This window comes from Vigna angularis, chromosome 9 (genome assembly GCF_016808095.1).
Source record: "Vigna angularis cultivar LongXiaoDou No.4 chromosome 9, ASM1680809v1, whole genome shotgun sequence".
Lineage (NCBI taxonomy): Eukaryota > Viridiplantae > Streptophyta > Magnoliopsida > Fabales > Fabaceae > Vigna > Vigna angularis.
The window spans coordinates 25457882-25529970 of NC_068978.1; the positions used below are offsets into that span (position 1 = coordinate 25457882).

Sequence of the window (72089 nt, forward strand, 5' to 3'; positions counted from 1 at the left end):
CCTTTTGATGTCTAATTCAAGGACATTCGACGTTATAACCTTTTGACGTCGAATTCTAGAGCATTCAACATCATACCTAAGTATATTTTCACCTTCGTGCCAAGCATTTTGGCGAAATTTACCCAATAGGACGTCTGACTTCATAATATCCGATGTCTTATAATCAATTGACGTCGGACATGTCTAAGTTCGACTTCTTAATGGAACTTTTATTTACAAAAATATCACCGGTAATTTTTAACATTGACTATTCAATGGTTGGACGTTGAACGCGTGACGTTATTGGCTACTTTTGTACTAATGTCAATTCTCTCTGTCTGTGTCTCAACACCTTTAACTATATGTTATGATTAATTCAGATGTGCATTTTAATCAACTGTGCACTTTAACTCTGCTCGTGACGTTACTAACATCAATTATTATTATTTTTTTATTTTTATTTTTATTTTTATTTCACAATTATTTAACATTTGTTACTGTATACGCAAAAAGTTGAGAAACTAAGGGTGTTTTTTTTGTGAAGACGAAATTACGAGATAAAATGCGTTTGTTTTTATTGACTTAGAAGAGATGCAATGTGCGGATTTGCAGGATTAGTGAAAATTTCAATCTTCACACTTTGCGCAGATTTAAAACAATTTTGGGTGAAATGTCTAGTTTGTTCAATTATCATTTTTAATTGAAGTAATCGAGTACAAGAAAGAAAGAACCGATTATATAATCTACATAGAAGCGTAATCGAATCAAGTAGCTTGGGAATCCATTCCAGCACCAATAAATCATTCATCACATATTCTTCACTACTCCACACATATTCCCATCACCAGTAAATCACATATTCATACACCTCCTTCACCACCCACAAAATTGTTCCATCATCCAATTAATCTTTCTTTCATCATTAGTTTACGAGTGAAGAAAACAAACCCCAAAAAATACTTTAACTTATTTTTCGTTCACTATTATAAATTATAGATTTTTATAATACAAAAATTTCTATTTGAATCTAATAAAATTGTTATAATGGTGTTTTATGTGGGTGAAGTTTATTTGTAATTATTTTCTTGGCCGAAGTTTAAAAAAAATAATTTCACTTTACTTAATTTTTTTTTGTTTTTTCATATTTAAAATTTATTTTATATAATAAATATAATTTTATATTAGTTTTATTATTAAGGATATTTTGGTAATCTTTAATTTCTATCAATTAATATATTTTTTAATCTATCATATCGGTCAAATCTTATACAAACTTTCACAAACTTTACTTCTAAATCTACCCTCAATCACTTCTAAATCTATTAAAAAAAATAACATAAACTTACTCTCAAATTCATCGGATTCATCTCTCAAATCATCACCTGATAAGTGAATATACTCTAAATACAAATTAAAGGTTATTTTAGGATGATTTGCTTGATTCTCTTCGAATATATATGATTCTAACTTTTATGTGTTCTTTTATTTAGTGAGAAAACTAATCCTTCCATTACTTATATATTCTTTCCTCTGGAAACTAAATGATCCAACCAATATTTAATACCATTTTTTTGCCTAGCAGGAATTAAATTATATAAGAATATTCTCTAGTCAGATTAAATAGATGACCTCTACGCTGGGTTTAGAATAAATGTTAGAAAATTTTGGAATACACATTGCTAATCTCGAAGAAAGTGTAGATCTTTAGGCTTTTGTCTATGGATTAGAATGGACATTGTGTCGTTTTTTGTTGCTCTATCTACGCCAAAAAATTAGGCAATGTAATTTATAGTCTCTAGCAATGATAATGAAATCATTATCTCTTCTCTCTAACACACACCTATCTGCATCTGATTCATGAAAACTGCATGAATAATTACTTTTATATTTTTAGGTCATAATTCATGAGATAAAAATATTACAGTAAGCCATATTGCTCAATCAGAAAGCCGAATTATTATTTATTTAATAAAAATTTAATTAAATTCATTTTTTAATTTGTATAAATGGATATAAGATCGATCTACGATAATAATATATTTTAAAGGATTAAATAAATAAAAAAATAATACTTCTAAATTGACCAAATGGATCATAAATAAATGAATTATTTTATTAGCGACAGACTTTTTTTCTTCTTTTTTTCTAAACGAATAAATGAATTACACAACTTTTACATGTTTTGCTTCACATTCAAGAAAAGAAAATGTTTGAGAAGGTATGGCAATTAGAAACACTAACTGGAAAAGGGACCACTGAACATTGTTTTTCTTAGCCTTTAAAAGAAATGTTTTCTTGTAAAAGAAATGACACAAAAACTTCCAAAGAGATATTCCAAAAGGTTTTTAAAATATCAAAGAAGGAGAGAAAAGGATATTCCGAGAAATAATATCAATTTACATATGCAAAACTTCATATTCATAAGTCATTTTTTATAACTAGTTAGACTTACTCTCCCATACATCATGTGAGAATGGACCTACTCTCCAATTATTACCTTTCTTGAAATGTAGTATGAAAACCAAAAGGATGACAAACATCTATCACCATCTGAAAGTCACATATTTCTCTACTAGACTAGCTAGAGTAAAATGTAGCCTCTGTTGAAAGACACCCTATATTACACCATATTCAAAGGATAATAAAGGGGTCAAACAACATGATCTACATAAAAGCATTACTTCCATACACTTCAGATAACTCACTTTATTCTGATGAAGAAACAAAAAATAATACAAATTGAATGATAAACCTTTAATATATTCTCCATGGATTGTTGGAAGTTTCTAAATCCAAGGCAGATACGTTGTAGGTTGTACTAGTAAAACAAACACTATATCATCCGAATCTGAGAATTTTATCTTCGTTGCAGCATATGTTTATTGGTGCATGTGAATAATATAAGAGCAAAAGTTTCTCGAAACACGACAATCTGCGCAGCGAAACTACCTCTAATATGTTTGGCTGCGCATGATGTAACGTCACAATAACTTTTTTTACGGGAACAATGTACGGTCTTGAATGTATAAGAATTGCAGTCGAATATTTACCTTATTCAATTCATTGATGACTAAAATGTTCCGGTCTTCATCACATTCGTAACAGTATGACAATCAGTCTTTTCAAGTGATTGTTAGACTCTGTCTTTTCCGGGGCTTGCTGTGTTGTCACTCCTTGTTAAAAAAATGAAATAGTAACCTAAGTACTGATTGCTAATTGTTGGATTAGTGTGAAATAAAAGAAAATAAAAAACAGTTATATAAAAGAATATAAATGAAAATAAATATAAATTGAAAATAAAAAATGAATAATTTACATGTTACTTTAACTATTAAAATTTAGGTTTAATACCCAATTTTGTCCCCACTTTGGTGGACATGCCCTAATCTCGAACAAATCACCCCCAAATCCTTTTATCCCCAATTTTTAATAAAACCCAATTTGAAAATGGGGAACCCTAACACCACGTAAGCACGCAAACAATTGCGTCTTGACACCTCACCAAAGACAACTGCCACATCATCAGCTCACTAACTCCGTTTCCTTCTATTTAACGGAAGGGACTCATTAGACTCAAATAATTACAAGTAAGGATCCATTGCACTCACATTTCTATAAAGGGACTAACTTGAGATTTCCGAACCAAAGTGGGGACAAAATTGGGTATTAAACCTAAAATTTATTATCAATATTACCAAAAAAAAAATAACGCATTATTCAAATTTACACAAAAACATATATACATAGCCATATACATAGGTGTACATACACAAATATACACACACAAACATCCATGGATACACAAACATACATATACAAGACAAACAAACATAACAACAAACATACACAGATTGACACAAACAAATGCAACCTACACATATAAATAGACATACATACACATACTAAGATAGACACATAGAAAAACACAAATAAATGCACAAACACTATTAAAGATAGACAAACAAACACATATTCACACACATAAACATACACATACATATGACAGATACACACATAGAAAGACGCAGATACACACACTAACACACCAGCATAGACACCAACACACCAACACACACACACCACAAAAGTATCTAATATATTTCTTAGAGCAACGGGCTACCTCTAGTGTCATCAACTATTCAAATCATATCATCACAAATAGTTTACTTTACTTTGAATTAGACTAAGGGATTTTGTCCCTTCATATTACCTTCACTCACACATAGCTACATGCTAAGAACTAAGTCCTCCTTATATGATAGGAGAAAATCCTTATAGCCTACCAGACACATCTATTTTACATCATGATGGGGTCATAGAACCTTCATAAACTCTTACCACCTAATATATTTTTCTATGTGAATTTGATATCAATAGAGCTAAGATAATCTCTTTTCCAATCTCATTCAATACATAATCACTACCAAAAAAAGCTGGTATTACTGACGACCATAATTCATCGGTAACAGCCAAAAGTCGTCGATAATACATGTTTATCAATGGATTACAGGCGGTCGTTTTTCTGTCGGTAATAATGGTGTCGATAACCACTACCAACAGATATTGACTATTTGTAATTATCGGCGGACCGTCCTTCGGTAATCACCGAAGAACGATTCGCCGGTAATTACCGAAGGATATATCCGTCGATAATTATCGAAGGATATATCTGCCAGTAATTACCAAAGGATATATCCGCCGATAATTTTGTCGGTACCTTCGCAGCAAATTCAGGTGCGTATTGTATTAGTGGTTTACTCTCACAATTCAATCAACATGCATTCAACCAAGCAATATAAAGTCCAACTAGACCTGCATTCAACAACCAAGCAATACAAACTCCAACCAATGCAACTTCAAGCAATATAAACTCCATCCAAGCAATATATATAACTCCAATGTTGTTATTGAAAAACAAATGTGTAATAAGCAACTAAACCTGTGAATAAACAAACTAATTAAGTTTATAGACAATATAGGAATCATGTAAATTTTCATAGCCATAAAAACTTATAATCTCAATAATGTTCATAGCCGTAAAAACTAATCATCTAAATATTCATCGTCTTTATTGTCCTCTTCTTGTTGATTGTTTTCAGGCTCAAAAGTTGGATGGACTGGTGTGGGCTGGACTAGTGTGGGCTGGTCTAATGTTGACTTGGGCTTGCTAAAAAAGAAATGGTGATGGTTTGTGGATTCATTCTTGCATCTTCGTTGGTTTTGTTCCAACATTTTGGCTTGTTTGTTAATCTTTGCATTTTCATATGTGACTGTGACAATTTATTGGAAAACTTAGTCATGTCTTTGCATCAATGTTCCTTTTGTTTTTGTTTGTAAAAATACATTGTACTTGTAAACAAAGTTTGTGGTTGTTTTACTTTCATGACATTTAAAACCAAAATCAAATCTTGGTTCTCACCTTGGTTCATTTCTTCCACCAAATAAAAAAATGCCACAATGAAAAAAGTATTTATGGACTTGTTTTAGTTTGAGTTGTTGCTCTAGGATTTTAGAGGAGAAGAAGAAAGAGGCTACAGAGGGGAGAAAGCAGAGAACAGAAGCAGATCAGGAAAAATTCAAAACACTTAGGTAGTTATATTTTCTCTATCCAAACTTCTTGTTTGTAAGGTATATACATTTATAAGAGAATCACTAGTAAAAAAAAGCTTTTTTAACGCGTTATATACGTCTCGGTTTTACTGAAACCGAAGCGTATAAAAGTGCGGTGACATTTCCGTAAATATTGAGTGGTTATATGCCTCGGTTCTATATGAATCGATGCCTATAGATGTTACTGCCTCGGTTAGAAGGCCAACCAAAGCATAAAAGTCTGCTTCACCTCACCAGCATCAATTGTAAAATCAGGCTTTTTTTCTGACAATGAGATACTACCTCGGTTTTTCTCAAAACCGAGGCATAATAGCCTGCCAAATCCAATGGATATTGCCTCGGTTGGTGCCTACCCGAAACTGTAGGACCTTTCTTCTTCAGTCTGCCTGTAACCTGAGGCATATAATATGAATTTTAAATTTTTTAAAATGGTTTATGCACCGGTGTTCTCGTAACCGAAGCAGTTAGTTGGTTTAGGCACCGATTTTTCGTATAACCGAGGTAGTAGCCCTTAGGTTAAAGTAAAAAAATGAAGTTATTGTTCTTCTTTGTCTCTCGCACTCTCGTGATTTCTCTCATTTGTGCCTCCCTCCGCCTCGCGATTTTTCTCCTTTGTGCCTCCCTCTGTCGCTGCTGCCGCCAGTGCTTCTTCCAAGGACTCCACGGTGCCTCCATTTCTCTCGCGCTAAGGTTGTGCGCTGCCTCCATTTCTCTTGCGCCAAGGGCTGTGCGTTTGTGCCTCCGACGACTGACGCTATTGCCTCCAACGACTGACGTTGTTGCCTCCGCTTCTTCATCTAACAACTTCACGCTGTTGTTGCCTTTGTAGCCTCCGCCGGTGCACCCTCTGCCACTACAGCCTCATGCCGCTGCAGCCTCCACCGCTGTAGGCTTTGCCTCCACTTCCATTTCTTTATTTCTTTTGCGCCCCTCTATTACGGTTTTTTTATTGTATTTTAGTGTGTTTGATTGATAATAATTGGTGGGAGATTGATATATTGGTATAATACTAGCAATTATATTGTTATTTGATCATAAAATTTTGATATTTGGTTGATAATAATTGTTGTGAGGTGATATATTAGTGATAGATAGAATTATTAATTTTATTATTCTTTGGTGATTAAAAAGGATATGTGTTTGATAATTGTTGTTGTGAGATTGATATATTGGTTATTGTTATTTCATGATTAGATTGATATAATGGTTATTGTATTAAATTGGTTGATTTAAAGATGAAATAATGTTTAAGGTTGGAAATCATGAGTTGTTTGCTTCAATATATTGTTTGTTGTTGTGAATTAGCCTTAGTTTTCCATTTGAGATTCAATACAAAAATTATTTACTATCTCCAGATTTTTTTAACAAATGTACTTTTTACAAATGAATAGAGAGGAGATAGTAATAATAATTTACAAGTATTGAATCTTGAATTGTCCGGTTGGACAGTTTAAGAAGAGTAATAACCTTTTTCATGGTTTATTAATACATATCAATTTTAATATACATATCTTAAATTTCATGAAATTTTGTAGTTGTGTTTTGTATTGATCTTCGGGTGCATATTTGATTGTGATTTATAATCACTTTCATTTCGTGTAACTTGAAGACCAATGCGAAATACTGTCAAAATTTCGTGAAATTTTATATATGTTATTTAAAATTTATATGTTTAAAAAAGTGAATCTTCTTGAATGGGATAAGATCACACCTTGAATACAAACACGATCAAAGTGATCATTCAAGATTATTGAAATTTTGTAAACAATTTCAGTAAACATGTGTACGGATCGAGGGTGGATGAATTTACCACGCATCAGCACTAAGTACGAGAGAGGGGTAGAAGAATTTATAGAGTTTGCGCAACGTAATGTGAGTACAAGCCATGATGAAGTCAAGTTTAGATGCCCCTGTGTGAACTGTTTGAATGGGAGGAAGTTGAACGCAACTGATATTAGGGTATGTAGCAGATATTAGGATATAGTAAGTTTTAAGTTTATGCTTCTAAGTTGTTTTATGCTTTTGTACATTATTATTAGTTTAACTTTGTACATTGGATTGATTTATGGTTCAAAGTTTATTTATGATTACATTGAATTAATTTATGCTTCTAAGAAGTTGATTTATGATTACATTGAATGCATTTATGTTTTAATATAATTTTTATTGAAAATATATGCTTCTGGATTTTTCTGCACTGTTCTGGCTGTAAATTATATGCAGGTTTGTTTCTGCAGTTGAGAATGTTGCAAAAACATACCTGTTCTTAAAAAAAAACAGGGGAATACGCCTCGGTTGTGACCATAACCGAGGCAGAAAACCCCCCTATGACATCGGTTAAGGTCAAAACTGAGGCAGAAAGTCAACGAAAAAGCAAAACAAAAAAAAAATTAAAAAACACTCTACTGCCTCGGTTCTGGTCCCAACCGAGGCATTAGAGGCCAACATACTGCCTCGGTTCAAAAGGAACCGAGGCGTAAAGTCCTTCCAAAAAAAAAATAAAAAACAAAAAACATATTGCATCGGTTGCCTTTGAACCGAGGCGAAATCCACACTTTTATGCCTCGGTTCACAATCGAGGCATAAAGGTGTAGACTTTTTGCCTCGCCTTTATATGCCTCGGTTCAAGAACCGCTACCTATGATCGAAAATAACTGTTGTCATTTCCCCTGACTGCACTACTGAATTATAATAAAAAATTGTTTTTGGTTTTGGTTTTACATTTGACCATATTTAAAATGGTTATATTCTTCCTCTTTGTTGTACCATTATGTTGTGGTGTTTAAGGAGGGGTAATCTCATGTTCTATACCCTCTTCTTCACAAAACTTCTTGAATTTCATGGAGGTATATTTACCTCCTCCATTTGTCCTCAGAGTTTTTATCTTTTTCTCACTTTGCCTCTCCACCATATTCTTGAATTTTATTAGAACTTCAGCACCTCACTTTTCCTTGATAGCAAGTATGTCCAACATTTCCTAGTCCAATCATCAACAAACAACAATAAATATCTGCTATCTCCAGGTGTTTCAGTCTGAAAAGGACCACACACATCTGAATATACCACACTCAATTTCTTTGTTGTCCTTTAAGGCAAGAACTTCTGAAAGCTTCCTCTAGTTTGCTTACATTGAACACATTGTTTACATACTTCTTCATGAATTTCAACCATAGGTAGGCCTTTAACCATTTCACGTTGACTAAGTTGAGATAAATCTTTAAAATTCAGATGCTCAAAAGTCAAATGCCATAGCTAGCCATTGTATTTTGTTTTTAGAAACAACAAAACACTAATGTTTGACAACATTCATCACCACATGAAACTATTATGGGAAAAATGTGCTTGAATGATCAATCTTCTATTTTGATCAAAAATACTAAGACAATTATCCTCCATTTTTATCATAAATCCCTTTTGGAGCAGTTGGCCTAAACTTAGCAGATTTGTTTTCAACCCTGGCACATACAAAACTTCATCAATCACAACTTCTCTACCATCACCATCTCTCAAAACAACTCTTCCTGATCCCTCTGCTGCGAGACTTCTGTCATCAACAAACTTGATCCTCCCTTGCATGACTTCTTTCAGTTTTACAAACCACTCCTTCTTCCCAATCATATGTGTTGAGCAGTCTGAATCCAAGTACCAAATTGCATCATCTGACTGGTTTTCATTTATATTAGCCATTAACATTACAACCTTGGCTAAATGAGCTCTATCTTTCGATTTATTCTTGGCTCCATCCCCTTTTCAACATTCTTTGGCAAAGTGACCAAATTTCTGACAGTTATAGCACCTCACCTTTTTTTTATTATCAAACTTCCCTTCTTTTTCTCCATCAGAATTGGTACAAGATTTTTTTTTCTTTTTGCCTTTGACATAATCACTAGAATCTTCACTATGTTGTTCCTGTGATTCCTTCTGTTTAGTGCCACCTTTGCCGCCCTTCTTGAACCTTTCCTTGCCTTTGAATTGAGATCTTGTCTGAAGCGCTTGTTCTTTGCAGTGTCTTCGCTCATTAATACGATATTCATGTGCCTCCAATGAATGTTGTAGTTCTTCAATCTCCAAGGTCTCCAAATCACGAGTCTCCTCAATAGCCATAACCACATGATCAAATCTTGGAGTCAAAGTTCTCAGAATCTTGTCCACCACATATTGGTCTGTAATGTCATTTTTCCATGCCCTCATAGCATTAACAAGTTTTTGTACCTTATCAAAGTATTTTGCACAGTTTCACTTTCATCCATGGTCAAAATTTCAAACTGTTTTCTCAAAGTTTACAGTCTCACCTTCTTGTTTTTATCACTATCATCGTAAGTCTTCATCAAAATCTTCTAGACTTCCTTGGCAGTTGCTGCTTTAGAGGTTTTGCTTAAAATCTTTGAGCTCACACATTGATAGATGAGAAACCTTGCCTTGCTATCTAATTTTTGCTGCAATACTTGTAACTTTTTTTCCTCATTAGTTTCCTTGTTATCTAGTTCCTCACTCTATCACCTCCGCCACATCCTGGAAGCCATAGATGGTCAACATCTTAATCTTCCGATCATCAAACATCTTCGTATCAAAAACTAGAAGTGCACCTGTATCATTCCTCCAAACCCTATTTTTGTTTTTTGATCAAGTCTTGAAGATTCTTGGACCTTGTTTCACTTGAATACTCTTAATCTTGTATATTAATCTTTTTCTGGTATGGTCCAACCTCTTTTCTAAGTTTAGTTTTCCTGTTCATTAATTCTTCTTCAATTTTATCAAAATTCTTTATTTGATATGAAAATTGAAACAAGCTTAGAAAACATTTCATGGTAGCTTTTTTTTTTTTTATTGGTTGCATACTTTTTTATGTTAGACCTTGTATTGTCTAATGTAAAACTATTAGGTCTAAAATAATTTTATGTCGAATGTGTTTCATACTACATAAGTTTATGTGGTACAATTTTTATACGACGTAAATTTACATATGTATTGTAATGATGTCGGACATATATCTAACATAAAATGCCTAAAATTACTAACGTAAAAGAAACATGTTTCTCTTGCAATGAATTTTTTTAACATTCATTTACCTATCTTTCTTTCAGCTCTTTCAACATGTTTTAAAAATATAAATCTCTAACAACTATAATTTTCCTCAAAGTTTAACGAGTATCCAAAATGTGAGATATCTTCTTAGTTTTGAGTTTATATTGATAATATTCATATATTTCGAAAACAGAATCCTAGTATATTCAACATTCAAGTAGTTGGCTCAGCCTATGTTTGAATAGTTAAGTTGAGGTCCTAGATTCAAACTTCATACCACAATTCAACTTCAAAAGAAAACGACATTCAACGTTGTAATACAATGAAACATAACATTATATGGAAAACAAAGAAAATACAAGGAAAAATATATTACGATTCAAAGAAAAGCAGCCAACATCCCTAGTTTTTAACTATGCTCCAAGGCCCAAATCTCTTCGTATTGGGATTTGGAAAATTATGGAGTTCGATTAAAACTTGTCTCCAACAAGATAAGTGAAACTGAAGCCATGAACATTAACCAAAACCAGAAGCTTCTCACAGCCTCTATAGATGGTTGCTTGCAGTGAAAGAGGAGCTAATCCCACAAATATCTGTCCAAGATGCAGAACTAGCACTGGTCCAATATTGTTCATTCACTGGATTATCGTTTCCCAAGAAAAGTGTTGACAAATCAGGTTCCTTACGTTCTTCCATTTTCACCGAAGCTATCTGAGCCATGATCCCAGAAGTTGAAACCTTTGGCCTTATATATCCACTCATCTCAGCACTACCTTCAAAAGGGTATAAATTAGAAGCTGGTGATGAACCTTCCAAGGAGGCCAAGAGGGGAAACTGCTGTGGCATTCTCCATTGGTCCAAACCAGGTGCAGAGAAGATTGAAGTGGCACCACCACCTAAAGCACTTGTTCCAATTTGATAACCCAAGTCTCCTACTCCTCCCACTGGGCCATAACTGAGGCCATAGTTTAGGCTTATGTCTCCATCTCCAAAGTCACCAAGTTGATGCAATGGAGGCATGAATCTGAAGGGTGGAATTTGGGGTGCAAGCCCTATTCTCTCACTCTTCGAAGATCCCGAGTTGGTAGAATTGGCACTTCCTGTCTGGCGGTCAGAGGTTGCCGGAGAGTTGGAGCCGCCGCCACTGCCGCCGGTACCTTTGCTCCGCTTGTTCCTCCTGAAGCCTCCGCCCACGGGGACACTCCTTAAGGCGCCGCCTCTGGTCCAGTACCTCCTGCAGGTCTTGCAGAAGTGGCGGGGCTGGGAGAGACTGTAGTTGTTGAAGTAGCAAAATTTGGTGTTGGTGGATTCGCAGCGTGGACACTTGAGTGCAACCTCTGGCATTGGCATGTTGGCCATCCTTGCCCTATCAGCCATGGATCCTGGCCTGATTGAACCCTCTCCATGAGACTGCATTGCAACCGGAAGTGGTGGCGGTGGTGGTTGAAGCAGCTGCTGAGAGTTGGAGTCACTGCCTCCGGGTTGGTTATTTGGTTGCTACAACGTATAAGCACAAAACAAATGAATAGAGGTTAAAAATAAGAGAAATATTATTAACATTCTCTAGAGTACTTTTTAAACATCTTTTTTCTCATTTACTGAATTTTTTTTTATTTCATATACTCACATAAACTTTTATACAAAAAGTTTAACTTATTAAAATTTGTAATACATAATATTTAATGAATTACGTAATTAAAAAAATTATAAGTAGAGTGTTGAAAGAAATAATACATAGCATTTTCTTTTTTTCAGGTATATTCGATACATAAGTAAAAAGTAAGAAGAATATTTTGTTTAATGTTTTGAAATCTTTTGCCTTTGAACAAAGAAGCCATAGGAGGGGAGAAACTGAAGAAACTCGTGTGTTTTATTTACCTGTTGCTGCCAATTGGATGCATCAAAATAAGAAGCTGGGATGGAAGTAAAAACCATGATTCACTCTCGGAGCTTAGTTTTTCTATTGTAAAGCTTTATGAGAGAAAATCACATATGAATGTGTGTATTCAGAAGTAAAGAGAGAAGAGAAGACTGTAATGACGAGCTAAAGAGAAGGAAGGGCCTTTAAGTATTTATATATAATGCTGATGTTCATTCTCTTTAGTAACCCTTGTAACACCTTTTATTTTTAACTTTCTAGGGTTTTGAGGTGGTGGTTTCTTAAACAGATAAGCTCCTCTTTCTATGGTTTTCAAGACTGTGACTACTGTGCTAAGACAGTGAGATCAGTGCTAGCGGCTGATCGACCAGCCTATATGTGTCAGGAATTAATTTGGTTTAGAATAGGTCAAAAACCTTAACTATGATGTGGTTGTGTTGTAAAAACTATAGATTAAGGTGAGGAATGTAATGAATGAAGTTGTTAATGTTTTTTATATCAAAGAAAAAGGTGGCTGTTGGTGCTTTAGTGATGGACATTTGTCGAAACCTTTTCTTGCTCCGGTCTGTTCCCTTCCATACTAAACTTGATTTCTGAAATTTATCCTCGCCACTCTCACGCGTCACCACATGGCGAGTGAGCACACTAATCAATATAATAGGAGAACCAACATCATAATTGAGTCAACAACACCTGTAAATCGAAACTTTTATGGAACCTATTAAATGGTCAATTTTTTTCTACATGTGAATGAGGTATATCATCTGTATAATTTTCACTCATCATCCTTATGTTTAGACTTAAAAATAGATTTGAAAGAATGAGACTGAATTTAAGAGAAAAAGAAAACACAAAAATTAAGTTGTTTAAATTAAAAGGTGTTTCAGTTGAAAGAGTCATGAGAAGATCGTCCTTTCTTTCTCTACTCAACTTCAATCGCCTAATCTTCTAGCCTGCTCTATTCCGATTGTCAAACTCTCTTTGTGAACGTAATCCACTTCAACGGGTTGTTGACTTGTAGAATACACTCCGACGCTCAAGTCAGATATGTTTCTCAAGAAGGTCTTAACTTAATTAGCTTAGAAAAAAGTGTCCTTACTTGGACATTAATCACCTATTTATAGGGCTTGTGGTAGACAAGCTCATTCATTAACCACTAATACAGTATATGTTTAGGTAATCAAATCAAATAATCAACCATTAATATCGTATATTCGCAGAGCATAAGGCAATCTGACCCATTAATTGGCCATTAATACATGTTTGACATACCTAATAACTTCCATAAATAACCATTGCCTTGACCGGCTGGTCTGACCAATCGACTACTCAATTTGGTAAGTTGATTCTTGTTATGCATTACCTCGACCAGCTGGTCTGACTGATCGGCTACTCAATTAGGTAAGTTGATTCTTGCTATGGTGTCGACCGGTGTATTCCATATAGTACACAGGTCCCCCAAGCCCCAAGCTATTGTCAACAATGGCGAAGGGGTTTATTTCATGTTGATCGGTTGAAAAGTGGCACGAAAATGTTTACTTGTGCAGTTATCTAACCGTTGATCATAGGACACGTGGAAACATGGGATCCGTGACCGTTGAATTTGAAAGATCGAACTCCCTTAGCCATCCGATTCAAGTGTGATGGACGGTTGATATTGAATTTTGGGAACTGCTTTTTTCAGCTATAAATAGGAGGTGGGGTCACTGTCACTATCACGCTACCTTTCTTCTTCGACTGATCTTTCTTCTCTGATCAATCTTTGCATCCTTTTCTTCCAAGTAACCATGTCTTCTACCTCAAGGTCGTCCGATGAGCTCGCTGGTGAAGGTCGGCGGTATGCTGACGTTGCAAGGGAGTCGTCTTCATCAATAGGGTCTTTTATCTTGGGTTCCAGCGATGGAAGGGATCAACCATTGACACACGATGTTGCTGGAGATTCTTCTCCATCCCGAAACCCTTATTTCGTCTAAGGATGCTACGGACAAAGGAGTAGAAATACAAATTGACACCGCCAGAGAGTGGGATGGGGTTATTAGGACTCCTCCGCCACCCGTTGTTGGGTACGAGTGGGCCCGCCACGAGGTAGGACTATATACACCCTTTTTTTGCTACTGGTGTCTTATTGATAGATTTTGCCAGTCGAGTTAGCATACTAGCCAATGCGAAAGATGCTGATAGTATCAAGCTGGCCATATGTAAAAGGAATGAATGGGCTTGTCACGGTTGGGAATTTATGACATCGACTTCTTCTATGTATATTCCACCTTGTTCCACGACCTGGGCGTTCGTCTACCCTTTACAGAATTCCAGACAGACGTTCTCTATTACTTGAATGTGGCCCCAACTCATCTTCACCCGAACGGGTGGGCGTACATGCAAGCATTTTTCGTGGTTTGCATTGCCCTTGCCCTTATGCCTACACCTACTTCGTTTCTTTATTTTTTCCGTGCCTTGCCCCATCCTAACAAGTCCTGGTTGTCTTTTTCACCTAAAGGATAGGCACTTGTTTAAATTATTTAACACTTCCTACAAAGAATTTAAGACAAATTTCTTCAAGGTATCTATAAAGGAGGTTGGTCGGTCTAGCTTTTATTTCGACAATAACCGACCCAAAATTAATTTCTACTAGACCGAGCATCCTATGAGGGTGATCTCATGGGCAAAGTCCGCATTGACTCCGGATGAACTTGACGCGGTCAGTCAGCTTGATCAGCTACCTCAAAAGACCTCTTCCTGGATGCTCATCGGCTTCTTGGGTTCCCACACTCTATGTACTAAAGTGTTTGGTAAGCTTCCTTAAGTTTGTTTATCTAAATTTTCTTTTGTGCCACATATCTTTTTCATGCTTTGGAAAAAGGCAAAGCTTTTATGTTAATGATGGCTCATTGTAAAGAAGAGCTCTAGAAGACCGGAGAAGGTACTTCTGTCACTACAAAAAAAAAGGACATTACCGAAGGCCAAAATCCCTCGGAAACAGCCAAAAGCCGTCGGAAAAAGACATTTACAGACGGCCTACCGACGGCCATCGAGCCGTCGGTAAATCCCTCGTCGCTAACAATTACCGACGGCTTTTGCCCTTCGGTAATTACCGAGGGCCAAAAGCCTTCGGTAATTACCGAGGGCCAAAAGCCTTCGGTAATGACATGAGATGGGCATTTACCGAGGGGCAAAAGCCTTCGGTAAGTGGCACGAAAATTTTTTTTATTAAGACAGTACACGAGTCCTTTTCACCTAAGAAGAACTTCTAAAACATTAGTCATCTAACAGATAGAAATACTTGTCTGTGATATAATTTAGTAGACCTCACAGTTCAAAAGTGATTTGCTTTGATTTTGCTATTAAATCAGCTTCTGAGTTGGCTATAAGCTATTTTTTCCTAATTAGAGCACAAATGCAGGCTTGAATGAAACCTACATTAATTATTTTAACATATCTGCATTAATTATAATTTTAACATATCTGCAAAAAGAAACCTACATTAATTATTTTTTTTATCACATGAGATAAAAGCCTATAGAAAGGTTATTTACTAGCCTTAAAATTAGAAAAGGTTTAAGAATATAAAACCAATAAATAACCTCATTTGTTAACTACCACCCCCCGAAGAGCAAAGATTTATAAACCTAATGTAATTTTCAGAAGCCTTATAAGGATTATATACATCTTATATTCTATAGCAGAGAATGCAGAGTCGATTTCCATTCAGCTATCAAATTTCAAAAGGGAAAAAAAATAGCATATCATGTGATAAAATAACATTGGATTCTTTATCATAATATTTAAACCAGTATTGCAGGTACCTGCTAGCCTAGAAAATGATAATCATTTACATCCAAGGCAGATTGCACACAAATATCAAAAGAACAGTAGCACCAGAGAAGCAAAGATACACCATTCATACCTTGAGATATACCTAGGTCATATATTTTCCCAAAAATTAGTCTACACCTAGGTCTAGTTGATTAGTCTCTTACCAACATCGAAGGTCAAACCCTTGTGTAAGTCTTTATCACCTTGCTGGTTTTGGGTTTTTCTGGTTTTTTTGGGTTTTTCTGGTTTTGGACTTTTCAAAACTGGATTGCAGGGGTGTATTTGGTTGAGTTTATGATTTGTTTTCACTTGTAGAATCATTCAAAATTGTTTGAAACCACTTCAAGCAACTTTATATGCTTAAATTGAAGGATTCAAACTATGAAACAGCAATGAAAACTGCCACAGTAAAATAGGATAGGACCACTTACTATATTGAACCCTAAGTAGTAAGATGTAATTTGGTGAAATGGTGCAAAATTGACCAAAGGAACAGTTAAGATGAACTTTGATGCACCAAATATATGTATAGAAACAACCAAATTGTGCCAAAATCTACTGAATCACACTATCACTTGTTGAGTTCCAAATTTCAAGCAAAAATGGGAAGTCAAACTATGATTTGGCAGATTTAATGAAAATGGACCAAGGCAACAGTTGAAACAAGTTTCAAATGGTCTAAAACACTTGCACAAATGTTTAAACTGGTCTGAAATAGGCAGAGTCACCAAAACACGGTTGCAGTTGGTAAAAGTGCAAAAAAATGAACTAAAACTATTGCAGATTTGAGAAAGCAGTGTATTCAAAGCTGGATAGCTCAATTAAAGACTCAAACAATGCCTAAAAACACTACATCTAACTACAGATAAACAGCTAGCAGAATTGAAGCACCTAATACCAAACAAAGACTATAAGCACGGTGCAAAAAGCATGCGAAAAGCTGTGACAGCACTGCTTTACAGCATTTTGAATCAAGTCAATTATGCTTTTGACAAATCAGTGGTTAATCTCAGTTTGTACAACTTGAAACATGTTTAGAAACTTCAAACAAACTTGCACCAAGATTTAGAGACACAGAATCTGGTCAGAAACAATTTGCACAATATGAACCGAGAATTATATTTTACTGCAGAATTTCAAACTAGATTGTGATAAAGTCAACCACTAATTATACTATTCTATGATGAATTTGAGTTGGAATTACTTTAGACACAGTTGAAATCACTAGGCAAACTTGGACAAAGCTTGAAAACCATGAAATCTGGATGATAGAATGATAGAATGAATTGGACTAATACAAATGACAGCAAGCTTTTGTGTGTAAGCAGAGAGCAATGGGAGTGTAGGACAGAAGGAGGGGTACTTTTTCTACACAAGACGAAGGAAGTATAGGAATAGCATAAGGCATAATAGACTGACTGGGTCTGGGTTCTGGAAAGCAACCCGCATAGACAAACCACTGTACTCACTAGGTGGAGAAGACAATGATTGCATTCGACTCAAAAAAACAGTACTCTATTACCGTGGCAGTGCAGGCAAAGGCATCAAAAACTATTGGATGATGCATGACTTGACTTGCTGCTAGGGGTTCTAGTCTGGACCGCTACCTACTGCTACACTATCAACCATTTACAATATATAACATTATGTGTACGTTCATTGGAAGCAAATCAAGGGGAGGTTAGAGGTTGAAAGGTTTATAGTTCAAGTTTTGCGTACATAGAGCACACACTTGCAAGCATTACAAGCAAACGCAACAGGTTAAACAATTCCCACTATTGCTCAATCTTCACCACCTCGTTTGCTTTGATTTTCCCTAAACTACGATTAAGGTTATTTAAACCTTCTCACTGCCATGCCAATACCTTGCCCCTCATTTCAATTAAAAACCAATTTTTCTCAATCAAACAACAACATACACTCATGCCACAACAACATCAAACAAATTCAATAACATTGTCACTCATAATGAATTTTTAGACGCACAACTTACCTCAATCAAGATAGCCCTTGACGATGGCAACCTTTCTACACCACTACGGCCACGCCCCACAAGTCAGCCACTCCAACGAAGTCCCTTAACCAAGTTCCTTCAATCATATAGCAACAAGTGAATGAAAAGTAGATGAAGGCAGCAAGCAGTGTTTATGCTTCAGCAAAATGAAAATGACAGTGTGAATCAAGTTCTGTGGAACTTACCTCTACCAAGATGCCGCTTGACGACCACGACAACAACAGAAGCCCAGAACGGCCCCTTCGACAGAGTCCCTCAACCTCCACACCACCAGCCCTCAACGAACCAACCAGCGCAATACGAACCCTAGCCCCCAACTCCCTGAAAACACCACGCACCGTGAACTAAGACCGATCAACGCACCACTGACCACCGTCACGGACCACCACCGGTGACTAATGGACAAACTCACGGAGCGTATTGCAACAGAGGGAACTATGTGAAGAAAGGAAGGAGACGCACAAAAACGATGAGGCTGAAGAAAGTGAACTTGGGGATCGAAGAACCCAATTTGGGACTTAAGTTGGTCAGGTCCTTACCGACGGCTTCATAGCCTTCGGTAATCGTCTCAATACCGAGGGCTTCAAAGCCTTCGGTAAAAGTCCGTCTGTAATTCCCATTTTTCCAGTAGTGTGTTGCCGCTCGTCCTCTGATCTCTAAGTCCATCATTCCTTCCCGTACGGTCAACACTGCTTTTTGGATAGCTCTAGATCTAAAGCCTTCCTCCACTCCCCTTTCAACTGTTGCTTCTAAGGTTTTTGCTCCTAAGGGTGGAGGCAAGCGGAAATCCTCTTGCGAGAAGTCTGTATCATCCTATAAAAAGAGCAAGAGAAAAATTCCCGAGGGGCCTCTGATTGTCGGTCTGTATTGGCATAGGTTGCCTTTAGTGGAAATGTTGTGTAGAACTAATAGGTTGATCATTGTTCCTTATACAGGGATGTATGGGTTGTCAATGTATTGATTGTCATAGCCTTACTATGTGGTTATACTATTTGATGTGATAAGATTGTGAAAAGGGTTTAATATCTGACATATAAGTGTTTTGTTGGTGTTTAAAGGTTGGTTATGAGAGTTCACTGATGAATGCATATTTATGTCCACATTTATGTTTTAAAATTCAAATTTTTGATAAGATTCTTGTGCTTAAATGATTGATTTAAAGAGAATTTGTGACGATTGGATTTATTGGGTTTGAGAATTAAATATGCTTAAAATGTGATTCTTATTTGCATAAATTATTTTGGATGTTCTAAAGTTTATTTGTGCAGCTAAAGTTAGAATTTTATTCATTTAAAAAGAAATTGAATGGTCAAAGCTTGTCCAATCTGGTCAACTCAGGGCTCCTATGCAATTTTAAAAAGAAAGAGATGACTAAAGTGCAATTAGAGGAAGATATCTGGACTTCTGTGCAATTTTTGAATAAAATAAAAAGGGTTGAAATGTAATTTTGGACAAGTTTAAATCTGTTAGATATTTTAAAAGATAATTTAGAGAAAATATATCTTAAGATATTTTATTTGATATTGTTAAATAATTACCTTATTTAACTATATCAGTAAATATCAAAAGATAATATTTGTCAAATCTTTTTGAATCTAGGAAAGATATTATCAAAAGGTACTAATTTCAACTATAATTAATTAAGAATTTACTTTCCTTAATTAAATTTTAATTTGGTTAGGAGATTTAAGAATAGACATAATTAAATACATTACAATTTGACTAAGAATATACTTTGGTTGAATTAATTGTGAATAATCTAGAAAGGTCTTGCATTTGATTGAGAATCTACTTTGGTTAACTACATAATCGCCCTCAAATTAATTAAGAATGTACTTTAATTAATTTGAAACTTGAACAATAATCAATTGAACAATGATCTATAGATAATCGATGATGAATCTATCTTGGAAAAGTAGTGGAATTAGCCTATTTCATCATAATTGTTTCTAAGTTTCCTCTTTGTTCTTCAAACATTCCTCAAACATTAACTTCATTAGCATAGTTTCTCACTTTTATTCTTGAGCATTGCATAATGTTCATAAAAGTCAAATATTGAAAAGAAATTCCATATTCATTGGGAGACGACTCAATTTTACTTTAACCCTATCTACTTTCTTGAATACTATTTGGCAATATTGGAGTTGCCTTAAAAAGTAATATTAATTTGATAGCTTCAACGACAGCATATCACTCACCCATATATTTGTTTGTGTTGTTTGTGCCTGTGGCGATGATCGTATAATGTGTGTTAAATGGGAGCTCAAATAGGTATGCAGATGATATTGAAGCAATGTAATTTACGAGAGAGAGGGGTTTGCAATACGAGTTTGATTAAAGTCTTTATGTACTATGTGAAAGGGATTAAAGATTTGTATTAAGCTATTTATTTTCATGTTGAATTTGGATAGTTAATATTGAAAATTGTAATATCTATATTGAAAGGAAAATTTTAATTACTAGTTTTAGCAAAATTCTTTAATATTTGTTACAAAAGAACAGTAATTTCCAAATAAAAATTCAAAGTCACAAAACTACTTTATTTTTTAAATCTTTATTTTTTCGAGATTTTATATGAAACATTAAATAAACTTAACAAAATTTGATTTAAAAAACTAAATTCATACGTATTTTTAAAAATGAAAAATTAAATTAGTCTAAAATATCAATGAGTAACTAATTCTAATTTTCAAAATTAAAATGACCAGTAGAAAGATATGTGCTATGTGTATGCACACATGTATTGACATTTTTTTAACATAAAACATAATAACATTATTATTATTATTAGTATATAATCAACAAAATAAAATTAAATAATTTTTATAATTTTATTGTAGGTAATTTTTAGTTTCTTTTAGATATTTTTTTTTATCATAAATAATTATTTTATTTTAAAAGAAATTTAGAAAATAAAAAATCAAATAAAAATTATTAAATTTAAAAGAAATCATTTGAAGAGTGAAATTGATAAAATAATTATTCTAATTTACAAATAAAATCAAAAACAAAATGTGTACGAAAAAAAGAAATCCTCTTTTTATAATAATATAAGTAATATCTATTTATATTGAGAAACTTTTAGTTTTAATTTTTAATAAATTAACTATTTATTCTTTAATTTTATATAAAATATATTTATTTTATTCACAGATTTATCCATCGACGTCTTAAAAATAAAAGTCATTTTGAACTTGAATAACGAGTACGAAACTGGTTAACGTTTTGTGCATATTAAAGGCGTGCCTTCTTCACTATTAACACTGATTTTTCTCACTTCCTATATGACGTGTGTGCATATATCAGCTTTACGCTATCCAGAGTCTTCACTCCCTACAGTTACGTCTTTCTCCTATTCCCACACTCACTTCATTCAAACCATTAATAACCATCCCACGGTTCACATACACTACACAACACAAAACCTGAACCGTAGATTCTCATCCAACGACTCTTCTTGTCTGATTGCACGGGATAATAATAAAACTTACGACAGCAAATCTAAACCACCCAACTGCAGACTGTCTGCCCTTCACTGCTTCATGTTCATGTTTTTGCCTATAAATACATAAATTGCATCAAACTCAGAACATAGTGAAACTACCCATAACTAGTGTTAGGATATTTTTCAGCGTGATCATCATTATTGAGAAAAAAATGGCTAAGTTAATTCAATTCTTTGAGTTGAACACAGGGGCCAAGATTCCTTCTGTTGGGTTAGGCACATGGCAAGCTGAACCAGGAATTGTAGCAAAAACTCTCACCACAGCCATTGAGGTAAGTAAAACTTTATTCCAATTAATTTTTTTCCCCTTGTTCAATAGTACAATCTACCCAATTTGTGTTACTCAATGGATAGATTTGTGTATACTTATTTAACTGGTCTAGTGTTAACAACATATCCACATCTCTTGTTAATGGAATAACTTGTCAACATTTTGTGTCTTTATTTTGTCCTATGGTGTTAGTTGTTTTTACCACGGATTACATTCGAAGTGAAAGAAATGAGGCTCTGTGAAATGATAATTTTTATAGTGGTGTTATTTTATATTACTAGAGAAATAAAATTTAGCATGGGGTTTTTAGATTTATCTGATTTGGGAACCTTTTTGTTCTTTCAATTTTTCCGATGTGAGAGTGATAACTGATTTTAGTGTCGGGTCACCGTTGTTCAGGTTGGATACAGGCACATTGACTGTGCTCAAGTTTATGACAATCAAGCAGAGGTAATAATAATTCAAATTGATAACTTCTATAATTCAGGGTTCATTTATTTTATCTTTTGAATTATTGATTTTGTAACATTTCCTTTGCTCTCTCTCAGTCAATTTGGGAAGCTAATTGACCTTTTATTCTGAATATCGTTTTTTACAGATAGGTTCTGCACTTAAGAAGATTTTTGATGATGGTGTGGTGAAGCGTGAGGACTTATGGATAACTTCCAAACTCTGGTCTGCTGTCTTTTGAAAGTTGCGTTCTATTTTGAGAATGTTGGAAAAGATTGTGTTTGGTTGCTGAGAGGAGATCGTTTGCTTTGTTGGCTATATTTTCAGGTGTAACGATCATGCTCCAGAAGATGTACCAAAAGCTTTGGATAGAACATTACACGATTTGCAACTTGACTACGTTGATCTCTATCTGGTAAGCTTGCATTATGTTTACTGATATTGAATTCGGGTTGGCGATTTGGGTGAAAATTAACTGCTACATTCAAATTAAAGAAGTGTAGCAAACTAGCAATACACCTATTGATATCTTTTTATTGGAAAGTGTGTTTGGACTTAAATCATTCCCTCAAATCTGACCTTTAAGGTGAGAATTGAGCTCACTTAGAGATTGTAAGTTTGGTTTTATTTTTAGTTGATGTAGAATTTTTAACACATCCTTTTGTTCAGAAATATATACATCTTATATGTGAGGCTAGATCCTATAAGTGATCTAATAGCGGGTGATACTATAAGTTTAACTAATTTTATTGTTATAGACTCTGATACCGTATTAAAAAGTGAGTTTAAACTTAACTCACTTATATAGAGCTTACCTAATAATACCATAACAAAATTGATTTCAACCGATAGGATATTGTCTCTTGGAAAAAGAGGGTCCAAAAGCACAATGTGAGCATTATTTTATAAATAAGGCTTTCTCAATTGAACAAAGTTCCATGGTTTCATTAATGTAATGCTGCTGACTCTGGTTATCTGGGGTTCATTCCTGTTCATTCAGTGTTCTCTTGAGTCTATTCCTTCATACAAACCAAACTGATTTATGCTGTAGATCCACTGGCCAGTCCGCACGAAAAGTGGAGCAGTTGGATTCAAGAGAGAATATCTAGAACAAACAGACATTCCTGGCACATGGAGAGCAATGGAGGCATTCTATGACTCTGGCAAGGCTAAAGCCATAGGAGTGAGCAATTTCTCTTCAAAGAAGCTTCAAGATTTGTTGGATGTAGCAAGAGTGCCTCCTTCTGTTAACCAAGTGGAATTGCACCCAGGATGGCAGCAGCCGCAGTTGCATGCATTTTGTGAATCCAAAGGAATACATATATCTGTAAGTATGGAATGTTTGATACATATTTCTTGGTATTTTCACTTAAATAAAAGCATGTTATTCCTATAAACTATCACTTGAAAAGAAAATGATCACTTTTGGTGAAATTGTCTACAGGGCTAGTTGAAAATGAATCTGGTTTATACTCAACAACCAATCTTTATTCTTCTGATATTTGCATTCTAACTGTTGGTGTATATGACAAATTTATTTTCAGGGATACTCTCCACTAGGCTCACCAGGGAATCTGAAAAGTGACATTCTTAAGAATCCTGTTGTCGTAGAGACTGCAGAGAAACTGGGGAAGACACCAGCTCAAGTGGCCCTTCGGTGGGGATTGCAATCAGGTCATAGTGTGCTGCCAAAAAGTAATACTGAGTCCAGGATCAAGGAAAACTTTGATGTCTTTGACTGGTCTATTCCCGAAGAATTAATGGCCAAGTTCTCTCAAATTAAGCAGGCAAGTTTTCAAATACTTTTTCTAGCTTTAAAGACGAATGGCTAATTTGTCTAGGGGCCAAATGAATTTGTCTAGTGGCCAAATGAAAAGTTTTCAAAAACTTTTCAAATTAAGCAGATAGGTTTTTGATTAACCTTACCAAAGGTGTGTTTAATTTCTGTTTTCAAAAACTATTTATAGACGAGTGGCTTCTAGTTTTACATAATAATCCTCAATTGTCTCATGATCCTCATTCATTTGATTCCCACCCTCCCATATCCCTTGATTTTGCTGATACTGTTAACTATTCCTTACCATCTTTAACTACCTTGTATTATGCTTGTGTGCCATAGCATTGTAATGCCAGAAGTGGCTTTAAAGCTTGATTTTTTGAGTTAACACAAGAAATTTGGTCATGCAGGATAGGCTAATTAAGGGCACATCTTTTACTGACGATACCGATGGTCCCTATAAGAACATTGAAGAACTCTGGGATGGTGAGTGAAGTATGAGAAATGTTTATCATTGAGATGTTGACAATTACACTGTTCCTCAAGCAGATTGGTTCTTCCTTATTATTGTTAAGAACACAAAATATGTAACCAAGACTTATTTTTCATGTATGGTTATTGTATCTTCTATTTGATATAGGAAAACTTAGTGCAGTGAATTTGTCTAGGGGCCAAATGAATTTATATCTACAATGTCAATACGTTTTGCTTATTATCGAATGTGTACTTTCTTGGGATGTGAAACCTTAAATTTGATCACTGAATGGAAACGAACTATGTTTTCTTTAAATACTATATTAGACAGAATAATGTTGTTTTACACACTATTTGACTTTGTAATTTTGTAGTGTGTACAGTGAGCATTTTCTGACAAAAGAATGAAGAATACATATACCTTAATGCGGAAACTGCTATATAGTTCAGTTACCGTTAACAACTAACTACTTTTATGCCTCCCTATTCTAAAACTAATATGTGATCCTGCATCAATCCTCCCTCCTTAAGGTAATCCTTGTCCTTAAGGATTAAAAGGTAAACTAAGAAGAACTGACATTAAAAGGACTAAACATGGTTATAGATAACAAGGATGGATTTGAAAATCAAAATGACTCAAAATATGTGATATGACCAAACCAAAACGAACAAAGGACCCAGAAAAAATTTAAAAGCACACAATCAAACAAGAAACCTAAGCCAAAAGGTCAAATGGTTCTAAAGGAAAACAAGAAACTAGAACCATGAAAAGATAAATACGAGTAAAGAAAAAACATAACAAGAAATTTAAGGAAATAACATTAACCTCACAAAAATTAAAGGATAAGTAAGGAGCAAGAAACTTAACTCTTATAAAACCAAAGTTCTTGATACCAAATGATAACAACCTCCTTAGCTAGGTTAGGCCAAAGCTAAAAGAGAAGCTATAGTGATGGTGAAAAGGTTCAAAGGATGTCGGATTTGGTGGGATATAGAGAAGGTGGCTTAGGACGTTGAGGATTTAATGGTGATGAAGTGGTATGTTATGGTGCTCTTAGAAAGGTTAGACCAACTCTAGAGGAAGGTGGCTAGAGGAGACCAAATGCATGCTCTAGCCTTTGATGACCTAAGATGAGTATTATGACAAATGGTAACATAACTTTACTTAAATTCAAAAGTAAATACAAGATGGAGGACACTTCTATATATAGGCTAAATATGTCTCTAAAATGCAGAAGCAAAACCCTGAAAACATTAGCTTGACCTAACTTGGAGACAAAAACAAAAATCTTCTCCAATAGGAGAAGAACATGTGGCCACTACCTATGGAAAATCATCTTTATTCCTAGAGTGACATGTGACCACTAATTATGAAAAATATTCTTCAATGAGAACATGACACATGGCCATACTCAAATAGGTGGGATGTCCCTCACTCTTGTCCACCAAGCTAGGTTAAAAACTTTGACCACTTGGTCAACACTCACTATGGATGTCCACATTGGGTCAACATTGGGCCTTAACTTTTGTTGACCCAAGTGATTCAAAAATCCTACACTACTTGACCCAAAATACAAGGCTCAAAATAAATCCTACACTACTTGACTCATAATACAAAGCCTAAACAAATCCTAGACTACTTGGTCCAAAATACAAGGCCCAAAATTATTCCTACTCTAGCAGCTCCTTATAGTCCCAAGATGGCCTAAGAGAGAGAGTTTAGGCTCAGCTTCCACAAATGACTTCAATTCTACTTGGAAGTGTTTGGTCATGATTAGGGGTATGCCATCATAAACACTTCTAAAAATCCTGAAGTGTTCAACAATCTAAAGACCGTTTAATCCTTGCAAATAGCGTCTAGCACTAAATTGCAAAAATAAGTTTTACCTTCCAACTTTATAGGTTATGGTGTTTTTGTTCTTTTTCTTTCATAAAAACTCCTTTTTTATTTATTTGTTTATAAATCTTTAGAATTAGGTTAGAATTTAGTTAAGATGTAAAAATAGTAATTTTGTAAAAATGTGATTAATTTTGTGTTTTTAATACCTAAGAGTGTCTTTTGAATAAATTGTCTTTCTCTTTTAGAAAAATCAGAATAAAAATAAAATTTAATGTAAATTTTGCTTAGATAGGTTTCTTGTTTTGCAATTTTTTACATTAACCCTTGTCTAATTTTAAGTTTTGTAGAAAAATCGCTGATTAAAAGGGGTCGACCTTGGTCAACTAAGCCTTTGGACCATCAATGCTTAGAGTGGACCAAGCCCCATCAAAATACACAGGTTTAGTAAGGGTTAACAGTGAACCTAACTGGACGTCAACTTTTGTGCATTTCAAAGATAGGAGTCGTGGGAACCGTATTGAGGCGAGCTAAGTTTGAGTGAGAGAAGAAGAGCTTGAAACCTGGACCAAAGGTGCTAGAAATTACTGAACCAATAAGCACACGTGACTAGGATTGAGTCAAGAAGGTTTGACGTGCTACTTTTTGAAGTCTGTAAATCAAAATCGAGAGCAAGGTTAGGTCTGAAGTTTTGTTCTTCCTCTGAAATACAAATTAGGGTTAGATTTAGTTTTTTTTTTCCCCTTTTGTATAAAACAGGGTCTTCGGTGATGAGAAAATGTAGACATGAAAAATTGAGAGTAGACACAAAAATAGTGAAAAAAAATTTTCCTTTCTTTCAATTTCTTCTTCTTCATAGAATAATTCTTCCTTTTAGACTCGTGTGCGAGAGAAGTTTCGATTATACTGAGTTCAACATTGGTAAGTAGCAAGAGTCCAATAACAATAAGTGCAAAATAACCTTTGTAGGAGTTCTTGACCTACGGTATAGAGGGCAACCATTGAAGATGCTCAAGAGTACAAAGCAACCTTGAGAACTCAGTGTAATGTTTTTGCACATTTATTTCAAAATTTAATACAATGCACAGTTCATTCTCTATATTGTCTTTTTTTCTCATTCAATTTTATAATGTTATTTACCAATAGTTTTATTATTAACGGATTTCTGATAGTCGATAATCTGTCGAAAAACATTTATTATCGACGAAATTTGGTTGTTTTCAACATATTGGGTAATTCATGTTTTTTTTTTGTAGTGTGTTACTTTTTGTACATTTTGAGTTTTTAATCTTTCGTACATTGTAATATCTTTAATGCATTAATCTTAATGTCTTTCTTGCTTTAATTTGGTTTTGTCGTGGTTGTTCAATTCTTGCACAATTCTTTGTTTTCTTTTAGCAAATTAGTGTTTGATTCACTTTTACTTTCTTAGAGCCCTCTGTTTTAGTTTCGTTACTCTGGAATGGTGAAATCAGAAGGGAATTACTTTGATTTGTTTGAATGATTGGATGGGAACGTGCACAATTCCAGTTTCCGAAATGGGAACTACAGGACCCAAAGTGGGTTTGTTTTATTCAAAAGGTTCACATTGAGATTCAATTAGGTAGACAGATGTAATAATCAACTCTGATTTTTGCTATGATGATTGATTTCTACAATCTTTGAGGACACTGGTTTTGTAATTTTCTTTCTTGTATCTTTCAATTTCTGCATATTCAATTTGATCATCTTGTGATTAGTATATTTTTTGCTGGCTTAATTTAACTTCTTTGGCTTAATTCAATATATACTCTATTGTTGTCAACCTTAGCCTTATTTTGTGTCTTTTAGTTAACTTCTCTGGTTTAGTATGTGCACTGCATTTTAGGCATTATATCATGGTCCATTCTAGGATTAGCACACCTGCATCTGCATTAGCATTCCACTAAAAAATAGGTTTTGCACGGAGTTATAGTTTCTGTAGAAAGTTCTAACATTTAATCTCTATACATGCATTGCATCATATAATACATTATTGTTATGGGCATTTAAGCTTCTTCTGCATCTTATATTTGTCATAGATTTAGATTATTCAAGATAGCTTCATTCATTCATTCATATTTTTAATTTCCCCATTGCATTTTTTTTTTGTGGTTTTTAACAATATTAAATATACAAATATAAACATAATATAATATGAACCAATTCCTTAAATTCAATACTCGGTTTTCCTATTCTATACTAAGAAAATTTTCTGATTTTGTTAGCCTTATTGTGAAAAAAAGGATGTTTAACAGTTACCTGCAACCTCTGGTTCAATTTAACCCGAAATTCACCTTTCCTACTTTTATTTGTTGAATGGTTTAAATAAATTTTGAAATATTTCAATTTATTTTTTTAAAGTTGGTTGATTCATTTAATCCACATCCACATATTATACATAGCAAATGCAATCTTACAAAATTGAAAATTAATTTAAAATGCTAGTTATATATGATTGATTACATGCTTATACGTACTACGAGCTTAAATGCATAAAGAGGTTGACTAATCCGCGTATTGAGATCTAACTACAACAATCATTAAACAGTGACTATATAACCACGTAAATAATTTCATCATAGATGTTTCTCAAGCTAAACGACAAAGACACATTGAACTCAAAATCATTGTCACTTTTTACGTTTTCCTTCTATTCAACATATTTTAAAATGACCACGTAACAAATTAATTCATTAAATTAAAAAAAAATGTCTCTCCATAAATATCAAGTTTTTTTTATTAATTAATCAAATATCAAGTTTATGACTGAGTGACAAAATCAATTGTACAAATATCAAGTTAACCCAGAAACGTGTCTAAATCTTTTTTATTATTTTACATAATTCTATTAATTTATATATTTTTCTTTTATTTATAATAATAATTTTCATTTATGTTGAGGAATTTTTAGTACTAATTTTATATAAAATATCTTTATTTTAATTTTACATATTCATCCATCAACGTCTTTAGAATACAAATTGTATGGTACAGTGGAGGATCGGTCGATAGGTTATACGATAAAGCAGCACCAACGGTAAACATATTGTATTAATCAAACGGTGTTGAAAGGATAATCCGTTCGATCTATTTGTTTTAAATTATAAATGAAGCAGGTAAAATGGATCTATGTGGTGTTGGGTTATTGGGTTAACATAGACATTAATATTAGTGGCCAATATCAACTTAAGATCCATATGATAAAATATGTAAATAAATGTAGAGATAAGCTACAAATATAAATATTAGCTTAATTGAATTTTGACCAATTAAGTTTATTGATTAAAATCTTACTTCAACGTCAAACATGTACACAAGTAGATAAAGGTAAACCAAATGATCTCGATAAAAGAAAAAGATGAAACATATTATTACGAACTTTGGAATGACAAATACAAAATGGGTAACCGTTAATGCATATTGGAAGGCGTGCCGTCTTCACTATTAACATTGAATTTTCTCACTTCGAATATGACGTATGTGCACATCTCAGCTTTTCGTTTTTCAAGTGAAGACCTAGCACCGTGGATCAGAATTCCCTACAGTTACTCTTTTCTCTTGTTCCCACACTCACTTCACTCAAACCATTCATAAGCATCCCACGGTTCACTTTCGGTATACAATACAAAATCTGAACCGTAGATTTTCATCCAACGACTCTACTTGTTGGACTGCACGAAACAATAAAAGAACTGACCATGCAAATCTAATCCTCCAAAACGCACACTTTCAACCGTTCACGGCTTCATGTTCATGTTTTTGCCTATAAATACATAATTTGCATCGAACTCAGACAATAGTCAAACCACCCAAAACCAGTGTTTTGATCCTTTTCTACCTAATTGTGCTTCCTATCACCATTGAGAAAAAAAAAATGGCTAAGTTAATCCAATTCTTTGAGTTGAACACAGGGGCCAAGATTCCTTCCGTTGGGTTAGGCACATGGCAAGCTGAACCAGGAGTTGTAGCAAAAGCTGTCACCACAGCCATTCAGGTAATTAAAACCTCACTTCAATTAACATTTTCCCCTTTTCCTATAATAAAAATACCCAAAGAAAATTTCTGTGTTACCAAAAGTTATTGCATGTTGGGTTTTACTTCTTTAAGAAGTCCAGGATTAATAACAGATTCACATCTTCTTGATGGAATAGCTTGTCACCATTTTGTTTTTCCGATGGGGTTAATCATTTTTAGTACTTTTTTTCAAACTACGAATAAAAATATCATTTTTGTAGTGGATTTATTTTTTATTATTAGAGAAATAAAATTTAGCATAGGTTTTTGGATTTATCTGTTTTGGGAACAATGTTTGTTGTTTCGATTTTTCCTATGTGGGAGTTATGACTGATTTTGGTGTCGGGTCACCGTTTTTCAGGTTGGATACAGGCACATTGACTGTGCTAAAGCTTATAACAATGAAGCAGAGGTAATAAAAATAATTCAAGCTGATAACATTTATAACTCAGGGTTCATTGCTGTTTTATCTTTTCAGTTATTAACTTTGTATTATTGCCTTTTGCTTTGTAATAATATGTGAAGTGTGAAAAAATTGTTAATTGTGGGATGTCTTAGGTTATGCTTTTGGTGCTATATAGTTTGGTTTTGAAAACAAATAGAAAAGTAGTGAGAACTCAGTCAATTTTGGTAGCTAATTGACTTTTTATTTTGAATCTTGGTTTTCACAGATTGGTTCTGCGCTTAAGAAGATTTTTGATGATGGTGTACTGAAGCGTGAGGACATTTGGATAACTTCCAAACTCTGGTTTGCTATCTTTTGATAATTGTGTTCTATTTTTTTGAAGTTGGAAAAGGTTGTGTTTCGTTGCTGAGTGGAGATCCTTTGCTTTGTTGGCTATATTTTCAGGTGTAATGATCATGCTCCAGAAGATGTGCCAAAAGCATTGGATAAAACATTACATGATTTGCAACTTGACTACGTTGATCTTTATCTGGTAAGCATTATTAATATGTGGACTCTGGCGATTTGGGTGAAGATAAGTGCTCTACATTCAAATTAAAGAAGTGTAGCAAACTAGCAATACACCGTTTTGACATTATTTTTATTAGAAATTGAATTTAAGCTTAATTTAATCTTACAAAATTTGCTTGTATGGCTTGTATGGTAAGGATTTCCCCTACTTATTTCCTCGAATTTGGTTTTATCTCTACTTGATATAAAATTTCCAATGCATCTTGTAGATGGACCTATAGCTATGTTCAGAAAACCTCACTATGATAGATTCTAATACCATATTGAAAGATGAGTTTAAACTTAACTTATCCTTACACAGTCAACTTGTAAAATAAGGATTCCCTACTTCTATATTGTACATTGGCGTTATTTCTAATTGATGTAATATTTTTAACACACCTTTTCTTATTAGTTGAAATTAGTGTGGTTTCTACTAGTTTGGTTGGAATTTTTGGCTTAAAATCAACTTTCTTTAGTTGATGTCGGTACATATTATGGGATTTCCTGCTAGTTTGAGAAAGGAGACCCATATATTGGGACTAATGATTTCAATCAATAGGATATTATTGTCTCCTTGGAAAAGAGGGTCTAAGTATATTGTTAGCATTATTTTACAAGTAAGGCTTTCTCTATTGAACAAAGTTCAATGGTTTCATCAATATAATGCTGCTAACTTTGATTATCTGGGTTCATTCCTTTTCATTCAGTATCCTCTTGAGTCTCTTCCTTCATACAAACTATACTGATTTATGCTGCAGATTCACTGGCCAGTCCGCATGAAAAGTGGATCAGTTGGATTCAAGAAAGAATATATGGATCACCCAGACATTCCCAGCACATGGAGAGCAATGGAGGCACTCTATGAATCTGGCAAGGCTAGAGCCATAGGAGTGAGCAATTTCTCTTCAAAGAAGCTTCAAGATTTGTTGGATATAGCAAGAGTGCCTCCTGCTGTTAACCAAGTGGAATTGCACCCAGGATGGCAGCAGCCAAAGTTGCATGCATTTTGTGAATCCAAAGGAATACATATATCTGTAAGTATGGAACGTATGATACATATTTCTTGGTATTTTCACCTAAATAAAAGCATATTATTCCTATAAACTATCACTTGAAAAGAAAATTATCACTTTTGGTGAAATTGTCTACAGGGCTAGTTGAAAATGAATCTGGTTTATACTCAACAACCATTCTTTATTCTTCTGATATTTGCATTCTAACTGTTTGTATATATGACAAATTTATTTTCAGGGATACTCTCCACTAGGCTCACCAGGGAATCTGAATAGTGACATTCTTAAGAATCCTGTTGTCGTAGAGACTGCAGAGAAACTGGGGAAGACACCAGCTCAAGTGGCCCTTCGGTGGGGATTGCAATCAGGTCAAAGTGTGCTGCCAAAGAGTACTACTGAATCCAGGATCAAGGAAAACATCGATGTCTTTGACTGGTCTATTCCAGAAGAGCTAATGGCCAAGTTCTCTGAAATTAAGCAGGCAAGTAGTTAGTTAGTTACTTTGGGTGTGTTTAATTATTTTATCAAAAAAATTTTCTAGTTTTAAAGATTCAATTAACCTTACCTAAGTTGTGTTTAATTTCCTTTTTTAAAAACTATTTATAGTTTCAAAATGCAATCAACCAGGTTGCAAGACACAGTGTATAATTGGGGAAGAGTTGAAAAAGACAAAAAAAAGAGGAACTTTCTGTTCTTTTAGATTTCTAACTACTTACTTTGAAATAACTTTCAAAACTTTTTAGATTTTGGATGATAATTTTTCAAAACATGGAAGATTCTGGATGACTAATGGATTGTTGAGTGAGTACTTGTTATGTAAAACAAAATAGAAAGTGGTACAAGGGAATTAAACACGCCCTTGGTATAATCTAGTTTTTCTGGTCTTTCTCTTCTTGGTACGTAGTTCCTTACCATCTTTAACTACCTTGTATTATGCTTGTGTACCATAGCATTATAATGCCGGAAGTGGCCTTAAAGTTTGATTTTTTGAGGTAACACAGAATTTGGTCATGCAGGATAGGCTAATTAAGGGCACATTTTTTGTTGATGATAACTACGGTACCTATAAGACCGTTGAAGAGCTCTGGGATGGTGAAGTCTGAGAAATGTCCACCACTGAGATGTTGACAATTAAACTGTTCCTCAAGCAGATTGGTTCTTCCTTTTCACTTCTTAACATCCTAAAGCCACCATTTATAGTGATTTAAGGGTGTTTGTGATATTTAGAAGTGTTATTGTTCCTAAGAACACATAATAAGTACCCAAGTCTTAGTTTTCATTTATGATTATTGTATCTTTTATTTGATATAAGAAAGCTTAGTGCTGGGAATTTGACTAGTGGCTAAATAAATTTCTATGTTCAATGTCAATACGTTGTGCTTATAATCGTATGGTTTACTTGATTAATCGGTACGCGAAACCTTATGTGAAACCTTAGATTAAGTGACTGAATAGAATTTTCTTAATAGCATGATTAGATAAGGTATTTTAAGAGGGTGGTTTATTTTTTTAGAGAATTTGAAATGTTGTATTACAATGTGTTGTTTTGGTAAGAAATTTTGTTTCGGCAAGAAATTTTGAAAGAATTGAAATTTTAAAATTTTGTTACAAATTAAATTACTTAAAATTAAAGAATTTCAAATTTTATCTAAACATTATATTTAAGACATTTAAATTTTGAAGTAATGTTAAATTAACTTTGTTAACTTAAAAAATGTAATCTAAACATTATATTTAAGACAAAATATTTTTTAACTATAGATTTGTTACTTTTTCATATACTTTCTTCATTAGTTTTTAATTTATGATTTGTAAAAATATGAAAAAGAAAGTAAAATTTTGAAAACTATTAAAAAGAAATAAAAAAAAATGGATTCCTACAAAAGAAAATTTCAAAACCTTCTTTACTTTAATTTTAATTTTCTTATTCAAATTTCAAACCCTTTGAATGAATTAATTAAAAAACAAAGGTGAAAAGGATATCTTAGGTAAGATGCATTACCAGTTAATTGGACTTAAGTATTTCAAGAGGTGATAATGATTTTATTTCAATAGAATATAACTAATTCTACTAGAACTTACTCCAAGATAATTCATTAAATGACTATCAATAGAATTTCAGCTTTATACATAAACATGGCACTTGGTGTTTATTATTTGATAATATTGCATACATAAAACCCACTAGAAATTTCGCATCAAATTTTACCGTCATTCACTCCAGAAATGATGTTTTGGATTAACAGTGCTACATATTATTCCCAATTCAGAATTTTACACACACAAGACAAATGACGTTAATAACATACTATTATTTTATCTTGTAATGTAATATTTGAATGTTATCCACCTCTCGTTTCTTGAAATTGGTGCTAAACCTGTGAACAAGAAACTTGCCCCATTTGTATGGCCTATATTTGGAAGGGTTTTGGTCATTTATCAACTCCTCCAAAGGCTTGACTTCAGTTTCCTGTGCAGGGAAGAGGAAGAATGGATAGGAAAATCTTTCTTTCTCAGAGTTTACCACCACTCTATGCTCTGGACTCTCGTATGCATCATTACTCCAAACCTGCAACCACAAACAACCGCAATCATCAAGTCAAAATTTCACTTTAGCATGAAATAAGAATTTAATTCAACGAGCTTTTCAATGCATATATTATATTTCTGTTTCTTTCTCTTTGTTTCTACAAGAAGAAAAATTCAAGAGACAATTTAAGTTGTTATACAGTTGAAAGATCAAATACCTTTGATATATGTTATTCCCAAAAGTCAATTTAGGTATGCTTTCGCTTAATGTTTTATGAAGTATTAAGGATTGCTAAATTAATTGTAGGATTATTGCTCATTTGTTATTAATCTGTTTGGGTGCTTAATCTAATAATTATCATTTTCCATAAATATTAAGGATTAAAAATGACATTTTAAAGAAAAATAAAGCACTTGGCTAAAATGGGTAAACTAATCTTTGTAGTTTTTGAAAGAATGTTGTTTGGAGTGGTAAAGAAATATAGTACCTGAACAATATCACCAAGGTTGATAATGAAGGAATTTGGGATGAGTTTAATTCTTATCCAGTCTCCATTGTGTTTCACTTCTAGTCCTTCAACCTCATCTTGTGCAAGAACGGTTAAGGCTCCGACATCCTTGTGTGGACCAACACCAAGGGCTAGGTGTGGACTAGGGCATGTAGGATAATAATTAAGACGAAAAAGGCTAGTTTGATCTTTCACAAAAAATTCCTCAAACCTTTTAGCTTCAAGGCCTAAGCTCAAAGCTATAAGCTCCATTAATTTAAAGGACAATTTCTCTGTCTCTTCAACATACTTTTTGATTGTACTCCTACACATATTCATGTTCACATAGTCAATTACAAAAACAAAAGGAAAGAAAAACTTTCTTTTAACCAAAATGAAAGAATTAATAAAAAATACATATAACTTGCAAATTAATTGATGATTTTATTGAATTAGGAAAGCTCAAGAGTAGGCTTTGAAAGGTGTAACAACATATACCTCTTCTTATAGTTCTCTTCATTCTTTATAATAATATTAATAACAAGTTAACTTTTACCTTTTAACATCATCAACCTTTCCTTATTTTAAGTTATAGTAATAATAATAATAATTTATTTTCTAACAAACATCTTCGTTCCCTTCTCTAAACCAATTGCAATATTAAGTTAATTTTGTCGCAATCAAACATCCCCGTAATATTCTAGAGCTTATTAGAGAGCTCAAGTTATGTTATTGTTTTTTTTAAAAGGTTTAGTGATTAAATTATTATCACATTATTACAATGTTATCTTATTGAACATGATTTAAGTTTCTACATGCACAAGCGACATCACCAATAAATTATGCTTCAACAACTATTAGTTACACTTTAGACATATCCATGACATTGCTCCAAAGCTCAGTTAGAAACCATATTCAAATGTACTTTTAGAATCTTTTTCGTCTCATATGTATAATAAGAATTTGCAAAAGCAAGTAAGTCTTTTTCTCTTCCTTTTGTAAATATCCCAAAGCCACACTAAAATTCTTTTTACAACTTATAAATACAACTGAGTTGGTTTTAAATTATACCTATTAATTAAGCTTATACTAAACACTATAAGCCTTTGTAATTGTAGAACACACCAAACTTGCAACAATTTGCTTAAAACAAATGTAATCCACAGTTATACTATCAACACCTTTGTTAATCTTAGAACTTAAAAACAATTGGACTTTTTAGATGTTTGCTCTGAAACATTCCAATCTTTCTTCAATATATCATTAACATATCTTTTTTGACTGAAAAAAAAAATCCTTTTCATTTTTGCAAAAGTTCAATGCTAAGAATTTCACCTTTCCAAGGATAGTCATGTCAAAACTGCATAGTAGAATTTATGTCAAAACTGCATAATAGAATTTAACACGGTAGTAAGAAAAAACGACAACGATTATTTTTGCTTTTTGCTTATATACAGAACATATATAGACAAAAAATCTACCTCTTTTTACATCGGTTCAAAGTAATCGAAGCCGGATTTTTGCTTTTTTTATTTTTGTTAGGATGACTTTAAACCTCGGTTCCTTTTGAACCGAGGCAGTATGTAGCCTTTTCGCCCCCAAACCCGGCTGCAACAACAAAACATGCGGCCTCACGCCGAACAACACCATCACCTACACCGCTACCTCCAGCGAGCTTGTTGAAGATACCGTCTCCGTCCAATCCACCAACGACTTCAACCCGGGACAAAACGTCACCGTTTCCCACTTCCTCTTCTCCTGCGCCCCCAGCTTCTTACTCCAAGGTCTCGCCACTAGAGTCTCGGCAGGACGAAAATCGCTCTTCCCTCACAGTTCGCTTTCGCGTTCAACTTCCACAGGAAATTTGTCGTCTGCCTCTCCTCAAAAGGCATTGCTTTCTTCAGCGACGACCCTTACGTTCTACTCCGCAACATCGACGCCGCTCAGTTACTCACCTTCACCCCTCTGTTAGTCAACCCTGTCAGCACCGCTTTCGCTTTCTCCCAGGGAGAACCCTCCGCTGAGTATTTCATCGGCGTGAAATCCATCAGAATCGACGAAAAAGCTGCGCCCCTTAACACGAATTTGCTATCCATAAACAACAACGGCGTTGGCAGAACCAAGATTAGTTCCGTTAACTTGTACACCGTGTTGGCGGCTTCGATCTTCAAAGCACTGACGAAGGCTTTTGTAAAAGCATCTACTGCGAGGAATATAACTAGGGTGGTTGGTGTGGCACCGTTTGAAGTGTGTTTCAGCAGTGAGAACGTGGTGGGCACTCGGTTAGGGGTTCTGCACAACCAGAAGACGATTTGGAGGATTTTCCGAGCGAACTCGATGGTGAGTGTGAGCAATGAGGTGCTTTGTCTCGGGTTTGTGAATGATGGTGAGAAGCCGAGGACTTCGATTGTGATTGATGGGTATCAACTTGAGAATAATCTCTTGTAGGTTGATTTGGCCGCTTCAAGGATGGGTTTCAGTTCTTTGCTCTTCGGAAGCCGAACTACATGCACAAACTTCAACTTTACCTCCATTGTCTAAAAGAAACCTTTCTATAATTACTCATGACCTTTCTATAACTTTGTGCAGGTATAGGCATCGATTACCTTGAAAATCGAGGCAATAGCCTTTTTCTGAAAAAAGTGGCGAAAAGTCTGACTTGTAGAATAGAGAGGTTTCTAGGCATCAGTTGTTTTTACAATGGAGGCAATATACTTTTCTACTTCGGGTTTTTCTGATGGAGATATATAACTTCCTTATTATTATAGAAATGTCATCGAATTTTTTTATGTTTTGATTTTTATAAAATCAAAGTGTATAGGGCATGTTAGAAAATAGTTTTTTTACTAGTGTGAACTCATTTATCATGTTTTTATCATCACTACTAAGTAAAATCATTAACATAAATGCTATTGTTGAATAAGTTACCTTCAATATTTCTTTTAGTGAAATTTTTTTGTTCATTTAGGCATTTTTGAAATCCTTCCTACATAAAGTGAGACTCTATATCATTGAACTATTTTATTAGTGTTTATTTTAGATTGTACAAAGTTTTGTGTTACTTGCATATCCTTGCATATCCTATGATTGAACTATTCCTTTTACTTTAAGTTGTTCAATGTACATATTTTAAATTGTTCTCCACAAAGGAATGCATATTTAACATCCAACTAAAATATGTCCCTTACTTTGCATGTTGCAAGTGTCACCTCATCTTTATTGTATTTGTGCATGCAACAAAGGCAAAGGCAAAATCTTTATAATAATTAGTTTCATCTTGTTGGAATTACCCATTTGTCACTAATCGTACTTTATATTTATCCAATTTGCTAAACTTGTTTAATTTTGTCTTGAAAATCTGTCACTTCAATTTGTCTTGAAAAAACTTGGATCGTTACTCATACTATGTTGCACCTCTAGTTCTTCTTCATTCAACTCATCATCACTCACAAACCCTTCCATCCAAGTCGAAGAGATTTGTAGCTCATCAATGGAGATTGTTTGTTTCCTTTGAATCATTAATCAAAACCACAACATGGGTAAATTGCTTTGTGAATGTTTGAAGAATTCTTCACTATTTTTTGTCGTAACTAAATTTGCGATGCGATGATAAACCCAAAATGTAAATTTTAAAAAACAACATAGGTTTTAGAGTTGTCATCGTATTTTATTATGAAAAACTACAAAAATATCATGAAGATAAAGTAGGGTCTTCGAAATCTGAATTGAGTCTGGAAGTCAGTTATGTTTAGAGAAGGTGTTAGCTAGTACCTTACAATAGTTGTTCAAAGATAATATCTTTAATTAAATATGCAAAATAGATGTGATTTTTTAAATGTTTATTTTTATATGAAATAATAAGAAAATATTGTATATAAGAAACAAAAATATTTTTGAAATTTTGGGTCTATCATGGACTAACATTGACTTTTACATATTTATGTTCATAAAATCAAGACTTAAGTAGTTTTAAAAAACTATTTAGAAAATATTTTTTTTAACCCAGCGAGAACTAACCTTACTCTATATACTTCTATTTAGAATAGAAAATCAGAAATTAAGTAAATTAGTCATATCTTCTTCATCACTTCTCATTTAGTTCGACATTATCATTACTGAGGAAAAATGAGTAATGGTTTCAAATTCTTTCATTTCAAACTTCAAACTTTCTTCAAAAACTTAAAAAATGATAAATTCATCCAAATATTAGTTTTAGGAAATTCCAAACAATTGTTCATATGCCTACTTATTAAAAAATTACCTCTTTATGGCCTGAAAAAGATAATACCTGACTTAATGATATTTTATTCTTATGTTGTCTAACTATTGCAACTTTGCATCAGTTAACACAATGTTCCTTAAAACTAACTTCTACCAAGTTTTATAGACCCTTAACATGAAAAGGATTTTCTATCAAGTGAGTTCAATGATCATAAGTAGATAGTCAAACTGAGGTGTTATAATTGAATCTTTTCATCACCCATCTTTGTATTGCGCTCTCTTTTTACTTAACTAAGTCAACTTAGTTATATATATATATATATATATATATATATATATATATATATATATATATATATATATATATATATATATATATATGGAACCAAGTGAAAACTTTGATAAGAATATATAACTTACAAATTGATCTTGAGTTGACTTGTTGATTTGAGTTGAATTGACTTATTGATATTTGACTTTGGTTGTTTGTTTTATGGGTCAAGCTTGGACCAACTTGAAGGAGGATAACACTATTTGAAGTGAAGAAGTACTTGAAGCCAAACACCATAAGACACACATGAAAAGCATGAGTAGTTTACCTTTTCTAGAAGGTCAATAGATGAATATGAAGGCTTTATGGTCAAGCTATGGTTCTCTCCTTTTCAAGACACCTTCTTTTTGACATAAATTCTAGAACTTTAGTTTTTCTTTTTACTTGTGCACCCTATAGCCTTTTTTTTTTCTAAGAGACCCTCACCATCACTTTTAAAAGGAGCTCTTCTAGACTTATGTAAGGGTTGAATATTTAGAGTAAGATTACCTTATACTTAACCACCTTTGTGTGTGTGTTCTCTTGAGAGTGTCATGTTTTCTTGTCTTATATTGAGCCTAGAGCTCAAGTGATGGCTTTTACTACTTGGTGAACCCTAGTGCCCCTCAAGTGGGTGCCATCACCTTATTCCCTTCCATTCCCTTTCCTCTTTCACGTCATTTTTTTCTCCATATTTTCTTTTCTTTGGCTACTTATGTGTTCATTTATATTCAACACTTGTGTTCTAGTGTTTATTCCTGTTTTAGTTTCCATTACTTGATCATCTCCTTCTCTAGATCTTTGGAAATGAACATTCACATCTAGATAACCTTAGTTATCTTAATGTCTAGTAAGGATCTTCTTTGAGCTTACTTAATCACCATATAAACTTAAAATGATGATGGGTGTTTATCAAATAGCATAAAAACAAGAGTTGTTGCATCAAATTAACTTTGAGTGCTACCAAATCTTTTCTCACATCAATATTCTAATTATTTATAGATTTTTTATCCCAATATTTAACGAGTTTATTTAATATGATTGTTAAAAAACAAAATCTTTGATTTTCTTTTTATTTAAGAGGACTTAATTTAGTTTTTTCCATTAAACTGAAATTAATATTGTTTGAAAGGTGACCACATATATGAATACTTATACCTTTCCCATGACACATACATATGTACATATGATATGATACTGGATATTATTGTGAGATAACAGTCTGATAACTGTGAGACAAAGGAAAGATGAATTACCTGAGGTGTGGAGGGTACTGAGGTGAGGAATTAGTCCAGTAAGTGAGTCGATCATCGTGTTCATGAGGAGTGAGAGGAACCAGAGTGGGGTCTTTGGCTACAGAATCAAACACTTCTTTCCAGTCCCTAACGTTCTTGGTGTGCTCAGTGTCATAATAACCCATCGCATTCCTCTCATCTCTGCTAACCTTCCTCTTCTCCTCCACACTCTGACTAAAGAACATCCTTGAAGCTTTCTCAATGTTTTCTCTCAGATTGAGGGGCACCCCATGGTTGATTACTTGGAAGAAACCCCATTCCTTGCACGCACTCCCTATCTCCTTCACCAACCTTTCAATGGAAGATGCTTCTGAAACTGCCTCCTTCGTTACTGGAGAGAGATCTATCACAGGAATTTCTTCAGCTTCGATCACACACAACTTTGGTCTGTGTTGCAGCTCTTGGATGAAAGCAGGCTCTACCTCTCCCATGGCTCTTCTTAGCTATGCTTCACTTTGCCGACTGCATAGTTTACTCTTCTATATATATAACTAACGTAATAATAATATTGTTCTAACCTAGAAGGTCCCATCAATCAAATTATTGCATAAAAATATTAGTCCATCAATAATATTATCTTTAACATGTGAATTATTAGTGTATCTGATCAATTATCAAATTAAAATCTTATAAATAAAATTTCATTAAATATTTAAAATTAAAAAAATTTCATAAATATGGTTTACATCTAATAGGATTAACACGACTTGCAGTTACAAATAGTATATAAAATAAATCAGATCAAACTAAATAAATAGCATTGTTTGGTTGGATTGGGTTATAAGGTAACAAATTACTAGATCAAGAGTTTTTTAGTCCTTATAATCAGATTAGATAGAAAAAAGTTTCAACTGGTTTATCGGATGAATCATATATTTTTTCAGCTTTTAAGTAAACAATAATAAATGAAATATTTAAGAAAATATATGTTTTATGGATATTGTGAGTAAAATATTTATGTGATTGTGATTCCTTCGTACAGATACATTGAATCAGGACACACTCCATATGGTTGTTTTCTCTGAAGGGATATCAAAAGAAAATAATATCATCCTTACGTGTTTTTTCTTTTATGAAAAAGAAATGTGAAAATTGTTTGAATCAACTTTTGCTAAAGGTTAACAAAGTCTCTAAGTGGATGATATGCAACTTTTACTATATAGTTTTAGTAGATTGATTACTCTCATAATGTCTACTGAGGCTTAAACTTTCTATAAAAAACCTTCAAAGTAACTTTTTAACTTAGTAACGGGAAACATTAATTATGTCATATATAAATTAGTGAGACTTTTTACATTTATGGGATATCTAAATTTAATGTTTTAAATTTTGACAGCATAAAAGAGAAGAAAATGTTCTATTAAGATTAAAAGATAAATTCATACATTTATAAAAATTACAGACAACAATTTCAAGTTTTAAATAATGAAAAATAAAGAAAATATTTTGTAGATACTAGATCAAAGATTACACATAGGATTAAAATTATATTTATTTATTTATTTATTTTTAAAGTATAAATGGTGGGTACATTATTCAACAGTATTATTGTGAGGACCGTAAACTTTTGGAGAGATGGGGACAGGGCAGTCACCCACTCCTGGCATTATTGGAATGCATTATTGGAGTACAATTATTGGGGGGAGCTTGGAAAGAGGGTTTTTCATTTTGGCATGTGAGAGGGAGAGAGAGAGCAGAGGGGGAGTAACATCCAGCCATTTCCAGCAGCACCAGGGGAAGATGAAGTGGTGATCTCGGTCAAGTAGAAATAGCTTGAGTAAGGAGCATCCAAGGCTTGGAGATGAAGCACTTGCTGCCACGACCCACACCAGCAGGAAGGAAATAACACACGTTTGGAGAGCTTCAGTAATGGTTTGGAGAGAAAACCATCCAACGTTCCAGTAGCTTGGAGAATAATTCACGTTTCCAGCCGCCACCATGGTGGGAGACTTTGGTCCCTCCAGCGTCCAATGTAAGATCCTTGAAAATATTTGTAAGTTAAAATGTAAGATCCATAAAAAAAAATATTTATAATTGTAAATTTTAACATTTTATTAGTAATAATAATTTTAATGGATAGAAAAATGTAAATTTTTGGATATAAAGTTATAGTAATTCTAGAGGGAGAGCTTCAAATTTTTGATAACTTATTTAGGATTTTTTTTTAAGAAAAGTGAATAGTGAATAGTTAAAAAAAATATATTAAAATAAATTGTGGAAGAGAACACTCCACGTAGAATTAATCATTCAGAGATAAGAATGATGAATAAAAAATAATTTTTGAATAGTAAAAATGAATAGTAAAAGTGAATAGTAAAAATGAATAGTAAAAAATGAATAGTAAAATTTTTTGGCTATAAATAGCCAAGGGGGGAGGCTGAAGATTTACACCAAAATTCTAGAGAAATTGTGAGAGAAGAGAGTTGGAGGAAATTATAGTTAAAGAGGGGAAATTCTGCAAGTTTCCGGAGAACGGTTTGAGAAGAGGAAACTAAGTCTGGAATAGAGGTAAGGGAAGCTAACTTTGAGTATTTCTTTTTGTATTATCTTGAGTCTTGAATATGCTATAATTTTTCTTTTGTCTGATTTTAAATCTTGAATATGGAGTATTTTGTTTCTGTATGATTTTGAATTTTAAATAAGAGTATGTTTTGTGTTAATATCCAAGTGTGATAGTTGTAAAATATGATGTTGATTATGTTATGCCAATTGTATGTTATTAGTGGTTTATTTTTGTATTTTGGAAGGATTAGAAATTGTCTAACCGGCTCTGCCAGATTCAATTTCTTATTTCCCCAAACATTTTATTGTTTTCCTTATTTATTTTTATTGTTTTTTGGAAGGATTAGAAATTGTCTAACCGGCTCTGCCAGATTCAATTTCTTGATTCCCCAAACTTTTTATTTCCTTCCGTATTTATTTTATTACATTTTTGGAAGGATTAGAAGTTGTCTAACCGGCTCTGCCAGATTCAACTTCTTGTTTCCCCAAACTATTTATTTCTTTCCTTATTTATTTTATTGCATTTTTGGAAGGATTAGAAGTTGTCTAACCGGCTCTGCCAGATTCAACTTCTTATTTCCCCTGACATGTATTGTTCTTATTATTTAATTATATTGTATTGATGAATGGATTAGAAGTTGTCTAACCGGCTCTGCCAGATTCAACTTCTTGTTTCCCCATGAATTTTTATATTAAGATTATTTTTATGATTGTCAAATATTGTATTCTTCTATGACCATTTATAGTAATGTTTTATTATTGTTAATTGTTTATAATTATCTTGTATGAATTCTATTATGGATGTTTATTGTGATGAATTTATTGAATGAGTTTGTTGGCTGAAATTAATCTTGTTGGAAGGTTTGGAATAAGGGTTCTGTAATAGCTTGTATATGGGTATTAAATATATAAACAGTGTTTGAGGTTGTTGTGAGAGGAAGTAAAATTAGGCATTTTAAGATTTAGAGCATAAGAAAACAAGGCAGATAAATTAAATAAATAAATTGTTAATTATTGAAGGCCTCCCTTTGTTGGTAGGATAGAGGAACCTTAAAAACCTGAGTTGGCACATCCCTGATCATAGAGCAGCCCTGGCCTGGTCCAGTCAGTTGTGACTAGTCATATGTGCTGGCGTCGAAGGTGAGTTTGATGCGTTCAGACATCTGGGTCCTCTCCGGTGACCAATTGGGGTAAAGAAAAATCTCTACTAGGATGAAAATAAAATAAAACAAGTTGATTATAGATGCATAATATTATCATGGTAAAAATTTCATATATATTTTATTTATCATTACATTGAGCCCAGACTTTAATATGTAGTTCCTAAGATATGTTGATATATTTTGGTTGATCCATGATCTTTGTTTGGTGAAAATATGTTGAGTTATACTCGGTATGGTCAAAATGAGTTTATAATATGAAGTATGATATCTGGCAATATGTTTAATTTATTGACACCAAAATAGGTTATTGTCAAATTATGATTAGAGAATGAACATGATTGAGTTATGCGGAGAAGAAGTTATGAATTGTTGATTTGATGAAATGTTGGAGTGGATAAGAGGATATGAAATGTTGATTTGATGAAATGTTAGAGTAGATATAAGAAATCATTGCTTATGAAATGATGTTTCCTACGGGAAGTAGTATGTTCGGTTTATACCATGGGAGCTTGATATGAGCAAAGTAACACCTGAGGTTTATGAAAGCAGGCAGCAAGTGGTCTGACCATAAGGCTTTGACATAAATATGTGGTTCATAAGTTTTATAGAAGCAGGTAGAGAGAGGTCTGACCATAAGGCTTCAGAGAGTAATACATAGTATACAGGTGAGGCTTAAGGAAGCAGGCAGAGAGCGGTCTGACCATAAGGCTTCGTGAGTAAGCATGATAAAATTGTAAGGTTTATGAAATTGAGGAAGTTGATTTTGATAATGATGAATTAATGACATCGGGGTAATGATATTTTAGTAATTGTAGAAATACATGTTTGAACTATTCTTATTACAAGTTTAATGATTGATATGATATGGTTGGCTTACCCTTATTTGTTTGTTCTATGATCATATAACTCATGTTATATGTGATTAGATAATGTTGCAGATGCGGTTGAAAAAGCTTAGAGATGAGAGAGATGCGGGGAAAAACTTTCAGGGATTTTTGTAAAAAGAATAAATTTGTATTGGGAAGATTATGTTGTGTAAAACTTATAAGTTGAAATTTCAATGATGAAGACTATATTGTTTAAAGTTTGTAAGTTTGGTATTGTACTTTGGAGTAATTGAAATAAAGTTTGATTGTTTATATGAGATATCAAATTAATTTAGTCTCTACTATCAGTAATACCCTTTAAAATATTTGGGTGTTACATCCAACAACCTTGAACATCCAACATCTCCAATCTTCCCAACGTAACTATCCAGTAGAAAGGACAATCAGCAACTGCATCGCCCTCCATCAGCACCAGCCTTCAACCATAGGAGCAACCAACACATTAAGAATTCATGACTGGAAGAAAAATCAAGTGGTTGGGCATCTTGTGAGAGTGGAATCCTTATAACAAAAATCTAGGAGAGGAAGGGGAGATCTTGAACTGCACATCTCAGGGAGATTAATCCCAAATTTTTAAGGAAGTCTTCAAGAGGTAAGGGGAGCTAGATCCATTTATTAGATTGTTAAATCATACTGTATTTGATGCAGATCTGGGAATTTTGGGGATGAAAAATGGAGTTTTCTGGGTTCTGGAAAACCTCATGCGATTCTGCAGAATTCTGCAGAAACGCGCGCTCGTCCAAAACGGGATTCGACCACTTAAGGGTCGGTCAAATTCTGAACGCTCAGTATTTGTTCTGAGCGTTCGCCCTAATCGGCCAAATTGGGACGTTCATCCTAATGGCTCGACCAATTAGTGGTCGGCCAACACATGCTGAGCGTTCGGTCTTCAGTATGATGACGTTCGCCCTTCCATATAAGTGTAGCGTTCGTTCTTGATGATTGTTGTAACACCCAAATATTTTAAAGGGTATTACTGATAGTAGAGACTAAATTAATTTGATATCTCATATAAACAATCAAACTTTATTTCAATTACTCCAAAGTACAATACCAAACTTACAAACTTTAAACAATATAGTCTTCACCATTGAAATTTCAACTTATAAGTTTTATACAACATAATCTTCCCAATACAAATTTATTCTTTTTACAAAAATCCCTAAAAGTTTTTCCCCGCATCTCTCTCATCTCTAAGCTTTTTCAACCGCATCTGCAACATTATCTAATCACATATAACATGAGTTATATGATCATAGTACAAACAAATAAGGGTAAGCCAACCATATCATAAAATCATTAAACTTGTAATAAAAATATTATAATCATGTATTTTTGCAATTGATAAAATATCATTATTCCGATGTCATTAATTCATCATTATTATCTTTCTCATTTCCATAAATCTTACAAGTGTACCATGCTTACTCATGAAGCCTTATGGTCAGACCGCTCTCTGCCTGCTTCCTTAAGCCTCACTTATATACTATGTCTTACTTTCTGAAGCCTTATGGTCAGATCCCTCTCTGCCTGCTTTTATAAACCTCAGGTGTTACTTTGTTCATACCAAACTCTCATGGTATAACTCGAACATACTACTCCCGGTAGTAACATCATTTCATAAGTAATGATTTCTCATATCCACCCCAACATTTCATAAAACCAACAATTCATACCCTCTTATCCACCTAACTCAATCAGCTTCATTCTTTAATCATGAATTCATAATAACTCGTTTTGGTATCAATAAATTAAACATATTGCCAAATATCATGCTTCATATTATAAACTCATTTTGCCCATAACGAGTATAACTCAACGTATTTTCACCAAACAAAGATCATGGATCAACCAAAATATATCAACATATCTTAGGAACTACATATTAAAGTCTGGGCTCAATGTAATAAAATATATATGAAATTTTTACCATGATAATATTATGCATCTACAATCAACTTGTTTTATTTTATTTTCATCCTAGTATAGATTTTTTTTTACTCCAATTGGTCACCGGAGAGGACCCAGATGTCTGAACGCATCAGACTCACCTTCGACGCTAGCACATATGACTAGTCACAACTGACTGGACCAGGCCAGGGCTGCTCTATGATCAGGGATGTGCCAACTCAGGTTTTTAAGGTTCCTCTATCCTACCAACAAAGAAAGGCCCTCAATAATTAACAATTGATTTATTTAAATTATCTACCATGTTCTCTTATGCTCTAAATTTGAAATGCCAAATTTTAATGTGTTCACTTCCTCTCATAGCAACCTCAAACAATATATGTACATCTATTTAATACCCATATATAAGCTATTTCAGAATCCTTACTTCAGACCTTCCAACAAGATCAATTTCAGCCAACAAATTCATTCAGAACATATTAAATTCATCACATCACAACATGTACAATTTCACAGTTTCAGTTATCATACTCAATATAATAAAAGTCATAAAATAGTTTCACAAGAGCACACCAGTTCAACATTCATATGCAAATATTTTATAAAATAAATTCATACAAAAATAATTAGCTCCCATTACCATCAAAATAATATTAATATAAAAATTTAGGGGAATCAAGAAGTTGAATCTGGCAGAGCCGATTAGACAACTTCTCATCCTTCCAGAAAGATGCAATAAAAAAAAATATATAAAACAATAAAATTTCTGGGGAAACAAGAAGTTGAATCTGGCAGAGCCGGTTAGACAACTTCTAATCCATCCAAAAATACAATATAATTAAATAACACGAACAATAACATGTCTGGGGAAACAAGAAGTTGAATCTGGCAGAGCCGGTTAGACAACTTCTAATCCTTCCAAAAATGCAATAAAATAAATAAGTAAAGCAATAAATAGTTTGGGGAAACAAGAAGTTGAATCTGGCAGAGCCGGTTAGACAACTTCTAATCCTTCCAAAATACAATAAAAATAAATAAGGAAAGCAATAAAATGTTTGGGGAAACAAGAAATTGAATCTGGCAGAGCCGGTTAGACAATTTCTAATCCTTCCAAAATAAAAAAAATAAACAACTAATAACATACAAATGGCATAACATAATCAATATCACATTTTACAACTATCACACTTGGATATCATCACAGAAGCATACTCTTATTTAAATTTCAAGATCATACAGAAACAAAATACTCCATATTCAAGATTTAAGATCAGACAAAAGCAGAATATAGCATATTCCAGACTCAAGATAATACAAAAGGAAATACTCAAAGTTAGCTCCCCTTACCTCTAATCCAGACTTAGTTTCCTCTTCTCAAACCGTTCTCCGGAAACTTCCAAAATTTCCCCTCTTCAACTAGAATTTCCTCCAACTCTCTTCTCTCACAATTTCTCTAGAATTTTGGTGTAAATCTTCAGCCTCCCCCCCTTGGCTATTTATAGCCAAAAATTTTACTATTCATTTTTACTATTCATTTTTACTATTCACTTTTACTATTCATTTTTACTATTCAAAAATTATTTTTTATTCACCATTCTTATCTCTGAATGATTAATTCTACGTGGAGTGTTCTCTTCCACAATTTATTTTAATATATATATATTTTTTTTAATCATTCACTATTCACTATTCACTATTTACTATTTACTATTTACTATTTACTATTCACTATTCACTTTTCTTAAAAAAATCCTAAATAAGTTATCAAAAATTTGAAGCTCTCCCTCTAGAATTACTATAATTTTATATCCAAAAATTTACATTTTTCTATCCATTAAAATTATTATTACTAATAAAATGCTAAAATTTACTATTAGAAATATATATATATATATATATATATATATATATATATATATATATATATATATATATATATATATATATATATATATATATATATATATTTTCATGGGTCTTACAATTGTAGTGTTCGGTTTCAATTGGGTAGTCTCTATTAGTGATTTAGAGCGTTCGTCTAAGAGTATAATAGATTTAGAGCGTTCGTCTAAGAGTATAATGGATTTAGAGCGTTCGTTTAAGTGTATAATAGATTTAGAGCGTTCGTCTAAGAGTATAATAGATTTAGAGCGTTTGTCTAAGAGTATAATGGATTTAGAGCGTTCGTCTAAGTGTATAATAGATTTAGAGCATTCGTCTAAGGGTATAATTGATTTCGAGCGTTCGTTTGAGTGTATAATTGACTTTGAGCGTTCGTTGTTAAATGGATATTTATAGTTTTGAATCTTGAACGTTCGTTGTTAAATTGTTAACTATAGCGTTCGACATAATTTAGTATTATTAGGCTTGAATCTTGAACGTCCGCTATGGCTAACTAAAGATTGTAGCGTTCGGTCTCATTTCTGTATTAGCAAATTGAACGTTCGGTTTTGATGTATTAGTGTACGTTCGACCTTAGTGTATTAGTGATTCATAGCGTTCGATCTGGATCAGGTGTTCTGAGGTTTAGATTATTAGCGTTCGTTCTTGGTAGTAGCGTTCGTTCTTGGTAGTAGCGTTCGGTCTTAATCATGCTTTGGCTTAGGCATTTAGCGTTCGTCCTTGTCTGGAGAGCGTTCGTCCCTTGTCTGGAGAGCGTTCGTCCTTGTCTGGAGAGCGTTCGTCCTTGTCTGGAGAGCGTTTGTCCTTGTCTGGAGAGCGTTCGTCCCTTGTCTGGAGAGCGTTCGTCCCTTGTCTGGAGAGCGTTCGTCCCTTGTCTGGAGAGCGTTCGATTTTAGTGGATGATATTAATAGCGTTCGGTCATAAGTTGCTTATTCTTAAGTTATGGATTCTTAAGTTTGGATCATAAGCGTTCGTTCTTGGATATTAGTGAGTGTGAGCGTTTGTTTTTAACTTAGTATCCTCGGGTAGCATTGTTGAGCGTTCGGTCTTAATTTGACAAGTCTTAAGTTTGGATCTTGAGCGTTCGGCAGTATTATATGATCAGTGATTTTAAGCGTTCGGTCTTAATTGGATAGTCTCAGGCTTCAATTTAATGTGTTCAGTCATAACATGTGTTAGTGAAAGTTCGGTCAGGATTGTGTTTTGCAAATTAGTGATCGTCCTTAGTGAACGTCCAATCTTAGTGATGTTTTCTGGTGATAGTTCATATGGAATGGTCGTTCTCGATGGGTTGTAGTACACGTCTTAGGCAGCGTTCGGTCTTGATGTTGTTTGATCATTGAGCGCTCCTCCAAACAATGTGCAGTGTAATAGGGTGTTCGATAGTTTAACGTTCGGTCTATGTACTCGGTTTTAGCGTTCGGCCTATTGAATCTCATAGCGTCCGTCATATTAGCATAGGAGCGTTCGACAGACAGCGTCCATTCAAATAGTGCTCGGTAAATAGGGTTCGGTTCCATGGTTACTTTTGCTCTATTTTAAGTGTGCAATGTGTTTTGTATATATATATATATATATATATATATATATATATATATATATACTCTGAGGTAAATTCATGTGAAACAAAAATATGTGAATGCATGAGCTGTGATAAAATTATTATGATATTAGTATGTATGTTGATGTTGAGGGTCCCGTAGTTGGAGGTTATCCTGATACTCTAATAATTATCCAGTCTCATGTAGAGAAGGATGAATTATGTGGTGAGAGGAGCAGGAGGTCCTGGTCTATGTGTCGGTTTTGGACATAGTGAGGGGACTAACCTTGTGAATGGTATGAAGTAATTTGAAAGTGTATTTGTAAGAAAAAAGTAGAAGTCATCACAAGTGCATAACCTCCCGTGACCGCTCATCAACGTATCATCCGGATGAGTGTCTAGTAGGAATTGTGGTATGATGATATATGAGGATGTCTGACATAAATTTTATATGATGTATTTATCAAAGCAATTATGCATATTTTATAATTGTTGTGTTACATGTTATCTCACCCTTACTTATTTGTTTGTGCCGGAAAAATCATATTTTTGCGATGATCGTATAACGTTTTTGTTATACGTGAGCAGATGAAGGATTGTCGCGTGATCCTATGCAAAGGAAGGAACAGATGGAAGAACAAATTAGAAGAATTCAATGTTATCTTTGCAGTTAACTCTCAGCTTAAAATTCATGTATAGATTTAAATATGAGGTTACGGGATGTTACCGTAATTATATTATTACCTTATTTAAATTTTGATTTTTTTAGAGGGTGAATTTTTGGGACGTTACAATTATTAAGATAGTTTAACTCTTCCATATTACCTTGTAAATACATGGTATAATCTTAAAATAAATGAATAATTGAATATTACCTTATAAAGTAAGAATGTAAATTGACCCTGTGCTACCTTTCTAACTTTTCCTCAAGGAAGTTACTCTTTAAGACCCTTCTTCAATAACTTTTAACATTGTTATTATACATAATTATTCAGTTATTCAAAGATTGCTTCTTTATTATATCCTTTGTCAAGAAAAAAATCTATAAGGTCAACCATCTACTATAAGAACTCTTACTGTGAATATAGTAAATAGTTAAAATCTTATTAGTATTATCTATTGTGATAACTTTAATGTTACACATAATTTTCTTTTAGTATTCTATCATACACATTATTAGTACAACTAAAGTTTTGATTTACAAACTTGGCAATATAACAGTGAAACCCAAAGAAAAGGACGTTTTCAACTATGATAGCTATAAGATGTCTCATTGCCACCCATAAAACCAAACACAAAAGGTTTCAAATATCTACAACATACATAAAAGAAGTGAATGCAAATGTGAAAAACATGATAACATTCTTTATTCTTCTGTACCATATATCTCCGTATCTGCTCCAAATTTACCTAAGAATCATCACCTAAAGTGTATATGTGCAGCTTCCATCATCACTTCTGGCTGTTGGATCATAGTTTTCTGCAGCAGGGTCAGTGCAACCTTCAGGAACAGGAACATGAACTTGCTGAGCTGCTTGTCCTGCACCAAACATTTATGGTAACCTTAATTTAGTCTTGTTCATTCATCATCAATGGTTACTCCAACATAATCCTGAAGCCAGAAACAGTTTTCCCATCATGAACTTTAGGATCAAATCAAGGGTCTAACCATAGAAGTTTCCTGTCTTCATGGCATCTTCATTTGCATCTCCAAGTGCAGCCTCTTTGAGGTATTTGTCAGCCAGTTGAACTCTCTTCACATTCTCTTGCTCTTGGACAAGCATGTTTCCATACTCAAGGAGCTTGCTAAGAGACATCTGTGGTTGCTTAAAAGTTGGTGGTCCCTCCTTTGAATTCACTAACTTTTTCCCAACATTCTCCACTCCCACCCCAGAAATCCACTTTCTCACTTCATCATCATACACTCTGGCCCTCAAGGCACCAAAGAAGTCTGCATACAATTCCATCAAACAGTGGATTATTCACATGCCATCACGCAATTTGACACCAATGCCTGAAACTTCTACGGTGTCTTCTTGTTAATTAAAATGATGTGCAAAACCATTACTATACAAAAGTGAGATGCTAATCAGACAAAGAACAAAATAGTGAATGACCAGACAAGGAACCAAAGAGGTGTCAATAAAAGCTTATATTGGCACATTCCATCCACTATGGCAAATGAAGATAAGGAATTAACAAATAAAAGTTTGGTTTAAATATGTTTCTGATATTGGCACATAACATTCTTGTGACAAGTCCCTGTTTAAATTTTATTCTTTTCAGGTCTTAACTATTAGAAAAGTCGTCAAATTTCAGTTCAGGGTAAAGGATACAAAGCACATTTGTTCTAAATATAGGGATTAAAGTTGACTAAGAACTAACACCAAAAAAGCGTTAGATTTACAAGGATAAAACATATTTAAGTAGATAGTTTTAGCTTGAAACTTGAATTGAGTTATGACTTACCAATAGATTGGCCAGGGAAAGTGTCAACAAGCTTGATGATGTCCTCTTTTGGGATACCATCTGTTCTGAAAATGCCTTGGCAGACACCAATCCTGTCATCTCGAGTAGGTGCCCAATAGAACTTCTCCATACGACCATCACGAATGAGAGGAGCATACAATGTTGAGAAGTCATTGCCAGTGACTATGATTGGAACACGGGGATTCTCCTCCTTGTTGTACATGCCAGGAAGTTGGACATTGGTTGGGTTGTCAGCAATGTTCATGAGGGTTGCATTCACCATCTGGTTGTTCACAGTGTACTGAGTTGTTCCACCAAGCCTACCAGCTCCAGCATCAAGATCATTGATAAAGAGACAGCACATCTTTCCTTTTCTGATAATGTCTGCTGCCTCACGGTACCTTTGCCTGATCAACTTAGCAGGCTCTCCAGCATTTCCACTCTCCAATTCTCCAGCACTCATCATTATGGGGCTGAACACAAAGCCAATAAGACAGAGTTAATGAAGTTTTGGATTGTGGTTTGTAATTTTGTATGTCCCAAACCATGGTTTGTAGACTGAATATTGAGTTCCATGCAAAGATAACATGTTTACATTGCAAAAGTCTCAGTTGAGCTGTATTTGAAAATAATTTTGGTTGTTCTGAAGATCCTTAACCCTAATGAAGCAAAATAGACTTAGGGATACATTTTCTGACAAAATAAGAATCCTTAACCCAACATTTGTAAAAAAGTGAACTTGTCTAATTCAATTCTATAAAACCTACTTATAAGAACTTACACTCACTTATATATTATATAATTTGGTCTTATCGATGTAGGACCTATAACAATTTGGGAACAACTATTTTGGACAAGCCACAGATTGTGTAGAAGTGAAAAGAAATTGTTTTTTCAGTGGTCCAAACCATGGTTTGTAAACCATAAGCTGAATACACTCTTAGTTCATCTTGGATGCATCTTAGTCTAAACCAACACAGCATCTCTATCCTTTTCCTACCAAATCGGGTAATACATATTGGAATGGAAATAAATAAACTTACTTGATTCCCATCTTGGCAAAGACAAGCTCACATTGGAATGATTTCCCCTGACCTTTGCCTCCCCAAATACCCAAAATAAGAGGAACCTTAATATTTGGCAAGGACAAAAAGTTCTTGGTGATGTGAACAACAATCTTATCCATAAATGCAGGAGCAATATAGAAGCCATCCATGGTGTTGTCCAAATTGTACCTGAAAAATAAGTCCATTAACATTCATCATGTTTACAGAATGCAAACAATCCAAACTTAATGTTCCAACTATTTATTGGCCATGTTAAGTTCAAAGCAACAACTTACTGGCGAAGACCAGCACTGATGTAATCATAGGAACTCATGACAGCATAGTGAGTGCCACTCTCCATGGGAGCTTGGAAGAGAGTGTCCACCATTCCCTTCCCTCTAGTGATATCCTGCTGGTCATCGGAAGTGTCATAAGCAAGTCCTCCCCATCTATCCTTTGAAGTCTGCTTCTCCTCATCATATTCAATCTCTGCAGAAACTTTGAAATTCCCACACACACTCTTCTGGCTAGATCTCACAGAACTGGTTTTCTTCAAACAGATTCCAAAGAATGCAGAGCCTGTCACTCCACTGCTATAGCCATTCAGTTTCAACTGCACAAAAATTTAACCCCAATGAGCCATAAACCCCAAATTCAACAGCAAGATTCATCCTTCACAAGAAATTGAAACACACCCAGATAGAAAAAACAAATCAAATACATATTTGATCACCAAAATTCTAAAGAGCCCCCATTTTTATATATACAGAAACAAGTTCACAATCTACTCCTTTGAACAAACTTACACAAATAAAGCACATATGCTATGATTGGCAACTGCATCATGCATATTTATGTCGGCATGTTTATACTCTATAGTAAGCTAAAAGTATTAAAAACATGGACCAGACCAACATCATAATTTATAAGTGAAACAAAACACGTTGTGACGATGACACAAAGGTTTGAAGAGTTTAATCTGACATAAACATAGTACCGGTGCCATGTTAACAGCTCCAAAGGTTGGCATTGAGGCAGCCATTTTGACTAGTAGGAGTGTTAAAGGGGAACAAGACAACAGAAAACTAAGTGTTTCAAGGTGTTTGGTTGGATTGAATAGGTGAGACGGTGTTTTATAGTGTGGAAAAAGTGAAAGGAAAATCTGTGGATTGACTAAAGAATTTATCAAAAGCCACAGAAGTGGGGTTGGAAGTACTGCGGTATTATTAATACGTGGCTTTTGGTGACATGGACATTGGGTTTGGAACGTCGTTTTTGAGTGCAGTGGACATTGTTTAAGAACATAATGGAGGCTTCTAGGAAATGTAGTTATTTGAGGTTAGAGTTGCAGCATCACCCTCCACCACTCATATTTTGGTAATTTTATTGCTGCATTGTGAAGAAAATATAAAAACCAATATCAGAATGGTTCGGCGAAGAGAAAAAGATTTCTTCTGTCACTTCAACAAGTTTTTTTCTCAAAAAATTAAAATGTTGAAATAAAAGAACTTACAACACATTCAGGTACTTTCGACAAATTAAAATAACAAGCTTTAAAAATATTTAAAAAGTGTCGTAAATTATTTTTTTAATCTGAATAAACGGACCCTAGAATTGTCTAGAGACAAATGAATGCAATATAAGGAATTTTTGTTTTAAGAAAATAGAATGAAAAAGAAAATTAAAATTAGATGTTTTATATATTAAAATTATTTTATACATATACAAGTTCTCTCGTATACCTTTTTTCTAATTTTTCATGTGTATAGAAAACTTATTTAATTTTTTCTGAATATTTTTCTTTCTAAGAAGTTTTCATGGAAAAGATAATTCGAACGAGACCAAACTAAATCAAATTAGCTCAAACCTTTTTTCAAACTATTTAGATAATTTCTTATTCACAAATAAATAACGAAAGTTTGTTTAGTAAATTTTAATGATTTATTATGTTTATAATTTAAAACATACTCGTATTCAAGATATCTTAATTGTATTTTATTGTTTAAATAAATTATTATTAATATAACAAGTTAAATAACAAGATTTCTTATTTTTATATTTCATTGTGTTGATTTTATCTTAAGAGTTAGCAATCTACATTTGCATATGAGAGTTAGCAATCTACATTTGCACTTACAACTATGATTGTATTGGATATTATGAAGAGAATTAAAATACTTGGTTTTTAGATTAATTGAGTTAAACAATCTAGAAAGTTGTTTAAGGTTGATATCATAAGTGGTTAGAATACTTTTATACAAGAGTGGTTAAACTTAGACTAATCGTGTTCATTAAGTAAATCGAGAGTGGTGAGAATTCTCGTTGTAAACCTTGAGAGTTATAATGTAACATCCCAAAAATACAGTAAACACCATATAATAAAATTAATTACATTTAATGATAAATCAAATCAGTCTTAATTAACTAAAGTAAAAGTTATGCCGAACGACCTTACAAGAAGCTAAATACAATAACAACATTCGACCCAAGCAAACCTGACCGAACGGTTTACAAAACAGAAAATACCGAACGGTCAATTAATAAAAAAAAAGGGGGGTCGTTCACAAACATACGGTACTTTAATCTACTAAACTAACAGATAACCGAACGTACTACTGTTCGGCCTTCACTTCAACCTCGACGAGGTTTTCTTCCTCTACGATTTCATCTTCAAGCGCATCCTCAAGCAGCGCCTCACCATCTGCTCACATCCACACGAATGATCATTGCAAGACAAGATGAACGTACAAGGACGAGGGACAACACAAGGAAAAACGAAGGGTAAGCTTATTGAATTCAATTCAAGTAATAACATGCACTTCATAACACAATCAAACGTATTAAATACATTCCAACATATAATTCAATAAGTTCTTTAACTCAACCAATTCCTGATACTAGACTGACTGTCCGGACCGTATGAATTATGTGTAGCTACAACGTTCGTGCACCCGGTGATATAGTAACTGGAATTTTCATCAGCTACCTCCCGAGGTTAGTCCGTTCCGTCCAAGTTACAGTTATGGACTAGGACCTCCTGCCGTTCCCACACATGACATACTCCTCTCTACTTGAGAACGAGCACTCACGGAACATCAGGATGAACCTCCAGCTAAGCTTACCACATTCATACTTTACAATTCTCAACTCATTCAAGAGTCGTTCCTCCCTGGAACGCTCGTTCAAAACCCATAATCGTTTATTCATCTCATATATTGTTCATTCTTTATAATTTATCACTTTATTATCATTTTCATCATCCGTTCCAATTACTTAAAATGACGAGCGTTCAGCCCTCTTCATAACGAGGACGAACGTTAAAACTGACCGAGAAACACTCGTTTCAAAACAGAATAAAACCGACACATATCAATTGACGAACGTCTTTACCATCCAATTCAGTTGAATGAACTGACTCTAGAACGATCCGATCAATACTCAGAATAAGTTAAGTACAAAGACTCTAGGCCGCATCCAAATGGATAAAGATACCTCAAGACGATTAAATGACCATACCGAGAATAATTCAATTATAGAAACCGACTGCCAGTCAATGACCGAACGTGGTACACAGAGTTACTGAAATTTGGACGAACGTTATTTCCACCCGTTTGGTAACTAAAGGCAAGGACGAGCGTTCGGTATAAGACTGAGCATCACTCATAACATACGTTTTGGGTCGAGACCCATCACTGATTCGAACTAATAGTAGAAATAGAAATTAATATAATAATAAGAGATGTGGAAGTTAGGTTTTTAAGAATGATTAAGTGTAGGAATTTATATTTACAAGCTTCTCAATTTCTCACATAACACTCAGGGCATCTACGTTTGGCCGAACGCTCAAACGTAGCACTTAATACAAGAGGGCGTTCGTCCTCAACTAGAAATCTTTCCAAATGAAAGAATTCAATTCAAAGAAGTTTACTAACAGCACCGAACGGTCAAGGACCGTTCAATGACAAACGTTCATTATCATAGGAATTTCAATTTCACAGTTTCATTACATTATACTCATTTCTCAACATAAATTTTCATACTTTCAAATACTCATATCATAGTCCATTTCATTGTTCTCATTCATCAACTCATAATCATAATCATATACCAAAAATCAAATAACACAGATTTCATGCTTCATAAAACTCATCTAATGTTCATACAGCACAACACATACACAAGAATTAAATTGAATAAGCTTCCCTTACCTGGATCTGTGAACGAACGTTCTACAACACTTTTCGTCTAACCGAGTTCCCCTCTACCTTTACGTTCCACTCTTCTTTAAACTAATTTCAAACATTAAATAAACCAAAAGAGATTTAGACAGGGTAACATTATGCAACCGAAGCTGGGTTTGCATGTATCAGAAAAACGGACGGCTAGGCCTAAGGAAACTTACCCGTTTCAGAACTCAGATTTGTTCGGTCCAAAATGAAGCTTACGATTCCGGGAGTACTTCTATGGTTTCTGAAACGTGATCGGAGTAGAGAAAAATGAGTTACAGTAGAGAGAAGGAAGAGGTTTCTAGAGAGAAGGAGGAGAAAATGAAAGATCAGATTTTTGGAAGCTCAAAGGTGCATGCAGAGAGAGTGGGAAGAGGGTTTCAGAAAAATCATTTTTCCTTCCCACGTAAGACGAGCGTCCGTTCTCCTGCTGCCACCTGTATTCCACTAACTGATTTCAGATCCTCGTTTAATGACACCTGGCGTCCACGCAGAGGGGATTTGGGTGGGTTTTAATGGTTCTGAGCAGGGTTTTGGGTGCATTAATTGTGATTAGACAGGTGGGGTTTGGGTGTATAATTACGAGGCCTGACATATAACTTGTGTAATCTTCTTAAAGATTAGGGGAACCCCTTAAGAGGTCTTTAGGAAGAACTGGACGTAGCTAAGGTTGAGTGAACCAGTATAAAATTTGTGTGTTATTGCTTTTCTGCTTCAAATGTTTTCCTTGAAGCGACCAATGTTTGAACAAATCTTTTGAATGTCAATCTCTTGAAATTTTATCATACATTGATTTGTGAAAAGTTTTAAAACATTATCCAACCTCCCTTCTATTGTTTTCTTAGGATTTTAGTTCACCCAAGTGAAGTGAAATAAAGTACAATGAATCCAAAAGCTTCAAGAACCTTCTTCAAGAGTGAGGATGCATGCACCTCTCAAGGTGCCTTAGCCTCCAAGTAATGTTCTAAAGGTTACTTGAGTTCCCAAGCAAGCCCAAAGAACCACTTAGTTCGCATAATCACTAAAGATTCCAGTTAAAAAGCCAAAATTATAGTTTCTGCAAAAGGCTGTTTGTTTTGATCGATTATGGAATTTACGTAATCGATTAAATTAGAGAACTACACTTTATGTAAGATGTTGTCTGTTTTAATCGACTATTGGATTTTCAAAATCGATTAAATCAAATATTGATAAAAAAAAATGGGAAAATACAAGCCCAAATGAAATATAAGCTTGACACAAATACAAAGCCTAAAGAAAAGACTTATTACACAAAGAATAGGCTAATCCTATACAATATACCAATCCTAATAATATATTTACAATCAAGAAAAAAGATTGGGCCTTGACACAAGCCCATGTTGTACCTCCCTTGATGGGTTTCCATCATTTATATCAACAAAAAAAATTATAAAAATGATGAAGAAAAATAATCACAATTAACTTTAATTTGAAATAAACATTTTTTAATTTGACAAGCTAATAACTAGAGATGACAATGTAGGATGGGCTAGGCGAGCTAACATATACGCGCATAGTTAAAAGAATAGGACAAGTTGAGATTTTGAGCTTGCTAACTTGTATAAGTTCGGCCTGCATAACTCGTAACCTATATAAGCTTGGGGCGGGGCAGGGCGAGTGGGCCCACCGGCCGACATTCTCTTAAACCCAAATTTTTCTCTTTTGAAGTTATATTATTTTATGTTAAGAATATTATATTATTTCTCAATTGATGACTCTTGGGAAGTTCTATTATAGTTATATAATTACATTTGACATCAACATCAATATCAAGTTGTTATTTATGTGCAATAAATATGTCAAGCACATATTCTTATGACTTCATTCTTATGTCGAGCACTTAACCCACATATTTTTTATCAGTAAAAGTTCAAGAACAATCATTGTATAGGGTGTTAGCGTTGTCTTTAGAATCCTTTTTCATATATTATTGTTTGACATTTTATTTGCATAATCTTACTCTTCTTAACTTTGTGCGAAGCATATGTGATGTCATCCCTTGTTGTAGGAGCTACAATAATGTATTATGAAATTTTGTAATTTGCATATATGATGTGTTTGGAAGTGTACTTAATCATACTAGTAAAAATCATGGATATTAACTCGCGTATTTAGCATAGGTTTCGTTGCAACCGAAGCATAAAATAATGCGGTGACATTTTTGTAATTATCACAAGCATATATGTATCGGTTAAAAAAGAACCGAAGTGTAAAGATGTTTATGACTTCGATTCTATAAACAACTGAGGTCAAATCCCTATGCAAATTTGACTTTTTAGTTGACTCATTTTTTGAATTAGGTGGCCATAAAGTCCTTATGCTTCGGTTTTGGCGCTAACCGATGCATAAAATAACTGAAAATATTATTTTTTAATTTTTTTGGAGGTTTTAGGCATCAGTTCTTAATAGAACCGAGACAATAGACCCATTATTGCTTCAGTTAATAAAATAACCGAAGTAATAACATCTGTTTCTAGGGTTAAATTTTGCGAAGTAACAGAGTCTCTTACACATTTTGTTTTCGTTCTTCTTTGTCTCATTTGTGTTGCTACTGCTTTACTCTCTTTGTTCTCAATTTTTGTGACCATAAACCTCAACATTTCTTCCATTTTTCTTTCATTTTATGTTGATTTAGTACTTTAGGTATGATTTTCTTTCGTTTTGAGCGATGATGAAGGCTGTAAGAATGAGGTAGAAAAAAATGAGGGTGAGTTCTGAGTTTCTTTGTTTCTTGTTATTATAGTCTGAGTCTGTCTTATTTGAATCGTTAAGGAGGCTTCGACTGATGGAGCTAATCGTGGATTGTCTTAAGGCTTGAATTTGATTCTCTCCTTGTTGCTCATTGAATTGAAAATTTGGACAATTTTTTGTTCCTCCCTAGTCCACTCCTCTAACTCTTACTGATTAACTTTGCCAGGCAATTGAGATTGGAAAGGCTGTCGATCCTCTCCGAAAACGAGGATCAAAGGGAAAAGAAGATGAAAGAAAAGAAAGAAAGAGAGAGAGAGAGAGAAGTTGAAGAGAAACATAAGAGAAAGAAAGACATGGGTCTGAGTTGCACAAAGTAGCAAAGGAGAGAGAGAAAAAAGTAACAACCTTTTTTGCCACATCACCATGGAGTTAACTCCGTTTCTGCCAACTTAATAGAAGAGATCAACTTAATTGATGCAATTATATCACATTGGGATGCAATATAAGCATTTTTAAATGCGGATAGTAACGAGACACTAAGTGTTAAACTTAGGAACCAAGTAAGTAATTAAGCATAATATTAACAACTAATAAACACATATGATCAAACAAATCATAGCTACTTTGAAAAACTTTCTATGTTCCTTGCTTAATTTATGAGAAAAGAGATCAAATGCGAGACTGACTTAAATGAGCATGCATTACTAATAACATCTCAACTTCAACCAAGCTAAAAGTATTTCAATCAAAACAAAACTAATATATTCCAACCAAAGTTAAGTCAAAATGAAAATATAAAGAGAAAATACATTAATTTGAAAAATGATAGAATTTGAAATTTTTTAAGATTCTTACATTTTGGATAAATTATTAACTTCTCGAATTTTGAAATAATGAAATCACTCTAAAAAAATTCTTAAAATCTCAATTTCTTCTACAATTATTTATCAAAAAGAAAATAGTTTTGTTATGAAGTATTTCAAATTATTCATGTAAATGAAGGACTATCCAAAACATTTTCATCCCCATACAAATTAAACGTACGATGCATCTAAATTTTGTTCTTGAAAAAAAAATGTTTATTTTAGTTCATGAATGTGTAAAGGTGTTTATTTAATAAGTTTTTGTTGAACTCTTCTATCATTATAATACAGTTTTAAGAACAAATTTGACAATAAACTATTTTTATATTAAACTATAATATTATAAGTCGGTTTGATTATTTCACAGATTTTCAGAAATTGAATAATTTTTCTAATTTTTCAATTACTGAATTCATAGTCACTCTCAGAAAATCAAATTGATTATTTATCCTATAAAGTAATATATTAGAAAAAAAAAGAGAGTACAGATAGCAACTTCCATTTTCCAATTTTCCTTGTTTCCACCTTACCCCATAATGAAATGCGATCAAAAACATATTAGGCTAGTTTTCTGCTTGCTGCACGCCCACAATTTCTTTGTGCGCTCCAAATTTTTAAAACATCTTGGTATATTTAAGTCCTGTTATATTAGTTTAGTGGTGCAGTTCGTAGTTGTGAGCAATAGCCTCTGGCCAATAGTTCCAGACCCAACTCACGGTATGAAGATGTTATAACTGAATTGTTTTGTCATTCAATTTACATTCTATTACTTATGATTAGGTAAATATAATTTTCAAGGACCATTCGTAATTCATTAACCATATGGTTGTTATTATTAATATGATATTTTTTAGTATTTTTTGTTAAGTATTGAATAAAAATAAATTTGAAAATTACCTAAATCTTACACACACAAAAAAAGAAGGTTTAGTTACATTTTTAATTCTGGTATTTATTTTATTCAATTTGGTTTCCTTATTACCAGAAATTAATCAAAGAAAATAATTAAATAGCAACTAAAGTTAGACACCAAAATAATTATTCTTTATATTGATTAAGTTAGATACAATTTTATAATTAATTTGTAAATTAGATTTTAAATTTGTCTCTAGCATATTAAATATCAAATATTATTAATTTTAAATTAGTCTCTAGTTTTAGGCAGAGATTAATTTAAATAAATGATAGTTTGTAACTAAAATTAGAGACTAACTTAGATTACAAATCAATTATACACTTTTGTTAACAATAGAGAATATCTTAAATATCAAAATTTATAAAATGGTGTCTAATATATTCAGTATAATAATTAATTATTTTTTGTTTTTAAATTTTTTTAGTGAATAAAAATCAAGTCTCTCAATGTTTAGAAAATACAACCATCACTTTGCACTCGGTTAATATTAAAAGTCTTTAAAAAAGAAGTACGAATTAATTTAGTTTACATTTACATTTAATATAATTTATGTAAGAATTTAAAAAATAGAGTATTAAAGTTGGTAAGTTATTAAAATAATTGGACCGAGTATTTTATTTTAAAATAATTCCATAATATAAATAGAATTTTATTACTTAAAACACATTTTATCTCTCTAAAATTCTTTCTACTCCTTTTTACTTGTGAGTTTCGGTCCTTGATCATGCAAAGAAACTATTTTGCATGAATCAATTGGTTTTCTTCTTTTGTTCTTGGTTGATCTAGATTTCTATAAGGACTCTGTTTGTTTCTAATTTGGTGTTTCATACGTTTGTCTAGAAATTCCTTGTGTTGCAAGCAATCAGTGAGACATTCCTAGAGTTGGGCAGTTTCTTTGAGAGGTAAGGGAAGCTAGAGTTTCCTTTAATTGATATTTGTGATGTAAGTTTGGCGTTTATATGTGTATTAAAATGATTTGGTGTGATTTATGTTTTTGTACTAGTGTTAACTCATTTAAATTGTTGTATTTGAGTATTTGATGATGAAATTATGATGTGAGATATTTTGGATGATACTTTGGTTATGAATTATATGTGAATATGTTGTATTACTGATTGAAATGTGTGTTGTAAATTTATGGAATAAGGAGTTGAAAAATTAGGAGTTTTGGTAGTTAAAATGGAAGTTTTGATATGTAATTTAGTGAGATAGTGTTTGGATAGAAAAATATGGTATTGCAGGCCTGTTTATATTGCATTTGAGGTTTGTTAGCATCATGAGTTGGTATGAATCTAATAGGGAAACTGGTATGGGTCAATGTGATGGTTTTTAGAAGGTTTTAAGTTCAAATAAGGGGGTTTTGATATGTGAATTTTGATACAAGAGTTAGAAAGGAAAAAAAGAGGTTTAAGGGTTAGTTATTTGTTTATTTAGAACTAGTTTTGATGTTGAAATGGGGGAAATCTGATGTAAGAGTGTTTGGTGGTTGGTAGGTGGAATTTAGCTTGGTTTGGAACTAGTTTTAGGGGGTTTGGACTAGTGAGAATTTGAATTCTAGGTTATGTGTTTAAATGGTCATTTTGGAGGGTGTTAGTAAGTCATTTGGAACTTGTTGGAGTCCTAAGTTGTTTAAAAACAAGTTATAACTGGTAGAATTCAATTTGGGTCTCTAAAATGAGGTTTTGGTTAACTTTGGATTCAAATCTTGTGGTCAATTAGTTTAAAATGAGTTTAGGTTGGTTTAAATACACTATTATAGGTCAATTTTAGTTTAGTATACATTCTAGGAGCGTTAGAAGTTGGGAAAGAAACAATAGATCACGAGTGATTGAGGAGTGCAAATTTTGTAGTTTTGGTGTTGAAGAATTATGTAGTCTAGTTGAGCGAGTGTATTCTAGCTAACACTTCTTGCTGAGCGAGTAGAATCCATTGCTTTTGTTATCGTACAACGAGTCATGGTGGTTGAGCGAGTGGGCTGAGAAAGACTTTTAGTTGAGCGAGCAAACTTCGTGACTGAGCGAGCAAACTTGGTGGCTGAGCAAAAATATCATATTTTCAACTAAGTTTTTATATATTTTCTTAAAGTGTGTTCAATGTATGTGAGTGTTTCAATGATTGGTTTATAATACTTATTGTGAAGTATGAATTGATTTATAATATGAATTGGAAACAAGAATATGTATATGAATTCAATGTAAAGGTGAAGTGATATCAATGGTTTCAAAGTTATGAAAGTTAGTTCCAAGGTGGAATTTCTTGGTGTGGTTAAAGTATTGTTAGAATGAATGCAGGTAGCTCAGTCTTGGGGGTTATCCTAAAACTCTAATGGTCTTTCATTCTCAAGTAGAGAACATTGACACATGTGGTGAGAGTAGTAGGGAAGTCTTAATCTTGGGTGCTTCCAATATGATCCAAGGCGTTGAACATACTAACTTTGTGAGTGTGGTAGAGTGAAACCCATTTTGCAATGACTTTGCAAAGTAATAGAGGTCACCACAAGTACACAACTCACCATCGACAATCATTCTAAGTCCGGACAGTCGATTTCGGTCTTTGGATGTTAAGATGTTTGGATTGGTGAATGCTACCTATTTGATTTAAGTGTCATATGTTATAAATGATATATTAATTGTTTTGTAATCTAGCTTACCCTTATACTTTTGTTTGTGTTTGTATGTTTTGTGTTCTCTTCTTTGTTATGATCATCCAGTTAGTGTGAACAGGGGGAGATGAGGTTTTCCTAGAGCAGGAATTAGATGAAGGAGTCGATGACATGTACCAGCCTTAGATAGTTATCTTGTGTATAGTTTTGGTATCTCTAGTTTGTATATAAAGTGAGCTATTATAATTATTTTGGATGACCGTAAACCTTACTTTATTTTCCTATTTTTATTAACTACTTTTTATTGGACTTGTGATCACTCTTTTATATAATATATTATTATATTTTTAGAAATTTTGAGATGTTAGAATTTATAACTCATTAGCAACATTTATAAAATTGAGAATTACCTGGTATCCATTTTAACATATTAAAAAAAGCATATATTACTACATATTAAACAATTTAAAGAAGTCAGTTAAGAAATATTATTTTGATTTAGATTAGATCTTTAAATAAAAGTTAAACCACACATTATTGCTGCATTTAGTTTGAATAATTTTTTTTTTCAAACATGCAACTAAATGTGCAGCCCAATTGATCTAATTTAGAGCCCATATTTTTTGTATATTTGGAGTTGTTAATTTGTTATACTTTCAAAGTACACTTATGTTTATATATTAAAAAAGTTTTAATATATTTTAAAATATCAATATCTCAAATAATTTAGATCAGATTAAGGCCAGAAAGCAAGAGCTTTGTTGGATTAATTAGTAAAAATAGTGAAGAAACTAGTGTAAACAAGACTTAGGTATTGCAAATAATTGGTTTAGGCGTTGATTTGGACATTGTAATTAGGAAAGAAACGAAGAAACTTGTCTAAACAAGATTTAAGCATTGTAAATAATTGGTTTGGTTTGGTTTCTTTTTCTTCATAATGAGATTATAATGAAATAAAAAAATTAATATTATTTAAAAAGAAAAGATAGAGAAAAAGGAAAAGACAAACACGCAATTGCAAAGAAAAATTATAAATAGAATTGCACTTAACAACCGCGTACGTGCGTAAGTGTTTTATTTGAACAAGCAACAAGGACCATAGAAACGAAATAATGGTCCATTATATACTTAAATAAGTCAATTCACTTTCTATTATGTGTTTACACTCCTAGAAAATAATTCTGTTTAATTACTGTATTTCAAATTTAGAGTTTAAAATTCTTTTATAGTGTTATCCTTTAAGAGTTTTGGCAATAAATTTTATGATTTCTTTTTTCAGTGATATTTTCCTTGAAAAGTTTTAGTTTTTGTTGATTGAAAAAACATTTTTATGTTTAGTAAAAATGTGAAGTTATTATTTATTTTATTTATAAGAAGATAAAAAAATTGCGAGCTCATATTTTAAAGGATTAAAACTAAAGAAAACATTAACACGATCCAAAATATAAAATTTGTTAATTTTATAGAACATAAAATTAATAGTTTTAAATTTTAGAAGAATGAAATGAAAGACAATTTTTGTAGAGATCAAAATACAATAATGTGGTTTTGGTATTAAAAACATATTTATGTTCAAAACTTTTGTTTCAATATATATCATAGTATAATGAAATATAAAGATTTTTTTGCATTATATTCAAACTATTTCCTTCTATATGTCATCTCTTTTCATAATCAAGATAATTAAATAATCAAAACTTTGTATTTAAAACTTATTATTATTTCAATGGTCCCCAATAAATATAATATGGTATTGAAACAAAAAAGACAATGAATTACACGCATCTTTATCCAAAATCAGTGACAATGAAATGTTCCAATATTTTACGTGTGAAACGAGTTATGTAGGAAATCAGCTATTTACTTATACTCTATATGAATACTTTCAATCAGGTGAATTCTTTAATCAACGGAAATATTACACTGTGTGATATTAGTTTTTCTTTAAAGGTTTAATTAAATTTTAAATCTTTGATAAATTTTTATATTTTTAATTATTTTATATTAATCTTTTTTTTTTGTTAATTGAGTCCTCAAAATTTTTATATTTTAGAATTGGTTGCTATTTTGTTTCAATTTCTCATCTTCAAAATATGAGACTTTTATACTTCTTATTAAAAACATATTAAATAATAAGATCTTTATATTTTTTTATTTGATATATTTTCAATACGATTAAAAAATAATTTTTATTTTATATTATTTGTAATATCGTTATATTTTATTTAAACATTTCTTAATATATAACATACAAATTATGTTGAAAAATTAAACTGCATGTATTTAATTGAAAAGTATAAAAATTTAAAGTATTCAATAGATCAAAAGTTTCAATAGAAATTCAACTGAAAATATCTAAATTTATTATAACTTTATTTATTTTTAATTATTATAAAATAATTAAAATAATTTTTAACATAAAAAATATTTGAGTAATTTTAACCATAAAAATACTAATAAATATGTGTGTGAGTATTATAGAAACTGATTCTAACATTGAGAAAATATATTAAAATCGATCAGACATGAATACCAATACTTATAATTTTATTCAATAGTAAAAAAGAATGTCCTTGGACATTAAATTTTTTATTGATATCATACTTTTATTTAAGGTCAGAAATAAATATGAGTATAGAAGCAATCGTGTGACTTTGATTTCATCCCAATTTGAGACGCTACACTGAGTGGTAGTTTGTGAGAGTCCACACGAACATTGACCAGAAACCAGAAATCGAAGACCAGACAAAACACAATACGATAAAAGAATAAACCAAAACACATGAACGTTGTTGCTTTCTCTGCGAATATCACACATAAAAACAACATTGATAAGTCACCATTTTGCTAGAATTCTCGTGTTCACATGCTGTTTCGGAAGTACAAGTCAAAAGCTTACTATTGATGTCAATTATTGATCATTCTTTGGAACACTCATAAAGGAGAAAGGAGATGGAGAGTTACGCTCTGTTTGGAAGAAAATTACTAAAACAACATATCAGAAAATGATACTTTGACAACATTTTTTTGACAATATTTTAACATTATCTACGTATCATTAATGTAATTAGTTCATGTTGTTCTTTATGATTATTATTGATTGTTGAATAATTTTAGACCAATCGCATAATAACACGTAAATAATATTAAAATATTGTTAAAAAAATATTGTCAAAATATTATTATCCTATCAAAAATTACGTTCACAGATTCAATTACACGGTGATATTTGGTAGAATGTAAAAACAAGTCAAAAATAGAATAAATATTTTAATCATGTTACCAAAAGATGGATTGACATCTTAGACAGACTAGTTCATATATTTTTTAAATTTTAAATTTTTTAAATATATAATTACATAAATATTTTATAAGTCAAGTCACAAAGTCACATATCGTTTCTCACTCTGTGCAAGACGGTGAGAGTTCAGTGTGGCTCTTTCACTACTCATCAACCTTTCCTACCACATTCCTTGCAAAGCCACAAAAGCAAGTTACTTACGAAAAATCCAAAAACATTAAATCTAGTACTTTAATAATCAAATTATTATAGTGTTGGATTCGCTGATTTAGCCACAATTACTTTATTATAGTGTTCACACACAACAGTAACCTTATATTATATATTAGGTATTTGATCTAATACGTCACACGCTTCTGATTAAAATTTTTAAAGGACCAATGGAAATATTAATTTGATATATGAATGTATAAAAACTATGAATTAACTTATCAGTGGCTTCAGGTTTAGTTTTTAGATATTTTAGATCGACTTAAAGTAAAATAAAATATCCTATCCTAATTATGTTTATTGGATCGATCGTATTATTCATTAATCATATAATTAATTACACACACGAAATATATAATGAAATATATATGTTTCAATATGAATGAGCTGATCCTACCAATTTTATGAGAATAAATTTTGATTTCAATGTGTTAAAAGTATGTTTTGGTAGATTAATAAGGAAGAAAAAATGTTATAAATTAGACTAAATCTCAATTCTTAGATAATGTGATTTTAGAGACTAAATATTTTTTTTTATTCCTTTAATATTAAATTGATAACTCTTCATATACAGCGATCTAATTACTCATTTATCTAGTAATTAAATTAAAAAATAATAATGGGAACAAATATCTTCATAAAATAACCTTTTGAAGATAATAAATTTAGATTTATGATTAAAATTATTATGATATCACAAGTTATTCTAATAAGTATAGTTAGAATATGGGATCACTTAGTAGTAAGCTGATATTCCAGTACTATAGTCTTAAAAATTTATGTTTGCAAGATGTCTAATATTATTGTTTCTACGTGAATGATGCGTCACAAATCTAATGTATTCTTACACTATCATGTGAGAGTATCACTACCATATAGTAAGACCATGATCTGACACATAACAGTTTATGTGTTTTAAAGTTAAAAATAAAAAGAAATAAAAAATTTCATAAATTAATAAGTATGAATATGACACTAACATCAACTTAACGAAGATGATCAAATTGAAATTTTCTAAAAATTTAAAAAATTAAATTGAACCAAAAAATAATTAGAAACCTAAAATGAATAAAACTAAGAAATTTAAAGAAAAAATCACTAATTAAGCCTATTATAATTATAAATATTTGTTTGTAGAAAATAAATCACAACCTCTAATTATAATATTTATTTTTCTGAGAAACTCAACAACATATACAAGTAAGTGCAACCAATTTTATAAAATTAAATTAAGTTTAAATTTAATTTTCTAAACTATTTGTAAAATTGTTATTATAAAATAATCATATTTTCTTAAAAAAAAAAATAGCCTTTGTTATGCGTTTACCAAACTTTAAGAAAATCAATAGACCAAAATAACACAATGAGTCAAACATTTTTTTAACTAACAAGCTTTTCTAAAGTTTTTTAGTTACGAAAATGTAAGGTCGTTTTTAGTATCTCGTTATGACTCCAACACTCAAAACACTACCACAGGGGAAGATTCTTCAAAAAGGTCCTCTAATACTCAAGTCAGTAATTTGGTAAGAGTTCTTGAAGTTAAATTTTAATTAATGCAAAAAGTGAAAATAAATTACTATTAAGACAATATTTATAGTTTTTACCTTGTTAACATGGGTTGAACTAGATGGGTCACACTTTTGTGGGTCTATCAACTACGAAACGTACTGATCTAATTACTTGTTTCATGCCCAATTATTTATTTCAGGCCCAACCATGAGCTTTAACCATTTAAACAGTCCATTCATTTCCTAAGTTATAGGGCATCGGTACCGGGTACCCAATTTTTGCAACATATTTTAGGACTCATACCTGAAAGGGTCAAAGGGCCTTTAGCCCTACCCAATACAATTATGGTTTTTATATTTTTTTTACTTAATTGATTTTTTATTATTTAAGAACTCATAAAAATATTGATTTTTTGTCGATGGATCAAGATCTGTCAATAATTTGCAATTATCGAGGAAATTAGCTTGAATTTTGATATTTAATTTCTCAATGAAATTTTTTATTGATAAATTTGTTGGGTAAGTGTGGAACATTTATGGATATGGTTAATGGCATTATAGAGAGATCTTTATGGATATAGTGATTTACATATTTTTTTCAGTTAGTAATTGATAAGTGCTTGATATTAGTAGATTTCAATGTTAATTTGGTACTTATCTTGCTTTAAATATATTCAAAATGCTTGATGACTACCCTATTTTCACTTGTTTTGCAGGATTTGAAGAATCTACGGAGTTAAATCTACATTTTGAAGAAAAGAAAAAACATTCAAAATCTTTTAAAGAAATTTGTCACAAGCCTTTTTTGAAGGATAGAGCCATGAATAAAACCCAACAAAGAAGGTTTCTT

General features: G+C 32.8%; 5 protein-coding genes and 1 pseudogene across 6 annotated transcripts; 3 read left to right on the top strand and 3 right to left on the bottom strand.

The window, feature by feature from the left end:
* Window positions 1–10758: 10758 nt before the first annotated feature.
* Window positions 10759–12712, bottom strand: LOC108347223 (dof zinc finger protein DOF5.1). Its single transcript, XM_017586386.2, has 2 exons — window positions 12493–12712; window positions 10759–12111 (listed from the first exon to the last, which is right to left on the bottom strand). Exons 1-2 carry the CDS (start codon window positions 12547–12549, stop codon window positions 11161–11163), a joined length of 1008 nt encoding a protein of 335 aa, XP_017441875.1. The 5' UTR covers window positions 12550–12712; the 3' UTR covers window positions 10759–11160.
* A 9191-nt stretch (window positions 12713–21903) lies between these two features.
* On the top strand, window positions 21904–25113 carry LOC108346897 (NADPH-dependent aldo-keto reductase, chloroplastic). Its single transcript, XM_017585958.2, has 7 exons — window positions 21904–22097; window positions 22496–22546; window positions 22695–22771; window positions 22874–22961; window positions 23598–23873; window positions 24091–24333; window positions 24734–25113. The coding sequence occupies exons 1-7, from the start codon at window positions 21978–21980 to the stop codon at window positions 24815–24817; spliced, it is 939 nt and encodes a 312-aa protein (XP_017441447.1). The 5' UTR covers window positions 21904–21977; the 3' UTR covers window positions 24818–25113.
* A 5302-nt stretch (window positions 25114–30415) lies between these two features.
* Window positions 30416–33960, top strand: LOC108346216 (NADPH-dependent aldo-keto reductase, chloroplastic-like). The gene is made up of 7 exons (XM_017585230.2): window positions 30416–30649; window positions 31031–31081; window positions 31341–31417; window positions 31520–31607; window positions 32386–32661; window positions 32879–33121; window positions 33657–33960. Exons 1-7 carry the CDS (start codon window positions 30530–30532, stop codon window positions 33741–33743), a joined length of 942 nt encoding a protein of 313 aa, XP_017440719.1. The 5' UTR covers window positions 30416–30529; the 3' UTR covers window positions 33744–33960.
* A 781-nt stretch (window positions 33961–34741) lies between these two features.
* LOC108346964 (jasmonate-induced oxygenase 2) lies at window positions 34742–41963 on the bottom strand. The gene is made up of 3 exons (XM_017586040.2): window positions 41445–41963; window positions 35658–35982; window positions 34742–35209 (listed from the first exon to the last, which is right to left on the bottom strand). The coding sequence occupies exons 1-3, from the start codon at window positions 41912–41914 to the stop codon at window positions 34952–34954; spliced, it is 1053 nt and encodes a 350-aa protein (XP_017441529.1). The 5' UTR covers window positions 41915–41963; the 3' UTR covers window positions 34742–34951.
* LOC108346396 (probable aspartic proteinase GIP2) lies at window positions 37009–40111 on the top strand (annotated as a pseudogene).
* Window positions 41964–52611: 10648 nt separating the features above from the next.
* LOC108346966 (ribulose bisphosphate carboxylase/oxygenase activase 2, chloroplastic) lies at window positions 52612–56046 on the bottom strand. 2 transcript variants are annotated; one of them, XM_017586041.2, is made up of 6 exons: window positions 55899–56046; window positions 55198–55514; window positions 54899–55090; window positions 53856–54328; window positions 53056–53337; window positions 52612–52926 (listed from the first exon to the last, which is right to left on the bottom strand). In XM_017586041.2, the coding sequence occupies exons 1-6, from the start codon at window positions 55941–55943 to the stop codon at window positions 52811–52813; spliced, it is 1425 nt and encodes a 474-aa protein (XP_017441530.1). In that variant the 5' UTR covers window positions 55944–56046; the 3' UTR covers window positions 52612–52810. The 2 variants fall into 2 exon arrangements, with proteins under 2 accessions (XP_017441530.1, XP_052724285.1); XM_052868325.1 differs by lacking the exon at window positions 55899–56046 and adding an exon at window positions 55708–55808.
* Window positions 56047–72089: the final 16043 nt, after the last annotated feature.

Coding starts and splice junctions, on each gene's coding strand:
- LOC108346966 (XM_017586041.2), bottom strand. CDS start 55,943: ATGGCTGCCTCAATGCCAACCTTTGGAGCTGTTAACATGGCACCG. Junction 54,329..54,898: donor TTTGCCAAGATGGGAATCAA/GTAAGTTTATTT, acceptor CTTTGTGTTCAG/CCCCATAATGATGAGTGCTG. Junction 53,338..53,855: donor TTTCCCTGGCCAATCTATTG/GTAAGTCATAAC, acceptor AATTGTATGCAG/ACTTCTTTGGTGCCTTGAGG.
- LOC108346897 (XM_017585958.2), top strand. CDS start 21,978: ATGGCTAAGTTAATTCAATTCTTTGAGTTGAACACAGGGGCCAAGATT. Junction 22,547..22,694: donor TTTATGACAATCAAGCAGAG/GTAATAATAATT, acceptor CGTTTTTTACAG/ATAGGTTCTGCACTTAAGAA. Junction 23,874..24,090: donor CCAAAGGAATACATATATCT/GTAAGTATGGAA, acceptor ATTTATTTTCAG/GGATACTCTCCACTAGGCTC.
- LOC108347223 (XM_017586386.2), bottom strand. CDS start 12,549: ATGGTTTTTACTTCCATCCCAGCTTCTTATTTTGATGCATCCAATTGG. Junction 12,112..12,492: donor CATCCAATTGGCAGCAACAG/GTAAATAAAACA, acceptor TATACGTTGTAG/CAACCAAATAACCAACCCGG.
- LOC108346964 (XM_017586040.2), bottom strand. CDS start 41,914: ATGGGAGAGGTAGAGCCTGCTTTCATCCAAGAGCTGCAACACAGACCA. Junction 35,983..41,444: donor CAGTACCCTCCACACCTCAG/GTAATTCATCTT, acceptor GAATATGTGTAG/GAGTACAATCAAAAAGTATG. Junction 35,210..35,657: donor ACCTTGGTGATATTGTTCAG/GTACTATATTTC, acceptor TTGTGGTTGCAG/GTTTGGAGTAATGATGCATA.
- LOC108346216 (XM_017585230.2), top strand. CDS start 30,530: ATGGCTAAGTTAATCCAATTCTTTGAGTTGAACACAGGGGCCAAGATT. Junction 30,650..31,030: donor CTGTCACCACAGCCATTCAG/GTAATTAAAACC, acceptor ACCGTTTTTCAG/GTTGGATACAGGCACATTGA. Junction 32,662..32,878: donor CCAAAGGAATACATATATCT/GTAAGTATGGAA, acceptor ATTTATTTTCAG/GGATACTCTCCACTAGGCTC.